Source organism: Ostrea edulis, chromosome 8 (assembly GCF_947568905.1).
Source record: "Ostrea edulis chromosome 8, xbOstEdul1.1, whole genome shotgun sequence".
Lineage (NCBI taxonomy): Eukaryota > Metazoa > Mollusca > Bivalvia > Ostreida > Ostreidae > Ostrea > Ostrea edulis.
The window spans coordinates 50,367,500-50,432,436 of NC_079171.1; the positions used below are offsets into that span (position 1 = coordinate 50,367,500).

Genomic DNA, 64,937 nt, shown 5'->3' on the forward strand with positions numbered 1-64,937 from the left:
GGTTTTGTGAGAACAAGATCTGGTCTTAATTGTCTATGTATTGCATAAGAAAATAAGCATTTACCCTCCAGCCATTAAGCTTTGGTTTTAAATCTTTAATGTTTTCGTTTCTTATTTCCAATCGCCATACTTTTAAACAATTTCAACATATATGAAATTTGAATCTATGTGAAACTTGATTACTTAAAACAATCCATGGGGTAATATTCATGCAATATATCAACTTCTTCAGCATATAAGGAAAATCATTTCTTTCAGGATCTAGTCAAGTCTCTTAAACAAATAAACAATATTGTATTGTTGTTAGCTGAGATATATCAGTCATGAAAATTGAAGCCTAAAGTCATATTTTGTACAGAAATGTTTGATAATGCAGTTAAATATATGGCATTTTAAGTGTCATAGAGCAATCTGTCCTAAAATCAGCCTACTTCTAAATGAAACACCAGGAACTACGTACTGATAATCACGTCGAATCAGTCAAGGAACACAAGCCTGTTACAAAATATGACGTATGGTTCTTTTAATGAAAGGTGAAGATAACGAGCAGTGATCAATCTCACTATTCCCACAAGCAATAATGATCAGATATATTTCGACTTCAAGCGAATTGACAATTATGAATAATATTGAATATGAATAGATAGTAAATACTTTATGATTGCAATATTTTAAAAAGAAATAAAACGTCATAGAGTTCATGAATGGTAAAGCATTTTATTGGAATTTCCACTTTGTCGATTATTTTGAACTGCTTTATCTTTTCAACAGTTCAAAACTTTATTCAAAAACAACAGAGAGGGAAGGAGCAAGGTTTTAATCCGTCAGACTTGAAATCTAGTTTCTATAATACGATTGGGTAAATTGCATCATTGTCTGACTTCTTTCATACTTTTTGTTACGTCGTTCATTTCACACTGATTTTGACTACAGTTTACCTCATCAATTTATAGGGTTAGTGGCAGATTCTACCGATCGACAGGCGATACTTAAACATGTTTTACACTTGAGCCAACGTCTAGCATATCCATTTTCAGATATGATATTGATCTTCGTTTGCTATCACCGTTCGGTCACATCCGTTGTGAGCTCAATATCTTCATCAGGTAAATGGAGTGACCCGTTGTCAAAATCAGAGCAAAAACGCCTAACAGTTGGAATGAAACACATCAGACAATCAGCCAACATTCGACCCAAGGACAGGTTGTTTTGGGAAAATCATCCTTATTATGACCTTAACAGTAATATGCAAAATGCTGATTTAAACAAAGGTTTTGTAACCCCTGTAACATCAACGTTTTTGCCAGTAGTCTGTTTCGATTTAAAAACTGGTCATAAATAGAACAGACTTTTACTTACCAAATCCTTTTAGAGACAATATATGCAGGTGATAATGGGATATTATCAACATTAAGTACTCCTTTTCGTAGACAATGAAAGGATCACTGGATCAAGAGTCTAGGTACTGTATTTCAATATGGATGCAATGATAATTTATATGGTGTTGAAATTTTACTAGTCCACAAGCAAATAACGTGAATGTGATGGGACTCGTTCCCAATACTCAAAGACGGAAACACAGTCATGAGCATCGTTCATATAAAAGACCAAGCATAAATGATGTCACGTTTGATTCATTTTTATCTTACGTCAACAGACAATTAGTAAGGTTCACATCATATTCGTACAAAACTTTACTCTGTTCCATTGGGAGTTTTACATAGGTTATTTGAGGAAGCCACATGTAGTCTATGCTTGGATTGTTCAACACCTGATTATAAACTGAACTCTATGATTATGGATGTTGCAAATCACAGGTCATTTAAACCACCACGGGTCGTAGATAATATTCCTTTTAAAGCATGCCACCAATTCCCCACGGTCAAATTTACAACAAAGGAATAGATACCGTCAACATAAGCAATAGTCCGTCATGAAAGAGTTCAGTCGCATATTCCAACTTATTTCAAGTTCAAGTCTACACCTTGTATTTCCTACAAGTAGATTTCTACCATTGCATCCAAACTTTTTAATTATCAACAAACTTTACAGTGCCTAGATATAGACCATATTACACAAAACCCACCAACGTGTTCTTGTTCTCCATATTCTTTCAACTATAGTCCAGCTGAACATGTCATTACTAGTGATGTTGATATAGTTGAAAACGAGGACCTAAAATCACTTCTTCTAAAAGTTCATAGATACAGAGATCCTCGGTCTTTCAATTGGCGACAGAACTTCATCATCTATTAAACATTCTGTCAAAGATTATGTCAGATGATGGGCTAATAATAAAGAAGAACTTGATACATTGTCAGAACAATTATATTAAAGGTATAAGAGGAAAATTAAAATCCCGCATTAGCCATATCAAAACAAAAGTACGTACCATCTATCATTCTGTGTTTAGTAAACCAGAGTGATAAAGGAATTATATAGGTTACATGAGGAATGTGTTTTGGTTCCAGCTGATGCAAGGTGAAGATAACGAACAGTGATCAATCTCATAACTCCTATAAGCAATACAAAATAGATAGTTGGGCAAACACGGACCCCTGGACACACCAGAGGTGGGATCAGGTGCGTAGGAGGAGTAAGCATCCCCTGTTGACCGGTCACACCCGCCGTGAGCCCTATATCCTGATCAGGTAAACGGAGTTATCCGTAGTCAAAATCAGTGTGCCAAGAACGGCTTAACAATCGGTATGAAATTCGTCAGACAGCATTTGACCCAATGCGAGTTTGTATTGACGAACTAGATCGTTATAACGACCATAGAATTTGCGAAATGCTGACTTCAATCGAGACTGTTGAAACCCCTGTACCATCAACTTGTTTGTCTGATAAAGCTTGTAACAACATTGTGTTTGTTTGTAATGCTCATTATTACAACGGCATTAAAAAAAAAAACTTCCATAGATTCCACATTTGGTAATGGTACTTCAACTCGAACTGCCCTTTTAAAAAATGAAATTCTTTAAATCCATGCTATAGTTTTAGAAACATTTAAGATCCAAGTCAATGGGTTGAATGAATATGAGTTACCGTACCGATACTGAATTCCTAAACTACACAAAAACCGTTAGAAACAAAGATCCAGTAAGCCCTCTACCTTTGCTCCTCCCGAAAAAATTAACAGCTGTGAAGGAAAAACTTCAAACTTACTCTGCGATTACATATGCCAGAAGTGGTGTATCTCAAATGTGGATTCTAAAGAACTTTTCGTAAACTTGAAATCGCAGAACTGTTCTCAAATCAACATCAAAACGTATGACTTATCAACATTTTACACGACCATTCCTCACGATGAATTAAAGAATAGACTTTTTGACATCATAGACAGTTGCTTTTTCAACTAAAATGGAAAACGGAAATATCCATATTTAGTGATCAGTCATACAAACATCACTTTGTTAAACACCACTTGAATTCCATGTACAAGTACTCTGAAGTCCAAATAAAAATATGCTAGCGTTCCTCATTGACAATATCTTCATGGTCTCTGGTGATCAGGTCTTCCAACAGTCTTTTAGAATTCCTATGGGCACGAATCGTGCTCCTTTGCTAGCTGACCTCTTGTTATATTCCTATGAAGCAGAATTTATTTTAAAAAACGTCCATATCAGAAGGAAGAAATTCTTAATATGGCCTTCAATTCGCCATTTCAATATATCGAAGACGTTTTATCTATTAAGAATAATTTGTAATCATATGTCGATTCGATAGATTCCAGTGAACTAGAAATAAAAGACACCACAGAGTCGTCCACTTATGCTTAATACTTAGATATTTTATTGAAAGTAGATATCAACAACAAACTAACAACTCAACTTTATGACAAACGGGATGATTTCAGCTTCTCCATCGACAACTTCCCATATTTATGTAGCAATATTCCATTATCACCTGCATATGGTGTTTATAGCTCTAAACTGATTCGATATGCCAGATCTTATTCTGTGTGTGGTCGGTTTTTAAATTGGAGCAAGCTACTGAAACACCAGTTGGTGGTACAGTGGTTTTGGTGGTTTCATTTAAAGTCAGCATTTCGCAAATTATGTGGTCGTTATAACGAATTTGTTCTCTAATACAACCTATCATTGGGTCAAATGTTGTTTGACGTGTTTCATACTAATTGTTAGGCCGTTTTTGGCACACAGATTTTGACCACGGATAATTTCGATTACCTGATTAGGATCTGGGGTCCATGGCGTGTGTAACCGGTCAACAGGGGATGCTTACTCCTCCTAGGCACCTGATCCAACATCTGGTGTGTCAAGGGATCTGTTTGTTGTCCAACTCTCTATTTCGCATTGCTTATATGCGTTATGAGATGTCGTAAGATGCGAAGAAATGGGGTAGTCCGTAGGATGAGACCGCATGACGTCTGCATATGAGTAAACTATTCTAAGGAGGGACGTTAAACAATCAATTAAAATCATGAAATACATCTTAAAACATTGAAATCTAAATATAAACATCATGTATTATTTGAAATTTGTTATTTGAAAATTTGGATATCGAGATCCTATTTTAACCCGTATCCCCACAGGGAATGTGATATATGAAATGACATGCACTTCATGCTTTATGTTTTAAAAACCAGAGAATATAAAGATGACTTTATCCAGATATATGTATATTATTTGTGTGTATAAAAAGCAATACCAATACAAGCCAATTCACGTAGTTTTAATCACTTTATTGTGAGGCGTGCTTTGATAGGTTTCAGCGTTATTGTGTCACTAATTTCAAAGCAATCGCATAGCAAACCCCAATTTTAATTTGTTTTAGCATAAAAATTATCGAGAATTATTGCACAAATAAGCTCATCAAAAAGAATATTTCATCTACTGTTACAGGGTGTACTTAATGATCCCTATTTGAATATTAGCAAACACCTATCTATTTAAACACTTAAAATAAAGGCGTAAACAAACATGTATATACAAGAAATTGATATTTTCTTATAGCAGTTACAGACAGCAAACATTTTTATACATATTTAAACAAGAAACATGTCCTTTTATGATATATGAAAACTACCGTATTCATACCATATCTTTTTTTTTTTAAAGTATCAAGATGAAGCAATCTTGCAACAGAACTTTGTTACATATTCAAAGAACGATGTGTTTTATATCATTTTTTTATTTAAAGGGAAAGCAAACACTAACCACATTGTTGCTTTTATGAATAAAGTATTACTTACTGATATCGTAAATGACAGTCTTTAACAACAAAAAATCCTTGCTTAACGATTAATCTATATATATTTCAAATTACCTGCCGCTAAAAGAGCGGTCATTGAAGTTTAATTCATGATGTCACATCGTCGGTTCTGGTTTATTTCATCAGCAGCACTGTAAACAAGACTAGTCACGAACAGTTAAGTTTAGAGCCGCATATATTTGAACCCATTCTTTCGCAAGAAGGAATTGAGAAAAGAAGACGTCCATTCGAGTCGCAGATCAAGCTGAAGGTACACGTTTTGTCGTACAAATGTCCTAAACCTCAACTTGTCATCACGCAAATGATGGATCCACAGTTTAAATAGTCTTTTTTCAGATGACTTGGTTGGGTCAGTAATTTCGAGAAAACAAATCAAAACTCCCCTTTGCATTAGTACAATTAACAGTTTTACAGGAAGGCTGATATCAACCTATTTATTCGTAAAATTACATGCACATCTTAGAATTTCATCAAAACTGGAACGGTGTGACGTCAAAATTATTGATTTTGTGGTCCTGAATACAAAAGAGTTCCACATTATGGCAACCTCTATAGATAGCAGGAGTTTCAATTTTTAAGTTGTGGCATAAATTGGTGATACAATTAATCATATCATTTATCATGTAAATTTGTTTTGGTGTTGAGATTCTATTTACTTGCTTGATGTCTGTCGAGTTTAAAATAGAGGACAATTCAAAACATCCCGATTAATCATATACCTTACCGTATACTTTTAAAGATTTAATTTTAGAGGTATTCCTCTAGCGTTATTCTGTTTTATGCACTACCGGTCAACTTGAACGATGCAATGGTGCAATGATTCATCAATAGCAGAATTTTTAGTCTGGATATCGGTCTAAAAGTTTAGAGGTTGTGGCACCAGAGTAACAATCGAATATGTCTTAGATATATTTCCGATTTAATTATAAATATTTTTCCCGTATACTTTGCTGAACCTCTTCCTACATGTATTTATAGCAAGGTCCTGGGAGGGCTGAATATGTATAACTGTTGTTGTGTTTGTTGGGAAGAGCACAGAAGAATGTTTGAACAATAACATTTGTTCCAGGTCGATTATCTGTGGAATGTAAAGTTTCCTTTTTCTTACTACAGAATGCTAGCTATTAATAAACAATTTCCAAATAAATGACATTCAATATGTTGGGTGTACGATGATTATAGTACAAAGTGTAACTGCAATAAAAATAATAATGAGATAAAACCAAAAGAACAAATTAATAAGCATTGGTTTTATTTACAAAAGCGTTGATCTACTGTGTATTGTTTTCACAATTGATCTGTTTTTGTGTTGAGTATTTAAAAAGGAAGATAAAAAGTCTTCTGATTTACAAATGGTGGTTTTAAAGTACCGTTAAAGGTATTCATACGGAAAATATGAATAATCAGCCTTGAAACACATTGTGTAATTTTGTCATATTTTATACATAGATTCTCAGCAGATGCTGCTTAAGTATATGGCGTTTTCAGACTTCGGAATACGTTATTAACCTCTCCTAAATACACATTTTAAATAGATTTAGAACAAACTAATCGATTGAGTGCGGGTTCTCACGTCGTACTTTTTTGTAAAGACGGGGGCCATTGCACACAGTTTTCACTCCTTTATTGTGCGGCGTGTGTTGATAAGTTTCAACGGCATTTTGTCACTAATTTCCAAGCAAATGACAAGCAATTCCCACTTTCAATTTGCCATAACATAAGAACTATCGAGAATTATTGATCAAGTAATCTGATCAAAAGGATAACTTCGTCTAACGTTACAGGGTGTACTTACTTTTCCCCATTTGAATATTCGCAAAAGGCCTATCTTTTCAAACACTTAGAATAAAGGTGTACTAATACTTGATTGTACAAAAAATTGATATTTTCTTATAGCAGTTCACGGCAGCAAACATTGTTTATTCTTAATGAAAACAAGGGACATACCCTTTTAGAATATATATATAATGCTGCATTCGTGCAAGAATTTTAATAAGAAAAGCATATCAAAAGGAAAGCCAACTTCCGACAAAACTTTGCGACATTTTTAAAGAAAGATGTGTTTCACATCATCTTTTTATTGAATATTTCTATTTAGTTGATGGATGTTTGCCAAGTAAAAGTAGAGGATATTTCAAACATATCCATTTAAAACATATACCTTGCCGTATACTTTGAAATATTTAATTTTAGAGGTTTTCCTTTTGTTTTTATTATCAAAAGGGAGATGAAAAGGCTATTGATTAATGAATAAAGGTTTCATAGTATGATTAAAAGTATTCATACGGAAAATATGACTACGTATGTGCTTTGAATAATCAACCATGAAACCCATTGTGCCATTTTGTGATATCTTATGTATATATTCTCAGCTGATGTTGTTTGAATATAGGGCGTTTTCAGACTTCGGAATACGTTAATAACCTCTCCTAAATACACATTTTAAATGGATATAGAACAAACAAAGCGATTGAGTGCGGGTTCCCATGTCGTAATTTTTTATTGCATCAAATGGCACATTAATTATTTAAAGAACCTGGGCCTGTTAAACCACGGGGCTTATAAATCAAAACTACTTGTCTTTAATAGGTTTCTCTGTTTTGTATTGTTGAATTATTTCATATTCTTTATCAACATACTAAAGTCTACAATTTAAACACAACAAAAATTCTAAAAGCTTTCTCCGATGCTTTTCCACATTGTACATTATATAACATAATTTTTCAACATGAAATATGGGTTTTGTTGGGGAAAAGTCTATGTCCTGATAATTGTAAAGATATAGAGGAGTGCCAAGTCGCACGAATTTTGAATAGAGTAAAATGAATGAAGGACTGAATGTAATATTTATTTTCATCATCACCGCCGCGGTGGTCTAGATGTGTATCTCACTTGTAGAGCGTCTAGAGCGTTCTCCCCGGATGTGGAAGGCCGGCCACGACAGATGTAAGTCGTTAAAACAGGTAGTGACAGTTTCATCGCCAAACGCTTGGCATCGGGTGTGAATGTAACGAGTCCTCGGAGATTACCTTAAAAATGGATGTCCCGTGTCGCAGTAGGTGTGGCACGCTAAAGAACCCTCACTGCTCATTGGCCGTAAGCACCACTGAAGCAAAGACCTAAGTTTGAAGCTCTTCACCGGTCTTGATGACATCTCCATATGAGTGAAAAATTATTGAGAGAGACGTTAAACAAGATACAATCAATTAATCATTTTCATAATTTTTTTGGAAGTTTGTAGTAAGTGGCCTCAAATAAACAGAAACCAAAAATTGTCCTTAACTACTTCAAAAATTATCCAAGTTCTGACAAATACGAAAATAATATTTATCGAAGCAATGTTATGAAGTGTCAAAGTTAAAATGTTAATAAATATGATGTAATGGTACGCTATGATAGTTTTTGCTTGATGTGGAGTTGATTCCTTCCAAATATACAGTATACTTTAGATAAATATTATAATTAAATTACACGTATTTATTTCCCAATATTTTCATTTACATGTAGGATTGAATAAATGAAATAAGTATATTGATTTTACCTTAAAGTATCGTTGTAAGTACATGTGATAATAAAGCTTGACAAAGTATTTCATAAATTACATTTCTAAACAAAATATGTCGCAGGTATATATACTAGCGGAAGAAAGAAACTGCATTATTTAATGTATGAAAAAATAATAATAATAAATAACAATGAACAAATTTTATTTTTTGTAATACTTTTAACAAATGTATTCGTTACAACATTTCATAATCCATTAATGTTAATGTCGAATAACGTCATTTCAGCACACTCGAAAGACACAGGTATTCGAACTTAAATTAACAAAGTTAATAACACGTGTGACCACCATTTGCATTCACGCATGCTTGACAACGGCGCTTCATTGATGCCACTAAAGTGTTCAGAAATGCTTGAGGGATATTGTTCCAATTGTTTGTTACAGCTTGGCCTAAATCAGACAACTTCACTGGCTGATTTGGTAAACGGCTTAGACGTCGTTCCATTTCATCCCAGACGTGTTCGATCGGCGATAAAGCGGGGGAAACAGCTGACCAAGGCAAGACAACGACATTCTGTTGAACAAAAAAGTCCCTGACTACACGTTCAACATGTGGCCTTGCGTTGTCTTGCTGCAGAGTGATGTGATTTTGCTGTCTCTGTATGAAGGGTATCACATTGCGCTAAATAAGTTCGTCTTGATAGCGTACGCCGGTGAGATTTCCATTGACAATTTATAGAGGGGTTCTTCTACATGCTGTTATTCCACCCCACACCACAATGCTACCTCCACCGAACTGTCGACGTTGCACAACACAAGCGTCCTTGTACCGTTCCCCAATGCGACGATAGACTCTACAACGGTCGTCACTGCTATCCAAAGGAAATCTGGATTCATCAGAGACCAGAATATTGGCCCAGTCCTGTATTCTGACTCGCAGATGTCGTCTGCACCACGCTAGTCTAGCGATACGATTACTTTGAAGCAGCATTGGGCGCATAGCTGGACGTTTTCGTCTGCTGTTGTGCTCGCGCAGACGATTACGCACAGTTTTTGGACTGATTGGTCGAAGTCAAGGAATGCTGCAAGCAGACAAACTTGCTGTCTGGAAATGATTTCTCAGGTGCACAAGTCTAATGTGGTTGTCCTGTCGACGCGACGTCACGCGAGGACGTCTAGAACGTGGCCGATCCCGAGTGTTACGAGATTATTGGAAACGTCTTCATAATGACTGGATGGTGTTCCGATGAAATTCAAAGTGTCTTACTACGATAGTTTGTGCCATTCCAGGTTGAAGCATCCCAACAGTACGATTACGTTGGTTTTCGCTGAGTCGTGGTATGACTTTCCTTAACGAATAGTGTCTAAACAAAACTTTTACACTTCTTACTCCAAACAGTATTGCCAAGTAAAACTCGTGCATACGAACACTCCAATAAACAACATGTGTTCACTAACTATGAAAAAGTCCGTGCATCTAAGCCGGGTACTATCCGATATTGCTCAAAAACATCCCCTTATCTATTGTTTAGATTTTATAGATATAAACAATAAATATAAAAATATATATATACTAAATTTTATAATGCAGTTTCTTTTTTGCGCTAGTATACATGACTTGAACAAGTATATACATATTTTCTATTGTCACCAAATAGAAAATAAAATGTTAGTTTAAATAAAGATGACACTGCAAATACTTCATTCAACTTGTACAGTTTTTCCCAAATGGAATTTTGTGTACAATATTTTCCCTTTTAGAATGTTTTTTTGAATTTAAGAGGATGTCTCAGAGAAAAACATGCAAAATGGTCCAGTAGTAAAATTCTCTGTATTCAAACTTTGCCAGTAGTATCTAGTATGAAAGAATTGAAATTCTGAAATTTTTCTATGCCGATCATTCTACTGATACAAGGTGGCAGACCTGTTTCTAAAAATAGACCTTTTGTAACAAGATTTTACTGGTTTTTGTCCAAATTTAGGGATAAATCAAATGAAATCTTAAATAACTGTTGATATGTTTTATTTTGCAAGTTAATAAATCAGATCAGCACTTCGTGCTATTAGAGTCAACATGGCTGATATCCATCCTGTTTAAGTGCAAAAAGGTCATGAAAATGACATATTGTCACATTTTGAAAAATATGAAAATTTTCTAAGCTTTTAAAATACCCTTACAGTCATAGTGGAGAATTAAACTTTAAAAAATATTTAGCTTTTTGTTAACCAATCTATTGTATATAAAATATAAAAATCTGCTGACGGCAAATGTATTTTATAGTATTTTTACAGTATGAATATATGATATACTTTCATTACAAAATGTCAAAGTTTATAGAGCATGTGTAGTGTTATACACGCAATGAATTCAAAAAAGTTGAAAACATCAAAATATGTCTCTATACTTGTCCATAAATACATATTATAAAATAAAAGAATACATTTATCATATCATTCAGATCATAATAAAGAGCAAATCATTCATTAGAAGGGGGTGGGGGTATCGCATCAAAATGCAATTTTTAACAGATACATGTTTATTCATGATTAGAATTCACTCCCTAGATCTATACCAGAACAGACACAGAAAAGAGGGTTTAGTGTATGTATGTACACGTGTATATACATACACAAGTGAAATATAAACATTGGTAAAAATCGTAGATACATGTAGATACACATACATATATGAAAGGTTAAGATAACGAACAGTGATCAATCTCATACCTCCTATAATGTAAAACTTATACGGTACCAATTTTGATGCACCAGATGCGCATTTCGACAAATAATGTCTCTTCAGTGATGCTCAACCGAAATGTTTGAAATCCGAAATAACTATGAAGTTTTAGAGCTATTCTAGGGGAAAAAAGTGTGCCAAAAAACTGGAGTCAAATTTGTCTAAGGATGAGAGCTATGCGTGAGGGAGATAATCCTTAATTTTGAATTGAATTTCTAAATTTTATGGCAGCAATTAAATATACATCCGCATTTTCAAGCTAGTAACGAAGTACTTAGCTACTGGGCTGTAGAGACCCTCGGGGACTAACAGTCAACCAGCAGAGGCCTCGACCCACGGGTCATAATGTAAAACTTATACGGTACCAATTTTGATGCAATTTTAAGCAATACAAAATGGATAGTAAGCAAACACGGACCCCTGGACACACCAGAGTGCCTAGGAGGAGTAACCACCCCATGTCGACCGGTCACACCCGCCGTGAGCCCCATATCCTGATCAGGTAAACGGGGTTATCCGTAGTCAAAATCAGTGTGCCAAGAACGGCATAACAATCGGTATGAAACATGTCAGACAGATTGGCGACATAACTTCATCTCTAATATGAATTTTGTCGAGCATTATGTCAGACGATGGACTAATAATAAAGAACTTGATACATGTCAGAATGGGTTAAACGCATAGGAGGAATATTAAAATGCCGCATCAGACATATAAAAACAAAAGTACGTACCATCTACCCTTCTGTGTTTAGTAAACCATAAGTGATAACAGAATTAGATAGGTTACATGAGGAATATGTTTTGATTCCAGCTGAGAACGCTTGTAACAACATTGTCTTTGTTTGTAAGGCTCATTATTACAACTGTATTTTAAACGAACTTTGCATTAATTCCACTTTTTCTAATCGTACTTATACTTCAACTGTCCTTTCAAAAGATGAAATTCTTCAAAACCATGTTTCAGTTTTAGACACATTTAATATCCCAGTCCAATGAATATGAGTTACCATATCGATACTGGATTCCTAAACTATTATAAACTGATATATTTGGAAAGATTCCTGAACTACATAAAAACCCTTACAAACAAATATACATTGCTGGATCCAGTAAGTTTTCTACCAAGCCCCTATCTTTGCTCCTCACTAAAATATTAAAAGCTGTGAAGGAGAAACTTCAAACTTACTGTGCGATTACATATGCTAGAAGTGGGTATCTCAAATGTGGATTCTAAAAAATTCTAAAGAACTTTTAGTAAACTTCAAATCGCGAAACTTTCCTCAAATCAACAACATCAAAACGTATAACTTCTCAACACGTTACACGACCATTTCTCACGATAAATTAAATACTAGACTTTTGACATCATAGACCGTTGCTTCTTTAACAAAAATGAAAACGCACATATTCCTATCTAATGATTAGTCATCCAAAAATTACTTTGTTAAACGCCACTCCGATTCCAAACAAATACACCCTTAAGTCCAAATAAAAATATTCTTTCTACACTTGCTCAAGTCTCTATGTTGTTTTTATTACTTTATCATTTCATTCAAATTTTATTGTGTTTCAGAAGTCTAAGTATCTACTCTCTACCATATCGAAATGTCACCAAACATGGAGACTTGTAAACCCTGCACAGGGCTTATCAGCCTCCTAATTAAATCCGTCATCATGTATCCCTCTATAGGATGTTTTATGACATTTCCCCAAATCAAAATGTTTTAGTTTAGCTGTTGCATTCCTAGTGTTTCCATTCTTAACTTATGGTGAATTCACATGGCAGTTTTTACACTGAGAAAGTTTTTCAGTTAGTAAACTCAGGTGACCTATTACAATTGGTCTGTGTCCATCGCGTGTTAACAATTCTTGTTAATTACCATTCCAATTCTTTTCAAATTTGGTATGAAGCATCCTTGGGACAAGGGGGCATGAATTGTAGTTTTCAGGACTCCTACACCCCTGGGGCGTTAGGGCAGGGCACAAACTGCCTAAAATTTGCCAATTTTCAAAACCTTTTTTCTCTAGAACCACACGTGTAAGAAAAACTAAATGCATTGTGATGAAGAACAGGAGGGACTCTACCAAAATCGTACGTTTCATTATCCTCAGGATAGAGGTTCTGGCCCCAGGACAGGGCCAAACTTGGTATATAGTGTTTATGTGTAAAACACTTAAATAGCATCTTCTTTGGTATTAGTTGATACTAAATTGAAACTAAATGGATATTTAGAAAGAAAAGAGAGTCCTTTACCAAAATTGTAAATTTAATAATATCAGGCGGTAGGGGTTTTGGTATTAGGGTGGGGCCAAAAGTCGACCAATTTGTTCAAAATCTTCTTTACAACTGAATATCTTTTTTTTGAAAAGAAAAACTCAATGCCTAGTGATATAGAGCAGGAAGGACTCTACCAAAATTGTAAATCATGATTCAAGGTGGTGGGGCTTTGGTTTCATGATGGAGCCAAAATTATTATAGTGATTATTATTTTCATCATTTGAAGGACTTCTTTAAGTTTACTGATGCAGTTTAAAAACTAATTGCATAATTAGGAAAAGCAGAAAAGAATGTACAAAAATGGTGAAATTGCAGATCAATTCAAGACAGAATATTGTGTGTTAATTGAATGATACTTGCACATTGACATAAATCCAGACACCCATACTGATAAAGTTTGCCGTAAGTGTGCAAGAGAAGTCAATAAGGTGAATGAAAGTGTTTTGAAACTTAAGACAAACTATAAGCGAACAATAGGAAGTATATTGGAATCATGTGGACATGAAACATCTAAGAGGTTAGTTTCTGATTAATTTTATGTCACATATAGACAACTGATTTAATCCATATGATATGGCTTTAAGAGATGGGACATTTCCGTGTTCATTTTAATTCAGAGAAGCTTTAATTGTTGAACTTTGCAATATTTTGTATATCCTCCATACCCATACATCATCTGCTGAACCACACTGCAGTGTTGTAATATAATCCCTTTACCGACCGTATTCTGGTCGGTGATTTTGTAGGGTTTACAAGTCTCTATGTTTGACATTATCAAAAAGTATTAAAGAGAGCACTGGTTATTAAACATAGAGACTTGAGCAAGTCTACATTATTTCCTGCATATGGTGTTTATATCTCTCAACTGATTCCATACGCAAGAACTTGTTCTGCTTATGGTCAGTTTTTTAATAGAAGCAGGCTACTGACAAACAAGTTGATGATGCAAGGGTTCCAACAGTGTCGTTTAAAGTTAGCATTTTGCAAAATCTATGATCGTTATAATGATCGAGTTTGCAAGTACAACCCATCATTGGGTCAAATGCTGTCTGACGTGTTTCATACCGATTGTTAAACCGTTCTTGGCACACTGATTCTGACTAAACTCCGTTTACCTAATCAAGATATAGGGCTTACGGTCAACAGGTGATGTTTACTCATCCTAGGCACCAGATCCCACCTCTGGTATATTCAGGGGTCCATGTTCGCCCAATTCTCTATTTTGTATTGCTTATAGGAGTTATGATATTGGTCACTGTTCATTATATTCACCTTTCATTAATAAATAAATACATGATAATTATTCTCCATTATGGCAACAATAATGGACATGAAATGGAAAATATATAACGTTAAAAATTACTACAATTTTATAATTGCACACACCTTATTTGATAAAAGCAAAAAGTTTGCAATCGATGTGACCTCTACGTCTGTATATTAAACTATGTTCGGATAAAGTGTCTCTAAAGCTTTTACAATGTATATCAATTATAAAAGGAAGTAAAAAATAAAACATTGCTTATTTGAATTTACGATAAATAACTTTACCCTGATCTCGAAAAAACTTTACGCTAATCGTTTATTAACATTCCAAAAACTTTACTCTAATCTGTATTAAAACTTCAAGACGGGTTTTCTTGTTAAATATGCCGAATTTAAATAAAATCTCCAAAATAGCCATTTACAAATTACATTACCTATTTAACCTATACCGAATTAATTTAGAACCCAAGACAGAAAACAGCAATATTTCAAGGAGAAAAGTGGAAGCGTATTTGCCTGTCGCCATCTTGGACTAGGGTACAACACTTTTTCCTAGACAGTAAAATGGCTTATTAATCTTTCTCGTATATCTACCATTCATTTATCACTTTTTATAACAAACATTCATAATTCAACTTTGTCATTTAAAGCTCAAATAGTAGTCTAAACCTCTCAATTTTCTGTAAAAGCCTGCATTGGGAATCACTAAAAATGACAACATATATTTTAACCTACAACTTAATTGTGATTTTGAAGGTGAAAACATTCACCTTGCTCTGTTGTGGAAATATAAAAAGATTCACTTGCTGACAAGATTCCTTCATTAAGCATATTTTAATTTAAACTCTTTTCTTAAATGTACATGTACATGATGTAGACATGGATTCCTTTGATAGAGCAGACTAGTAATTGTGAAGTAACTTCGATCTAAGATAAAGGTATTAGGTTATCCTTATGCAGTGAATACGTTGTCATGATTGAATGACTTAGAAGTAGTGATCTGCAAACCGGTAGTACCTATAATTCCATAATGATACAATGTTAATGTCTATCAAAATTTGGGTAAAATTCGTATGCTAAATGGTGTTGATACTCATTTGAATGATCATGCGAAAAGAATGCCAAAAGAAGTACTTCTGCTAAATTGCAAAGCCCTCTCAATCCTAGTTCAAAAGTATAAACAGCATCATGACAATTTTTACATGCGCCAAACAGACAAATGGATAGATATTTGATTTAATTTCAGGTGAAAACTGAAGTTCTACAGGTGCAGCATAATTCTTTTCATTCTTATATCAAAGACCTCAAATTACATTCAATGCATAACTTATGCAATAATTCTCCAATGTTTTATATTCTATGTAAAGGTGTTGTGAAGTCGCAGTTGAGCGAAACTAGTATCCTGTGGCGTGATATGATGGTTAATTCGGAATGGAAAAAGGCACAATAAGTCTGTGTCATTTCGAAATTCTACCAGAATTATCTTGTACAGAAAACATGCAATAAATCAAATAACAAAGATGACGTTATATATCTCAAATCAAAATTTATTTGAATAACAATCTCTTGATTTCATTTTAGATATCTGAAAACTTCTATTATGACAACCTGTAGATTGTGTAAGCTTTAAATTAGTCAGCGGAATCAGAGAGCGCATGCGTTTACTGTTAAACATAAGTATAAATAATCGAGCGTCGCATTTACACTTCAAAACTGGTGAAGTTGAAGTCTAAACAGGTATGCATTTACTGATTCATTTGCAGAGTTGATTCTGATTTATATAAAAGTTCTTTATATCAACATGCCTTGCAATGTAAACGAAAATATATTGACAAAAATTTGTGATCTACTCATTGTGATTGTGACTGGAATGAATCTAACTCTGGCGTGCAACCAAAAAAATATCAAATATCGTTATTCTATGCATGCACGAAAATTTACAATAAATCTCTGAAGAATATGTGCGAACATATTTTTTAAATATAAATAAATTCATGATAGCTTTGAAATTACATTTTTTTTATGCCGTAGAGGTAGTACAGTTAAGTCATATGACCTTTATCTATTAGATTAATTCCTGCAGTTTGCACAAGAAGTAGACAACAAATATAATTATACAAGGACTGCTTCTCTAACAGCTACTGTTACTTGGTACGCAAGGTTATCCTTCTAATACTTCATTCCAAAATAACAGCGTTTTTAAATCGAAAACACTGGTAAAGTTGTCAAGAAAGATATATCATATTTCATTAATCTCTTTTTTTACAGATCGAAGTCCTGTAAATTTCCTTCAAACAAATACTGAAAAATAGTGCTGAATAATACAAGACAACGATGCAAACTCCGGTAACACAATTCTTAAAAGGTAAATAATTATAGGTTGAATCCAATCATATTTTTCAATTCTTACATTCTTTCATCAAAATTGGTACCGTATAAGTTTTACAGTTGAACGTTGTTATTACAGACTGTTCATAATTATGGTCAAACGATATGATACTCAATTTTAAAAATTTGCATATGCATTGAGCAGTGTGATCTGCATCTGAATTCTGCTTTTTTGTGATTGTGACAGAAACCCCTGCTAATCCGTATCAATTTTTAAAAAACAAACGCCTTGGAGGAATATATGCCACGAAGAAGTATCATACAGCCATATAGCAGAATTATGTATGAATCACAATTCTGCCTTTTTTGCAGATGTTAACCACAGTATAGTCAGCATGTTGTTTTTTTCAATGAAGTTTATTACTATATAAGTTGTACTGTGCATTGTGTTAAATAACTGAAATACACAAAATGAAAAAGCTGTTCACAATATGTTCGATTTGTGATACAAAGACACTCCAATTTAGACAATAACATGAACGTTACATCGACAAAGATATAATTAAAATAAATAATCAAAATATTCTACATATAATCCCCGAGTTACTTTAAATATAAGGCATCTTAGGTACGATAAACTTGGGTTCGAAATTTGGTGAACAATGTATAGGAAAGTTAACTTTACCAACATGGAACAAATATTTAGCCTTGAGGATAGTAAACCACTTGCACCAATATATATATATATGCCCTACAATATCATGAAAAAATGTTTGCTGAGAAAAAATGCAACTTACACATAGTGCAGGGAGGCGTCAATCCATAATTTGTTAAATATGTGCTTGGAGCAAGCAAATTTCGTGCGCAGGATCTACGAATTATAAATTACGGAACCAATAACGTTCAAACGGAGACGGATCGCCTCGATTACTAACATGGTCTAAGAGAGATAACTCAAATTCCTATGTGAATACATAACATTCACAATATCTTAATCATCCGTATTTAGAGTTATGTTATATTCAGCGCGCCGCACGTCAATCTTGGTCAATGTTTCCAATAAAATTTCGTGGTGGTAATTATTCAAAAATGAGATTGATTTTCTAATCTGTTTAGCTTTAGCGCTTGCTGTTTTCTTTTTGTGGGAAATAGATTACGCAAATATCGAGACCAATAAAAAGTTCGAGGAATGTTTCACGCACAAAGTTTTCTCAAGTCAATAAACTAATAATATATCCTATCTTTTCACAGACATATGATAAAGATATATATTTTCCACAAGCTATGTATATTTGCATTAGAAATCACAATTTTAGGTGTTAGGTTACACACAGTGGTTTTCACTTTTATGATAAATGATTATTTGCTAAAACCAGAATCCCTTTTCAGTGTCGTCAGACTTTTGTCATTTATCATGTACATGATTCATACTCTAATTTTTGATAGATTTTCTCCCCCAAATATTTATACCTAAACTCTCGCTCGGACCCACTTGAAGCCAGAGCCGGTCCCATCAACAGAATTGTTCAAAATACTATATTAAATCGAAGACATGCATATAAGACCCCGGTATTTGATATATTTGGAAGGATGTAATAACATTTCTTATAGACTGGTCAGTATCTACACTATATGAGAAGAAATTTAAATCATATATTTAAATACTGTTCGCACAAGTTTACATCCTATCAGCATTTCAAAGTGAGAATCACGAATATTACATTAAAAACAGGGCTCCCGTGTCGCAGTCCTGAACGCTACGCATACGTCTATTCACCTATAACTGGTGCCCTTTCAAGATGAGTGTAAAATTATCTACGTGATGTAAGATAATCAATCAATATATCCATTGATTCCATGTGGGCCATCCATCGAATGTAATCATCACTGTGATTTTTCAACAACCTTTGCATGAGATCCTTTTAAAACTTATTTGCCAATCATCACAATACATTACAGTGCTTTTAAAAAAAATATTCGAAACTTGTTGAGTCCCTATATGGCCGCCTGCAATTTATTTCCGCCCAATTTTTTTCCCAAAGTGTCACTATATATCCGCCTGCACAAAATTTTCTCTTCCGTACTTCTTTTTTTCACGAACTACCACAATAATTATGTCCATCCATGTTTTTATTTATTATTTCATTGTCAGTTGGGTAATATTTCTTCATAAAACAATCGTCAAAACGAGTCTGCATTATACATTATATGCATGCGAGCATGAATTAAGTTCCATTTATAAAAAAAATCGTTGCAATGTGTCCATTCCCGTAAAACCTTTACCAATATGTATATAATGCTCTCTCTCTCTCTCTCTCTCTCTCTCTCTGTCTCTCTCTCTCTCTCTCTCTCTCTCTCTCTCTCTCTCTCTCTATATATATATATATATATATATATATATATATATATAGGCACTACTTCGAAAACATGGAAAACATGACCCGCAAAATAATCATAGAATATCTGTTTTATATATAAAACATCAAATTTATCAATTAATTGATTAGTTTAAATTATATCATTTTAAAATGAATAACGGACCATCATACAGTTGGAAAGTTACAGTGGAACATTGAAAGCGTGGGGATATCTATAGATTAAAGATCCGTCTTTGATGACTTCGTTAATAATCCAATTATCAAGCACGGAGTGGGGTGTCAAGGACAGGTGCGCGATAGGGTGTGTATACTACACAGTGCAGGAACATCGGAAACGTGACTAGAGATGGAATACTTTGAGGATGCCGCACCGTTCTCTTCTGTCCCCATTCCGAATTCCATTAATTGCATAGCGTGTGGATATTCGACACGTGCTATCATGTATTCGACAATGAAATAACACTAACTTCCATTGATAGGCTACAGGTGTGATTTTTTTTTTCTAAATCGATCATTTTGCTGATCCCCGTCGGTTCAAGATGAAGAGGTGGTGAGTAGCATAAATACGTGTTTAATAACATTCAGTTCTCTTAAATCATTGATTGATTAATATGAATTCCCCAATGACACTGTTTAAACACATAAGCTACAAATCTTACGTTCTAAAACTAAACGGTAACATTTATTCCCAAGTAAGGAAATTAAGTAAAATATACCTAGTTTGATTATGTTTTATCATTAGATTGGGCATATAGTCAATATTTGAGCTGAATATTTTACATTTTTAATGTTTGCAATGCTTAACTATAGTACATATACATATATTTCTAATTTCGAGTTACAAAGAGATTCAGAGCTCACAATTTACACTTCAAGTTTTTGTTGTTGTTTTTTTTTAGATTTATGCGAGAGAACACAAACAAAGTTGCGTTACTAGCTCATACACTCTTATAGCAAAATATCACATTCAGTCAAGTAAGCATTGCGTTATTCCATGACATCTCAACTCCTCACACTTTGTTTTTTATTAATTAAGTTAGGTAACACAACATGGGCATGTCAATATATCATACGGTTACGCAAAAAATATACATTCAATCGAGAAAACATTGCGTTATCCTATGACATAACAACCCCTCACACTTCAAGTTTTTAAAGATCTACGTAAGGAAATATAACACGGTTGCATCACACTCATTCAAGTAAACATTACGTTATTCTGTGACAAAACAACGCCTCATACTTCATGTTCCTATTATTTGCGTTAGGGAACACAACATGACATGACAAGTTTCTCATTGTTTAGGACTATGCGAGAGAATACAACATTATTGTATCCCATACTCGCGCAGTTTAAATGGACATAGTGTTATCATATGCCATATTTTCTCCTTATTTACGTTAGGAAACACAAATTATAACCAAACGAACCCAATTTAAAACTACTATTAACATAACATGTCGTTAGTCTAATAATAACATTGGATTCTAACCAACACACAATCAGATCTACGCAGCAGAATGCATCCAACCCGTCATCGTACTAACAATAACGTAATTTAACAACACTCCATGGTTCCTCTTAACTGTAAACAACACGTAGTCACGCTAACGCAACTACACACAGCATGCAGTCGTTTAACAACACACAGGTAAGCGCACTGAAATTGTCACGCATAGTCACGCTAACGCAGCTACACACAAAACACATTCCGTTAAACGTAATTAAAATCCTTAAAACAGTCCCGTCAAAGATATTATGTCGTTGATCTAACAGTAGCATAAAATCAAACCGCTGTTACTCTATCGGAATTACGCACAACACGCGTACGATATGTGATTATTAAAACAAAGTACGTCGCACACAACAGAGCATGTGGTAGCTTATGTAATCAAACGAAGTCATTAACCTGACACAACATGTTTTAGACTAGAGACATAGTGATGTAAAACTTATACGGTACCAATTTTGATGCACCAGATGCGCATTTCGACAAATAATGTCTCTTCAGTGATGCTCAACCGAAATGTTTGAAATCCGAAATAACTATGAAGTTTTAGATCTAAATATAGCCAAAAACAGCGTGCCAAACGATATAACAAACCGACACAGTCATGATTTATCAACAGATTGTTCCGCTGACACAAAATACAAAGAATACATGTCATATTCGTGAATTCACAAATCACGTTGTTGGATCAGCCCGCTATGAGACACTGCTATGGAGAGCTAGGTACCGCCCGTCAAAGCGTCATTGTTAAATAAAGCTCAATGGGAATGACACAGAACGTTTAATCAATGATATCGTTTATGCAATGCATAACTTGTAACTACGTACAACTATTTACACGCCACACCGTTGCGCAAATCAACAAAATACATTGATGCGCTAGTACAACTAAGCACAACTCGTCGTTGTGCTACAACACAAAACATATCGATGCGCGGATAAATATCCGTTATGCGCAGGTGCCGCCACACCTGCACAACTTACACCCGGCGTTTCCCGGCGAACACAACTATTAATAACGCTATAAAATAATTTTTGCTTCTGAAAATCCGTTTTGGGAATAAACTGAGAGGCTTTATGCCTGCATACATTGTAATTTGCAGTGATGTATACCGACGAGAAGGGTTGCTGTTCATAATCTCAATTATTTTTGAAAATGAAATTTATTTCTTATAATTCCTTGCTCTTTTCAATTCTGTCAGGAATTCCCAGCCGTTAAAATAAACGTACAATATTTATCAAGATTAATACGCGCATTTTTCACAACTATAAATTATTGAGGTGATTCCTACAACAGTACGTAAAGATATCAAAGGCAAAACCATCGGAAATGTAAATATACGTACACACTAACACGGAACCCAAACATGCTACATCGAAAAATCTTTGTTTCTACTTCCCAAAATTATCCATATGGGACATTTTAAATCTAGCTAGCATATCTATATGCGACAGTAAACATTTTTCTTCGAATGTGGTATGACTTTTTGATATCGATATAAAAAAATAACGGAAATACCTCATCACAAAACTAAATTCTCGGTAGCCATGAAATGCACAAACACTACTGCGCAAACACAAGCTAAATGATTAAAAGGGATTTTTGCAGATACATGTTACTATATTACGGACGACTGTTGAGGCCAGTATATAGAGAGAACTTTCTTTTATTGCATTTAAACGCAATAATCATTGCGTTTAATTGCAAGAGATTTTGTTTAAAAGCAAACAACTTTGCGTTTAAACGCAAACTTTTGCGTTAAATCACAATAAGGTTTGCGTTTAAACGCAATCTTTTGCAATCAAACACAATGATTTTTGTGTTTAAACGCAATGAAGTAATGTTCCTCTATATAATGGCCACAGCAGGCTTCCGTAGTATATAAATGTGGAATTATGTCTTTTGTACGTAGATGAAAGAAGTCAGACAGTATTTAAAGGGATTCGAACCCACTGCACCAGGAATATATTTATATATATATATATATATATATATATATATATATATATATATATATATATATATATTCACCTCTGGTTGATAACACATGCATACTGTCGATCTCTTTTGTTTCGCAAAATCTTTTGTTCGTTGGAATATAATGGAGTATTTACTAGCGAATCAAGATTTAGTACTTAAATCCTTTCTATGTAAGAGTTTATTCCTGAGAAATACTTTTTCACGAATTGCTGCTCTTTCGACATTACGCGAAAATAATGTCGACGCAAATAAAATGCGATTTACAGTATAACCAATGGACATTTATCATAAAAGCCGCATATTACTACATTTTCTGATGAATGAAAACTTATTTTGGGTAGGCCTAAACAATGCAAATTCTCGTATTTTCTCAATCTGTCAGAGTATGAACGACTTTCAAGTCGATCTTTAAGGGCAGTGAAATACGCATTGCATGCATAGCCTACACATATTTTCTGTCATGACGAACTTCACCGTTTCACCTTCAATAACTACTTTTACAATATTTTAATAAATAGGCTTCTTAGAACTAAGATGGCTGCCTTCCAAGCTAGACGCCTCGTCGTGGTTGCTAATTGAATCATTGTGCAGTTCACTTGATTTGCATTTTCAGAATTTATGTACATTTTCATAAACGAAAGTTAGTACCTTTGTATTTTGCATTAGATTATAAGGAATGACTTTAATTCGCGGATTATAAAGCGTTAACTGACCGAAATCAGGTTATACTCGTATAATATGCCCCAGAATTAAAGTCATTCCTTAATTACTTGGAAATGGTGCCTAGAGTTTTGATTAGATATAATAAGAACAAAGATCAGAGAAGCATTGCTCAATAATGAATTTTAGGTGTTAGCAAATAAAATCCCTTATATTCCCATGGAATATATACAAAATGTTTATGCTCTCATAGTATATGGTCGTGGATATCTTATCGCGCCGTATTGAATTTCATAACAAGTATAATAAGGATTTTATTTTGTATACCTCTCACTTTTTCTAAGTATATATCCGTCCTGCTCTCTAAAATATCACGTGCAAAGAGTATCCGTTACCTTCATTTTAATGACTTTGAAAGTTATTAATCATTAAACCTCTTCTACTCAAGTATTCATACAACGTTTCCTGGAAACGTAATGCAGTGTATGTTCTTTATTGCCAATTAATGAAATGAACATGATTAAATCTTTTATTCCAGGTGCGTAATGTCAGTATTCATACAAAAACCATGCTTAATCATTTTAAAATTTGTTCTCATTGAAAAGTGAAGATTACAAACAGTGATCAATCTAATAATTCATTTAAAAATACAAAATTAAGAGTAGGTCAAACACCAGGCGGCCTTTTCACTAACCAATCGTAGATGGTAAACGTAGACATAAATGTGAACGTAGCATTTTCGACCGTTTCCCTAGACGTTATGACTTGCGATTTACTACCAATATTGATCGTAACTGTACGAGTGTGTTAGGGCTATCGGAAGTGCTCATACATGCATGTAAATGAACAACATTGCCGTCGTAGTGGCCCTGCCTGAGATCATTTTGGGGTAGTATTTACCTGACTGAGTTTGTTGATACAGTGGAGAAAGAAAACAATTACAATGAGTTGCAGTCTGCTTTTGCATGAGAATATTGTGCAGCCCGAGCCCGAATTTGAAATTAATTAGAGTTATCATTCTTTGCTACGCACAACTACAGAAATATAAATGTAAATGCAATGAATTCATCGCTTCACTTTTATTTTCACTATCATTGATTTTTTACTTTTTAAAAAGTGATGGGGCAACAGTCAATATATCAAATCTTGCATGTAATAATAACGAAAACAGTTCTGAAACAAAAAGGAGGAAGTGTTGCCATATGTGCCTATGTAACCATTAGTGGACATGAAAGATGAATATAACGAACACATCAGACAGCATTCAACTAAATGACAAGTTATATTTGTAAATCATGATCATTATAAGAACTACGTGTATTTCGTGTCTACCGGCAGGTATACAATAAACAAACCCCTCAATTCCATGGTCTGTGTGACTAATATACAGAGCATTTTATTTAACACTGATGACTTCAAAAATGGAACATAAACCAAACTATACACAAAAGATAAAAATGTGGGAAAACATCTGATGGCCAATTTTAGCAAAGTGTGAGTGTGAATCTAAGTGTTTTCAACATTTTATTTGTTTTACTTAATTCTTAGGAATGAAATAATAAGGGTAATATGTACGTAGTTGTAAGATGACTATATTCTTTATATTTTTCTTCCTTTCTAGGATTGGGCTGAAATGAAATTCTCACTACTCAGCAGGTATGATGATTTTGCCTATTAAAACGCTAGTCTGATAAACATTTAAGGAATATGTGTTTTGTTTTGATTGATAATTAAGGAAACCTGTTTTCGAAATTGTTTGAACAAGATTCACCACATGCTTCAATCACTTAGTCATCTTGATATCTCCCTGAAACGTAAGACATATTGCATGTATGAAAGGCGAAGACAATGGAACAGTGATCAATCTCATAACTACTACAAGCAATACAAAATAGAGAGTTGGGCAAACACGGACCCCTGGATATACCAGAGGTGGGATCATGTGCCCAGGAGGAGTAAACATCCTCTGTCGACCGCTCACACCCACCATGAGCCCTAAATCTTGATCAGATAAATCGGCCTAGCAATCGGCATGAAACACATCAGGCAGCATTTGACCCACTGATAGGCTGTATTGGCAAACTAGATCGTTATAACGATCATAGAATTTACGTAATGCTGATTGCAAACGAGACTGAAGGAACCCTTGCAACATCAACTTCTTTGTCAGTAGCCTGCTTCGTTTTAAAAACTGACCAAACGCAGAACAAGCTTTTGCATATCGAATCAGTTGAGACATGTAAAAACCATATGCAGGTGCTAATGAATATTGCTACATAAATATAGAAAGTTGATGATGGAGAAGTTGAAATCATCCAGTTTGTCATAAAGTTGAGTTGTTAGTTTCCCGTTATTATATACTTTCAATAAAATATCTAAGTATGAAGCAGAAGTGGCCGACTCTGTGGTGTCTTTTAATTCGAGTTCACTGAGATACATTGAATCGACATATGAACAGGGGATGCTTACTCCTCCTAGGCACCTGATCCCACCTCTGGTGTGTCCAGGGGTCCGTGTTTGCCCAACCATCTATTTTGTATTGCTTGTAGGAGTTATGAGATTGATCACTGTTCGTTATCTTCACCTTGCATGAATGAAAATTATTATTGTTAATTGATAATACATCGTCGATATATCTAAATGTCAAATTAAAGGCCATAGCAAGAATTTTGTTCTTCTCACGTAGCAGTTTTTGGATACATTCTGCTTCATGTGAATATAAAAGCAGGTCAGATGACAAAGGAGCACAATTCTTGCCCTTTGTGTTTCCAACAGACTGTTGTAAGACCTGATTACGTATCTTATTTCACTACTTATTTCTAAGAAAATATATCAATATACAAATCAATTGCTAGCTTATTAATAACTATTACATATATACAGACACTTAATAGCTTAATATAAATTCTTTGTATTACATCATAATAATACGTTCAAAATAACTCCCTCTGGATTATGACATCATTATATTGTTATAGTCATAACAACATAATTTGTTTTCATAATGTAAAACGTTTGCAGATTTCTTAAAAATGAAAACGCTTACTTTTAACAACGTGTTGATATATTCTATTGGGTTTTTTTTAATTATTGATTATTATATATATATATATATATATATATATATATATATATATTATACTCCTTAACTGTCATAAGGCTACTAAATTGGGTGATCCTTCGGTTGAATCGGTAAAAACTGAAACCTTGTGTCAAAGCAGGTTTGGCAAGATAAAGATCTCTCTTTCACTGTTCAAAGGTCATAAGCGCCGAGCAAAGGCCTAAATTGTGCAGCCCTTTACAGAGAATTGTGATATGTCTATATAGGGGAAATATTCTTGAGAAGGACGTTCAATAATTTCCAACCAAAAACCGATGACAGGTATGTACCGCGTCTTTCTATCAATTTATAGGCAACGTGCGCGTGATTTATTTTCAGGACCTGTTCACGAAAGACGTGTCATATAACTAAAAAAAAAAAATAAGTAGCCATCAAAATTATCAAAATCTTAACATCTACTATCCATCTTCAAAGTTTAAAAGAATCAGTTTTCACTATGGTTAAAAACAATGTCAGAGTTTACACTATTGGTAGCAACAATTTCACCTTTATCTGTTTAACGCCATATTACAATCGGTCTCTGTCCGTCGTCCGTAGTGCGTTCTTCATTGAAAAATGTCATCCTTGTCTTGATAACTACCATTTCATTTCTTTTAAAATTTGGTATGAAACATCATTGAACCAAGGGAGATGTACTATTTACATTCCTTGACTTCTGCCCCCCGGGAGTCTTAGGGGTGAGACAGAAACCGCCACATGTGTAAGTAAAACTAAATGCATTGTGAGCTAGAGCAGAAAACCCTCTAACGAAATTGTAAATTTCACATTTCACGGGGTAATCGCTTGGATTTCACAGACCCCGGGCAACACCAATCACGGTCCCCGCATGTAACATTGTACACGGTGAGGGTGGAGCCAAAATATCATAGTGATTTTGTCTTTATCATATAACACCTTTCATTGAAATACGTCTTATGAGTTTGCTGATACAGTGAAAAAACTAAATGCATATTTAGAAAAAAAAACAGAAAGAGATGTAACAAAATTATGAATTTCGCATCTTCAGTGTTAGACTCTAGGACTGGTCCAAATTCACCATACCGTGTTGATATTACATATATTAGTATCATATTATGTAAAGCCGTTTATCAGTATGCATGTGTGCACTTTCAAGGTCATTTGAATTTGAAGACTATATCTTGTTTTATATTGCAGTTGAAGATTACAATTTAGCTTAGATATTCAGAAAATTGATTTTTCTAGATTCCATTGTTCTTGGGACTAGTAATACTTTTGATTAATATTCAGGTGGACCTTTTGTTAACTTCCTCTTGATAACTTTTAATTCCTTTCAGATATTGAACTGAGCATCTTTGGGGAGGAAAGGGCATACATTGTTAATGTTAGGACTTCCGCATACCTTGGGCCTACGGGGCAGGGTACACTTTGTCAAAAGGTGACAACTTTTCAAAACATCCTCTCTACAACTTCACATCTGTGAGAAAAATTAAATGCAAAATTATATAGAGCAGGAATGCTTCTACCAATATTGTAAATTTCATGATTCCTGGGGTTCAGAGTACTGACTTCATAATGGGGCTAAAATTTGCATATTCATAGTGGTTATGCATAAATAATTTACATAATATATTCTTTAATGCTATTAATACTAACTTGAATCTGCATAGCTTTTTTAGAAGGAGCAGGTAGCCATTTACAAAAATCGTAAATTGCATTATCCAAGGAGTAGGGCATATGGTACCAGATTTGGGTCGCAATGATTATATGACTATCATTTGATGATTTCTATAATTTTGATGATATCTTCTTTAAATATCATCTTACAAAAACCCGCGACTTTCACTTATCGTTTCGCGCTGGACTAAACAGCGTTCACTACCTCTGTTTAAACGTGTTTTTTTCTCACGCGGTGTTCAATTGAGAGTTGAACTTTTAATTACTGCATATGACAGAAAAATTCTTAAGAGGGACGTTAAGCAATCTACAACCAATCAAACTACTGCACAGCCATGATGTATAAAAGAAAGCTATATTAATATGTTGGTGTCATGAGCAAAGTATACATGGCAGGTATAGTTTTGTACTAAAGGTTGACTTTAAAATATCAAAAAAAATATAACTGTTTGTTATTTTCGCCTTTTATAACGAAAAGAAAATCAAAACAATTTTAAATGATTAACATCAAGATAAATTTTGAACAATGATGAACATAAAATAGATTGTGGATTATTGTTATTGCTTATCGTCCCTCTCGAGAATTTTTCACTCATATGGAGACGTCATTACTGGTGAATGGCTGTAAAATTTAGGCCTATGCTCGGCGCTTACAACATTTGAGCAGGGAAAGATCTTTATTGTGCCACACCTGCTGTGACACGAGGCCCGCCCCATTAAGTCGCCTTCTACGACAAGCAAGGGGAACTGAAGACCTATTCTAACCTGGGTATCCACGGTTGTAACATAAAACAGGTCAAATTCACATAACGGGTAAAGGATTACAAGCCAATCTTTGTATTATTTAGATGCTTTGGAAGATGTATTAAACATTTTTAAAAAAAATATTTTTGAATATCTATAGCAAATGATTCATTTTATTTAAAATTTTACAAAGAGTACATTTTTGTAACTTTTTGCAAGGAGCTTTATATGAATATACCATTACAGATATCTTGATAAAACATCCTTTTCCTATAAGCAATGTACTTAAGGTGACATTTGAGACATTCTAACATGTAGCCAACAAAGTCATGTTGCATATCAATATCTTCAGTATGAATTTATCCAAAGCAACTTTTAAAAATAGATTACCTGTGTCGTTTTTAACTAGATGTGGTTAACTTTAGAATGTTTTACATTCTCTAGATCTTTGTACAAAAGAGAATACTAGTGGTATAAAAACTACACAAGTCAAACGTATGAGTACATTTTAAAAATCTAATAGAATTTTGAAAAAGTGGATTGTCTTATGGCAACAAAAATGCATATTGAGCAGCTTTACAAGATCTACGTCAGACAAATTCCACTTTTCACATAACATTTGGATAAAAAACATTAATAAAAGCAAATAGAGTGATAGACTACCGGGTGACAGGTTACGAATTATATCATTGGATCCGATTTGTCACTTGGTTTAATAAATGTACAAGTTTTGAAGGGTACATTAAACATATTCATTAAGAAACTATCATCCCAACCCAAAAATGATATACTAGTTATATTTATTTGTCAGCTGTTTCAGTATCACATTTTCTCCATTGTGATCCCACCTCTGGTGTATTCAGGGGTTCGTGTTTGCCCAATTTTCTATTTTGTGTTGCATATAGGAGTTGTAAGATTAATCACTGTCCCTTATCTTCACCTTCCATTTAAACAATATTTTACTATCAAGGGATACGGATCAAGCTGACGATCGATGAAGGTGAAATTATTTCTTTTTCAAATGATATTAAATAATATAATCTTAGACGCAAAACTAATATAACGAATTAAATATATTGAAATCAATCACGATAGGTTTTTTTTTTCTTCTGTGTGATTTTACATATTTGTTTTTCAATTCAATATCAAGTGGACCACAAAGGAAAATCATCTGTACCCCATTATCTTCAGTTTCCCGGTGGGTTTTCCACGGTCCCGTTTCGTCACAAATATTATGTTTCACTACTCGAAACTGTCTTAAATACCACTTTCGAAATAGATTAATCTGCATATCGACATCGATTTTGTCGACATAAAAACAGATAACATTTGTTAAGTGTCATTTTTCCTAACTTTGCGTTATTCGGTCGCCTCTAGATCGTCAATGACCTGTGTTAATTAACATTGATGTCAACGCGACAGTTCTCTGTCTAAGAATGTAAGCAAATTAGCAATCTATGGAATAAGAAGAATTTATTTCAAAGTTGATTTATTTATACCTGACTGTTGAAAACTCTGTAATATGAATTTGTTGTTTGCCTTGATTTGAAAAATGATCATACGCAGAACAAGCTCTTGCGTATCGAACCAGTTGAGAGAAATAAACACGATATGCAGTGGTAGTGGAATATTTCTACAATGAAACAATCGCTAAATGTTCCAGTTTAAATGATGACTTCCATGGTGTAATCATGATATTTAAGTTTTCATTAGAGATTGGGAGTATGTACGCTTACATTATGTGTATCGCTGAAACCCTTGTAACATCAACATATCACACGAAGAATATATCAGATTGACAAATGAATGCAAATGAGTATTGGTAATAGATAAAACGCCGTTTAAATATAATTCTTCTGATACAGATTTTGATTTACTTTGGATTACTCCGTTTAGGTGCTTAAAACAGATGGTTCACGACGAGAATTACTGATCAACAGGGGATGTTAACTCTTCCTGGGACTCTGTATAGTGTTTTGGTAGTCCGTATTCACTCTGATCTCTAATATGTTTTCTTTGTTAGTTTTGCGACCCTTTTTATCCTATGGCATAGCAATACTGAGAGCTTATCATTCGTCAGGATTTGTGAAACACTTTTTGTATAAGTCAATTGGTAATAATAAGCACACAGTGCAACTTATCATGTAATTCATAACACACGCGCGCGCGCATCCGCGCACTTAAATTTGCATGCGTAATACCGCAGTTTCATCGTAGTAGTAAAATATCCAAAATTGTGATGAAGTTTGTGGTCGTCAAATGGCATAAGAAATAGTTACATAACATTTTGATCAGTGCGAATAAAGCGTTTCACCAAATGCCGAAGGTTGGGGTTCTAATCCCGACAGACCTACAATATACATTGAAGTCGTTAAGACAGTTAATGACAGTTCCATTGCAAAACATTCGGCATCAGGTGTGAATGTCACGAGTCCTCGGAGGTGACCTTAAAAATCATGTCCCGTATCACAGTAGGTGTGGCACTCTAAAGAACTCTCATTGTTCAATGGCCGTAAGCGCCTTTGATGCCCTTCATCGATATTAATGGCGTCTCCATATGAGTTAAACATTCTCGAGAGGGAGGTTAAACAAGATACAATTAATCAGTTTGCAAACACATGTCAGTACGCTACTCAGGTAACTCTAACCGAAAAAAAATACCACTCCTGTTAGAACCTCTGTTTTTCGCACAATGACGCCAAAATGAAAAAAATACGTCAGATCGTACATTTGTTTGTCTGTTGATGTACGTTCCATGGAATTTTGCGCTAACGAAAAAGTGAAGATACAAAATTGAGAATAGGGCAAACAAAGACCCAAGAAATTAGGTGTCTAAGAGTAATACATATCCCCTGTTGACTGGTGACACCCTCCAAAGACCCTTTAATTCTATCAGTCAGAACTTCATTTCTTTTATGATTTATGTGGAAGACTATGCCAGACGATGGGCTAAATATTTAAAAGAAGAACTTGATACATTGTCAGAATGGATTAAATGTATAAGAGAAATATTGAAAGCCCGCATTAGACATATTAAAACAAAAGTACGTAACCTTCTGTGTTTGGTAACCATAAGTGATAAAAGAATTAGATAGGTTACATCAGGGATATGTTTTGGTTCCAGCTGACAAATCTTGTAACAACAATTACTTTTAAGGCTCATTATTACAACTGTATTTTAAACGAACTTGGCATAAACTGCACTTTTGGTAATCGTACTTATACTCCAACTGTCCTTTCAAACGATGAACTTCTTCTAAACCATGCTTCAATTTTAGGCAGATTTGGTATCCCAGTGGATGGGTGGAGGGCATGGGTTACCGTACCTATACTAGATTCCTAAACTACATAAAACCTTTAAAAAGATACATTGCTGGATCCAGTAAGTGCTCTAACAAGCCCCTCTCTTTCCTCCTCACGGAAATATTAACAGATGTGAAGGAGAAACCTCAAACTTACTGTGCTTGATATGCCAGAAGTGGTGTAAATCAAATGTGAATTCTAAAAAAAATCTAAAGAAACTTTAATAAACTTGAATTCGCAAAACTTTTCTCAGATCAACAACATCAAAACCCATGACTTTTTAACACTTAACACGACCATTCCTCATGATGAATTAAAGACTAGACGTTTTGACATCACAGACAGTTGCATATTCATATCTAGTGATGAGATATCCAACAAATTACCTTGTTAAACACCACTCTGGTTCCATGCACACGTATTCTGAAGTTGAAATAGAAAATATACTGCAGTTCCTCATTTACCATATCTTTGTGGCATTTGGTGAGCAGGTCTTCCAAGAGCCTGTTGATATTCCCATGGGCACGAATTGTGGTCCTATGTTAACTGACCTGTTTTCTTCATATGAAGCAGAATTTATTCAGAAACCTCTACATGAGAAGAAAAAATCTCTTCCTATGGTCTTCAATTAGACATTTAGATATACCGACGACATTTTATCTATTAACAATAATAACTTTCATTCATATATCGATTCGATATATCCCTGAAAGCTCAAAATGAAAGACACCACAGAGTCGTCCATTTCCGCTTCATACGAAGATATTTTGATGATAGTAGATATTAACGGCAAACTAACAACTCATCTCTATGACAAACGGGATGATTTCAGATTCTTCATCGTCAACTTCCCATATTTATGTAGCAATACTCCAGTATCACCTGCATGTGGTGTTTATACATATATCTCAGCTGATTCGATACGCAAGAGCTTGTTCTGCGTATGGTCAGTTTTTAAATCGCAGCAAGATACTGACAAACAAGTTGATGGTACAAGGGTTTGAACAGTCTCGTTTAAGATCAGCATTTCGCAAATTCTACGGTCTAGTTTCCCAATACAACCTATCATTGGGTCAAATGCTGTCTGACGTGTTACGGATGTATATTTAAATGCTGTTATAAAATTTAGAAATTCATTTCAAAATTAAGGATTATCTCCCTCATGCATAGCTCTTATCCTTAGACGAATTTGGCTCCACTTTTTTGGCACGCTGTTTTTGGCTATATTTAGCTCTAAAACTTCATTGTTATTTCGGATTTCAAACATTTCGGTTGAGCATCACTGAAGAAACATTTTTTGTCGAAATGAGCATCTGGTGCATCAAACTTGGTACCGTATAAGTTTTACATACCGATTGTTAGACCGTTCGTGACACACAACTTTTGACTACGAATAACTCCGTTTACCTGATCAAAATATAGAGCTCAAGGCGGGTGTGACCTGTCGACAGGGAATGTTTACTCCTCCTATGCACCTGATCCCACCTCTGGTGTGTGCAGGGATCCGTATTTACCCAATTATCTATTTTGTATTGCTGATGGGATTTATGAGATGGATCACTGTTCCTTATCTTTATCTTTCGTGATAAAAATGTGTCATACTATTTTAATGATCTACTACCCAGATAAGCTTCAGTACTAATCTGAAAACAATAAAAATTAAAATTCTCGCTATCTATTTAAAGGCTGCCATGATAAGGAACTCTTTTGTATTCAACACCACAAAAATCAATAATTTTTACGTCACATCGTCTGTTCCGGTGATGATGAGATTCTAAGATCACGAGGGATGTGCATGTGGTAGATTTTACGAATTGGTAGGTGTCTTCCTGTCAAGCAGTTAACTACATCAATGTAAAGGGGAGATGTGAAAGGTTTTTTTTCTGATCCAACCAAGTGATCTGGAAAACAAAGACTATGTAAACTATGGATCCACCATTTGGAAGCGTAATGACAAGTTCAGGTTCGATATGTTTGTATGAAGAAACATGTACGGTTTGCCTGGTATGCGACGTCTTTCCCTAATTTCTTCTTTCGAAAGGATGGGCTCAAATATATACGGCTCCAAATTTAACTGTTCGTGACTTGTCATGTTTACCGTGCTGCTGATGAAATAAACTGGAACCGACGGTGTGACGTCATAAATTAAACTTCAATGGTTGATCTCTTAGCGCCGGGTAATTTAAAATATATGATAGATTAATATTGATTTCATCGTCAAACAAGGGCTTTTTTGTCAATTACGATATCAATCTGTGATTTATTCATAAAAGCAACAATGTGGTTAGGGGTGTCTTTACCTTTAAGTATTTTGCTATGTTCCAAACCACCCAGCTGTGCAATGTGACAAAATGAATATATCGCATATTTAAAGATCAAGTACCACACTAGGACATCTATTTATATATTTTATATAGATTTACATGTGGCTGATATAAAAGACCAAAAGCGAAACAACAGGAACAAATGGCAGCAAAACCAACACATGGTGACCACAAATGCATCCAAAGTAGTTCCGAATCTGTTGAAATGAATATTGCTTCACAAAATGTTTGCCTCAGAGGAGTTTATGTAAGCAATGATGTTATGGATATTGAAAGATGCAGGGGTAGAGTTTTAGAAAGCAAAACTGCTGTACTGTTTCCTTTAAAGAATATTATAGAACGCAATGAAATTATAGATTTTGGAAATGAAGAACGTGCAAATAAATTTTTGCATGTTTTAATCAACTTTGGATACAGTGCAGCTTTGCAAAATCATAAAAGTGACTTAGAAAAAAATCCGCTTGGTAATCTGCCTACGTTTTATCGTAGAACCTCATTTTGTGTTGTCAATGTTAGAGAATGGACACCTCGTGTATGTGATTTATCTCTATCAAGACTGGCTATTCAATTTTTGAAGGATATTGAAATTAAACTTTCAAGTGAAAATAATGGAGATCACATAGTAGCTCAAGAAGATTGCATATCATTCTTTAAAATGTTTGGGACTCATGTGTACATGACAAGCATTAATTTCGGTGGGATATTTACAGTAAGCTCTAGTACCGCATTACTAGAAAATGACAATGTATTGTCAACAAAACAACAAATCAAACAGGTTCATAACAACGCTATCATAAATCATTTGTTCAGCGATAGTAAGTCAGAAAGCACGGAAATTAAAGAGAATGGAAGAGATGAGTACGTTTTGAAAAAAAACAAAATTGAAACTAAACAAAGACATTTTGGAGGACCTAAAGAAACATACGACTTTACGGTGTGGAAAGCAGAGTTACTGAAGAATCCAGAGACATGGACTGTAAGTGACATGGGGGAAATTTCATTCGATAATTGCGTCGGAATTTGGTCCTTTGTGAAAAAGCATCAAAGTTGTTTTACTAACGCAGAACAACTGTCAAGTTTTTTAGCAAAAGCGTGGCAGGATCATGTTGCACAGCGAAATATATCTAATCTTGTGTCAGATTCCTTTTGGAAAACGTTTGTAAAGGATTTAGATTCGATATTATCAGTACCCTGTTCAGCCAGCTGTCATTTGGGATCCCTGAAAGAAATACTTCAGCTTTTAGAAAAGCATGTGATCTTAGTTGGAAAAGGTGTTACCAAAGTACTAGACATATTTTCAGCAACATCTGTTCAGAGACTATTTAAGGACAGTGCAAAACACAAAACCCCTATCAATATTTGTTTTCAAATTCTCACTACAAAATTAAAAATTTTGCAAATAGACAACGGGAAATCCTCAGCATTTGGTTCTTCATGGATTGCATCAGACTACTTCATTCCAGGTCTCTTGTCACGAAGAGAATTAAACAATGTTGAAGAGTTGTTAGATTTACTAGAATCAGAGTTATTACCGGGAATCGATGCTCTCGAATCATACAATGATATCAATTTGGGGAAAGTGCAATCCTTAGCAAAATCAGAACTCTTGAACACAGTACAGAATTTTCTTCAAATACTTCTGGGCAGACAGGAGTATCAAGAGGCCCTCCTTCTTCTCGTCCTTTTCTTATCCATCGGATATCACTTCAAGAGAGAAAATGTTCAGGCAAATATCACGTCTGAGATTTTAGTAACTTTCACAGCATCGGCAAAGAGAGAACTTGCTCTAGCTAGGAAATACAAGGAAGATGAAACTCGAGAAGCGTGGTTGTTGTTGGAGATTATTTTCAAACTTGACACAAACTATAGAATATTTGATGCGCCCACTGTGCTTGTAAACGAGGTTAATGATTTTGTTGGTTTTTTGAAGGAAAAGGGATTTGTATTCCATTCAAACATCGAAAAGGTTATCTATTCAGAGCAAGGTGAACCTCATGGAATTATTCACTCCTTAGCAGAAATATGCAAATTATCATGTGACCTTTTTGGCGAGGAAACAATGAGAACATTGCATTCTACGAACACCGAATATTGTCCTAGTAGTACAAATTTTGATGCGTTATATCGCATAATAAACACATTCGGGATGGAACACTTTTTCCCACAGAAACTTTCGACAGGAGATGTTTTGAAGTTAAGTGATGCCTTGTTCGCTTGTCCAAGGACAATGAAAGATATACCATGGGCTATATTTCGCCAAGCAATAGCCATTGACTACAATTTCAGAGAAAACGTTTTATCTGATTTTTCGAAAAAGCTACGAACTCGAAATCAAGCCATAAGCAAGAAAGAAAACAAGCAGTCTGCAAAAAAAGTCTCAATGAAGCACAACCCAATGGATGTTTTTCTTGCACTTTGGCATTGTTGCGATCCCTTTCTGAAAAAGATCCTCGCTGCAAAAATCGCCACCTGTCAACTTGCACTCCCCCTAATATACGAGGATATTACCACCAGACAGCAACTCACCATATCACTTTGGCCAATTCGTGATGTTTTCATTGACGACAGCCCGGATTCTGTTTTGACCAAACCTCTAAAATCAGTTAGTTTTGTAAGAGTTGGAGATTTGAAGTCAATATCAAAATCAAAAATAATAAATAAGTTTTTAAGGGGGCAAAATAATGAACACAGTACTTTTTACCATAGAGATTGTACCCTGGCATCAAACAAACGATTGGTTTCCAATGGAATCGTCGAAATTACTTGGTATGTACCCAGAAAAGACAATGATGATGTTAATTCTGACATTGAGGATGTTAATTCTACCGAAACAGAGGAACTGTTGGAAGAAATAATGGAACCAGTATGCATTTTGAATATGCGAGGAGATGCTAAAGATTTTGAGTCCCAGCTTTTGGCGTTACTTGCACTTTCAGATGTGGTAGTTGTCATGTCTGAATTTGAGTATCTCAATGATGATCGATCTCTTCAAGTGCTGAAACAAATACACAACAGTTCAGCATTTGCAATAATCATGACGGATTTTCCGGAGAGTGTGGAACAGCAGGAGATGGACAACAGTGATGAGGACGAAGACAACGAAATCACGGATAGACAGGACCAAGAAGAGAAGACGGAGGAGAGTGATGTGGACAGGGATAATAGCAATAAAGTTGAGAAAGAACAGGAGCAAGAGGAGAGTAATAGAATGGGAGAGGAGGAGAGAATTAGCATGTCTTTGGAGGAATTGTGTGGAGAAAATTTGCCATGTGTTTATGAAACAAAAACAGGCTTAAACCCTATGAACACATCATTTCTTTCCACTTTGGACAGGGGAAAGACTTTAAATGAAAGTGACCTCAAAGATTGCCTTACCACACAAATTATGTCAGCATTAAAGAATATAGAATTTGCACAAAGCTTGGAGAGGAAGAAAATGTTATTACCAGCATTTGTTGCAATAGATGAAGATAACACATATTCTAAATATGGCTCGGATTTAAGTGAAACTGTGTTTGGAGATGTTGAATACTCGGCGAATACGATGCATCGAAAACAAATAAAAGACAAAATACTTCCATTGCAGGGAGAGAATTTGTGGCACACATGGTGTTTGGAACAAAAACAATGTTTTCGCTCGGGAAAGAAAAGTGTTTCAGATAACGTCCATCATAAAAAAAAGATGAAGACTCTTAGATTATGGCAAGTGATGAGTTGCCTTGAAAACGGAAGTACAATTGTAAAATTTGTAGATGTTTTGGAAAGACATATTGATGACAGACTAACCATCACATATTTTTTACAATGGATGAAATTTCACATGGACTGTCAATCACGACAAATCATTCCTAAACTTTCAAACGATCTCTTTGAAGCGTTCAGACAGTACGAAACGTTGAGATCGCAAAGTGACACTGAAAGAGAAAAAGTAGAAAATTTGAAGTCGCAAATTAAGAGTGCAGAGGAAAACTTGGCAAACGCCTCGTTTGGTTTGGAACATTTTTTTAGAGAAATGGGTCAATTATATGAGTCATTCTTCCATTGCGATACAGCATTGCAAATTCGTGTGTCTACAAATACAAAACGTATCATTGACAAAATACCACATATTGCTGCCAAGCTTCTTTATTGGGGTCATTCATTAGAGATCATGGACGGGGATGCAGCGTCGGTTCCCGAATCTTGGATCAAAGCTGTATTCAAAGAGATAAGATCGATCATTGGAGAGAAAAAAACATTGTATGTTATATCAGTTTTAGGAATTCAAAGTTCTGGTAAATCAACTCTGCTAAACACAATGTTTGGTCTACAGTTTTCTGTTAGTGCTGGAAGATGCACACGTGGGATTTACGCGCAACTTATTCCTGTTGACAAGTCACAGTCGAGTCTCAAGTTTGATTATGCTTTGGTTATAGACACAGAAGGATTGAGAGCTCCAGAGTTAGCAGGCGAGAAGTATAATCATGATAACGAACTTGCAACGCTCGTCATAGGCCTAGCAGATGTTGCGCTGATCAATATAAAGGGTGAGACTATAGCTGACATGCAAGATGTACTTCAGATTGTAGTCCATGCCTTGATAAGGTTAAAGAATGCGAATGAGGAGTTGAATATTAAACAATCATGCGTCTTTGTTCACCAGAATGTATCAGCATCCAATGCAGGAAAGAGCACTTTTCAAGGTAGTCAGAAGGTTACTTCAGTCTTAGATGAAATGACAAAACACATCGCTGAGCAGGAGAAAATGGCAAACATTACGCGATTCACTGATGTCATAGCATTTAATCCCGTTACAAATGTCATCCATGTACCTGATTTATGGCAAGGTGTTCCTCCAATGGCTCCTGCAAGTCCTGAATATAGTAAGAAAGTATTTCAGGTCGCCAAATGCATATTAGGTGATATTTGTAAAAATAAAAAGAGTTTTCTGAATAGTGAAGACACAAGTATCCACTTAGGAAATCTGTGGAAAGGCATTATCTCAGAAGATTTTGTGTTCAGTTTTAGAAACGCTCTAGAGGTAAAGGCTTTCACTATGTTGGAGATAAAATTCCAAAGCTTTGTTTGGACTTTGCAGGAATTAAAATTACAGTATCTTCAAAATACATTAATTCAGATCTGTTGCAGCAAAACACACGAAATTCTTCAGAATACCATCACAAATATCAAAGAGCGGTTTCACAAGAACCTTCAGGAGAAAACAGCTTTATGTGACAAAGAACTTCAATCTTTTTTTGATAAGTCTGATTTAAGTGATTACATGATACATTGGAGGGCGCGCAAAACAGAAGAACTCCAAGCGATTTCGCGTAACATAAGAATTGAAATACATACAAAGATTGAAAGCGAAAAGGGAAAATGCGAAGCACTTTTTAACAGCAATAAGAAATTGGCATCTGTTAAAGAAAATGTGACTAGTAAGGCTGTCGAGTTTGCAAAGTCAGAAAATAATAAGGAACACACATGGAACGAGGAAGACGTGAAAAAACAATTTGAGCGACTGTGGGAAGAATGGTTAGGTGAACTAGCCCCAGAAGTATCTGAGGACGCTATCCAGAGAAAAATTGCAGAGATGAAATTACAAGTCATAAATGAAGTCCAAAATAAATTCTCAAGTCATCAGCCTGTGTATACAAAAGTATCTAATTCAACGAGACTTCCACTCCAGAAACGTATGACTAAGCTTATTGGCTGCATTAGGGAAGAAGATATTGATGAGAAGGACATCGAAGTGATTGGAATTAAAGAGAAAGTTAAGCGTCTCTTTGGCAAGTTCCTCCCAGAATCGATAAAGGACTATCTTCAAATCCATAAGCATTATTTCGAGAAAACAAAGAATATGATTGATACAATTTTTTCGGACATAGAAAAATATATGCAAACACAAAATGAAAATGTTGAATACAATTCTGCGCAATTCATTCAAGTTTTGAACTATATAACAGATGGCTTTCGTAATCATAACGATAAGAGTAATGTTCATACATTCATGGTGACAGTAAGACTGGAGGCAAAGACAGCGATAATGGTAGAGAGGTATGCAGTCAATGAATTTACGCAACACATCAGACGTTATGAAATTCAAAATAGTTTGAGATCGAAAATGACAAAGTATAAAAAAGAAGTAGAATCTTTATTTCTGGGCATGTATTTCGAAACAGCGAATGAAGAATTGGCGACATCTATCATATGCGATCACATAGAAAATGCTCTCCGACAAAGACTATCTCAAGAATTACACAAGCAAATGTGGAGCCAAGTAACACACAGTGAATTTGGCAATAGAAAGGAACCTCTCATAAAAGCAGTTCTTACAGATCTAGCGCAAAGGCATCAGTTTCGTGATTACGTTGTTTACATTAACAATTCAAAGTCCTACGTTAGTTCATGGATAGAAAAGTACACTAAAACGCTTTTCGAGAAAAAAAACAATAATGGCGTTTCAGAGTTCCAACAGTGCATTGCGAGGTCTTTGGAAACAGCATGTGTTACTATACAAAAGTGTGCTGTTGGTGCAGAAGCTGAAGGCAAAAAACAATCATGCAACTCTGAAAGCGAAGAAGAGACCGATGTTTCCCCATCATTACAACAATTAGCATGTTGGGGTCGTTGGATTAATGCTTTTAGAGATAGACTGGTAAGGGAAAACTTTCAGATGCCTCCTGATTGCTTCCAAACGCTTTTTCATTTAAAAGTGGAAAAAATTGATAATCTGATCAAAAACATTGAAAGAAATTTAGACGTACGTAGAAATTCCCTTTACGATACTTTTAAGAATATGCCTCTTTCCAACATGAGTTGGGGGGACAATGATCCATTTAAAGAAATAATGGAAACTCTGTGGGGTTGTGATAAAAATTGTCCATGGTGTTTAGAGCCGTGTGTCGTGTCATCAACCAATGATAGGCATGCTTGCAAACAACATAGGCCTGAAGGTATAGCAGGAGTACGCTGGGAACATACTACAAAATTAGTATGTGAATCTTGTGACTTTAGTGTACAGAGTGATTCACGGAGACGCTGTGGCAGCTGGTGTAAATGTGATCCAAAAACGGATGGACATCATCCATGTAAAGAATACAAAACACATATGAAGGAAGCATGGGATATATCTGGTTCTTCGGACATGTCATCTTCAAAATATTGGATTTGGGTTTTCAAAGAATTTGAAAAGGATTTTGTGAAATATCACAATGCCAAATCGCCTGATTTCCCAAACTCAGATGCTTTCAAAATTACGAAAGATGAGGCTATAAACAGTCTTAGTGTGTACGAATAAGATATAATGAGTTCCGAAAAAGAAATATTGAAAGAAACTGCTTTATCTCATATCGTATCAAAAAATTCGATTAAATGTTCGAGTAATGTTTCTTTGAAGAAACTGAGATAAATCGCTATAAGGTTTGTTACTGTGTTGTGTTGATATTTAAAATAAATTCATTCGAAGATATATTTGCTTTCAGTACGTATTCGATGTTTCTTTTATTGTCATGATGTTTAGTCCATATTCAGTATTATTCACTCTTCTATTGTGATTTTGTTACAGCATACAAAAATGAATGCTAATTAGATATTGTATATGCTTTTGCATTAATGACTTGCATCTATTCTGATCAATGAATCATTCATCGATTATCATACTTCGTCCATGTATTGTAGAAACAAAATTCATTTGAACTTAGAATGTCTTGAATATGTAGACATTGTTTATAACTCATTATTATCTACTAAGAATAGGGTTTTCTCTGCTTTTCTTTGCATCAAACATATTTATTTTTCAATTATGACAATAAAGTACTATGTGGTGTATTTGACGTATAATTTTACGATTTGTTGCACTGCTCATTGCAATCTATTTATTAACAAGACTTAGCTGGAGTTTTTTTTTTTTGCATTACCCGTTGTCTGTTTCATAAAGTTTAAAACCAAACACAGTTCTAGCATTTTAGAAAATAATGCTGATGATAAACATTTCCTGTTTAAAATGTCAATTGAAAGTGACGATAATTACGATCATTAAAGAATTATAAGCACACCAACAATACCCCTTCCCTTTGCAAAACCATTTGTCCACTAAAATGTGGTTTATGCAAATGAATTAACTCTCTGTAAGTATGGCCCCACGCAGACCCCTGTGATCACTGTTTAAGATAGCTGAATATACAATAAATAAAGATATTTGTACATTGTTGGTGTAGTTTGTCGTTTTGTCATTTTTCTAATAATTTATCTGAACGCAATGATATGAAACAAAAGCTGCATTTATTTTTAAAAAAAATATCAGTTCAGAAAAAAGCTTTTTAAGAACTAAATCAAATGTGGCCTGAAAACTCAGTCGACAATTTAATAAAATTTACTTCATCGGCAGTTTTATGTGTCAATATTATAAGACATATGTAAACCAATGGGCGAGTTATTGCAATCGATTGAATGGTACGGTTATAGTTAAAAAACTTCCTGAACAAAAATCAAATTTGATTCTTCAAGCAAGTACCCTGGATAACATTATATATCAAAATGATTTATTTCCAAGACTGGGTCAATTTGGTGGTTTGCGGGTCAAATCCTTTTAGACAGTTTTGGAAGGCTTCGGTCGAATAAACCATTCGTTTTTCATTTTGTATTGGACTACATCTTCAGCAATCTAATTGAAATTAGATGTTAGATCCGCTTGCATACTCGCTACACAAACATCTAACAACATCCCGTAGAGGGTCACGTCAGAGGTTAAATTCGATTGACCAATGAAATCACCGCTGGCAAAATCATTGAATGTTTGTTGAAGCCGATAAGTCTAGAGTGATACCGAGTTTAACCTCTGACGTGACCCTCTATGGGATGTTTTTAGATGTTTGTGTAGCGAGTAAGCGAGCGGATCCAACATCTAATTTTAATTAGATTGCATCTTCAGTGTCTCATAACAGATTTTTTGGAGAATGAGCAAATACACGAAAATCCATTGTACTACTTTTGCAATGATTAGGATTTGCATTAGTCCACGTTATCGTTCGTTACAGGAGTCATCCTACGAGATGGTATAACATACTGTTTTAGTTTACCATATGATGTAAACGTTAGTATTTGACTGCAAGGTAAATGCGATATAAGCAATGAGCGTGCATCCCCCAGAGCTAATTAAGACAAATCACATATTGAGGAATTTTCGTAAGGCCGCAAGCATAAACACACGAATACAAATCAAAACTATGATAACAATCCAATTTGATTGCAACCACTTTTATTTAGAGTCAGGAGATGAGGGGGCGATTTTGATAAGTCCAATTAAAATAAATATTTTAAACATGTTACTCAAACTTGAAAAAGGAGTTCATGTCGAACTTGTCTTTACTTGTGTTCTCTTTCATTTCTTTTAAATCGTTACGACTTGTTAGTAAATGAACTAAAAGGATTTTAGATTGCGTATTGGTAGTTGTGTATGTACGGTTCAGATAAGTACAGCTCAGTAGCTGACCCACGTATCATGTTTAAATTCCACGGAAGTGGAGTTTACTTGTCTACCTATATACCGACATAATCCTCTGCCGACGTCTTAAAATTAGTGTAAATTCACTTTTCACTGTTAATAGATTAAAACAAGTTCTCTTAATGTCAGGAAAATATAGGGTAAGCAACGTGCATGTATTACAGTTCTTATTTCCCATTACAATGCACATCTACCTATATCGTATTTACGAACAATGTCCTCGGTAGTAGCAACCAGATAATCTAATAAGGTTAAGAAAATGTAACACGATGTACGCAGTTATAAATGAAGTGGGGAGGCCAGATTCTCGAGTAGTCAGTTGGAAATAAGTTTTCCGTCTCTCCTCTGTACAGGTTGGGGTAAACGCTACTCCCCAGCTGAAGGGGGTGGATATATCCAGGATCCAGAATTGTTAGAAAAGAAAAGAAACTTTCACAGAAAATAGGCATTTTACGTCGTCTGCAAATTTTATGTCAAATGCAGCATTATTGAAAATTTATAACACTGTTATATTTCCTCATTTTAATTATTGTTGCACAGTTTGGTGCTCAGCCAAAAACAGGGATTTTATTGACAGACTTTTTAAATTACAGAAAAGGGCAGCCAGAATTATTTTAAAGGTGAAAGTAACTCTTCTGTTAACTGCAGCTGATATTTTTAGTGTTATTAAATGAATGCCTGTTCATGATTATTTTGTATATAGAAAACTAGTGCTTGCTTTTAAGGTTCTTAATAACATGACATCGGAATATATGAACGTTTTTAGTTTTGTCAGCCAAGTTAGTTCCAGAACAACAATAAGTAGCGATAGTGGCATTTTATATTTACCAAAAGTTCGAACTGAATATTATAAACGGTCTTTTAAGGTATCCTCCACCATTTTGTGGAATCAGTTGCCCGAGTCTGTCAGATGCTGTGGTTCTATTACATCTTTTAAATCGGCATATTTGCAGCATTATTACTCAAATAAGTTATATATAGATATGATGTATATGTTTATTTTCCCCCCAGTGATATCGTGTGTATATTTCATGTATATATTTTATATTATGTTATCTATTTTTCTATTCTCATTTATCTGTCTGTGAATGTTTTATACAGGACCACAATGTAAACTAGTCATTTGTACTAATTGTGCTATCCTGTCTAAATAAAAGAATTTATTATTATTATTATTATTAGTCTGTCATACCTAGACATATATTGTGTCAGAACTTTTATCGCTGGGTGGTTCGTGTTTTGACGTTGAAAAAGCGACCTCTGACATTGTATAAGTCTGGCTGTGCTAGAACACGGAGTCAAAGAAGTTCAGGGACAAGATTCTGAGGTTGAGACATAGACGTTTATCAAAATATATTGATGGAGAAATATTGCGCATATTTCGTTAATATTGATTGAATTACGTATGCGTTTGCAACTGAAGTCGAAACCAATTTCATTTGAGCATTTTTACCTCGTTACATTGGCAGAGATGAGTGTAAGGAATTATAACTCCTGATAGAGATTGTATAAGTAGTACTGTTACAGCCCTCCATGCTCATAGGCCGAACATAGGCCTAAATTTTGCAACCTTTCAATGGCAATGGAGGCGTCTACATATGAGGGTTCTTCAACGGCGTTTCTACTGTGGGGTTACGACAGAGTTAAATTTTCGTCCAACACAGTAACAATGTGTGTGACACAGTACATACGTGACACAGTAGAAATAAACAAATAGCAACACAGTAAGATCCGCGCCGATCGTGAACGAAACTAGGGTAACGGGAAAAAACTCTTGCTTTGTGTTTTAACAGCGAGGACAGTAATTGGTGATATTATGTAATTAATTACACCCCCCTTGATAACATACCGGTAAGTAGGTGCAAGGTGAAGATAACGAACAGTGATCAATCTCATAACTCCTACAAGCAATAGGTGTGAACTGTACGGTACAAACCATCCAGTTTAGAATTTTTGAAATCAATAGTCAATATTCACCCGGTAATATAAAACATGTAACAGTGTTAGGGCTACGATCAAGTCAGTACCAGTGTTGACACAATCAAAAACTGTATCTTTTAGTTTCAAAGATGAGAATGAAAATGATGATCTTAGGGAAGGGAAAAACAGAATGTAAATGATAGGTTTGCGTTGATGGAAGACAATCACTCCGTTTCAAACCATTCAAAACATCGTCTGGGATTTGTACGAGGGCTGTTTACTGAAATATACATGGCTAGAATATGTGTAAGATAAACGTACTTAATACTTTTTTTAGACAAAAAGAATAACTTTAATGTAATGAGTGTTCGATATAATTAATTCGTCGTACGTTAATGACACAATCTAAACTAATTATATTTAGATATAAAAAAAAAAAATAAACTAGATATAATGAGCTAGAACAGTATTGAAAAATATCTTTTGTTCATGGATGTTTTGTAAACTCCGCTGATAGTTCAAGTGAAATACTAAGAACAGTCAGACCTCTGTTTGTTCAACAGGAAAACATCAGAAGAACCATATTTTCATTGGAATGCTGTCATTATGTTTTGCTGTCATTTGTAAAGTTACATTAAAATCAGTGCAAGTATTACAAATTAAATTATGTACATTGTGAAAGAGGACTTGGTGCTCTCAAGACAATAAACAGCCAGTTGGGAAACAGATCGTCCCTAGCAAAAGAATTTTGAAATGCTTGATGCTGGTTTTTATCCAAGGACCAGATCCCAATACGAGTTCCCTTTTGATGAAACAGTAACTTTGTAAAAGAAACGGAAGACCAAGATTGATTAACGTTCAATATGTTGACCATGTACAGCTGTATGTATAAACTATTGAAATGTTTTATCCTTACTCTTTGGTTTTTTATCATTATTTATTATTATTGATTTTGCTTTTGTTGTTTTAATATAAAACATGATGCATTATCAAAAAAATGTCATGAATCCTTCGCGCAGTCTGCAGTACAGTAACATTGGGAATGAAGGGGAATCATGACTGTTGCACGCTTTAAAACCGAGTATGACTTATCTATAATCTTGAATCATAAACAGTAAAATCCAAGAGAGGTCCCCAAATTTTACAGTTTTTCAACAGTTGCTATATTAGAACTCATGGACACTCGAAAGCATGTAATTGGAAAAATAGTCGTGGTCGACCCACAGCGTAAAGCAATGTACATGTATAAACTCAGATCACTGTGGAGGAACATCAAGTCAAGAAAATAAATCGGCGGTGGTAGAAGAAAAATAGAGGGTAAAATATAGGGGTCCACAAGCCGATACTGCTCTGGATGGAATTTCAACAGCAATATAATATATGTTTCGAGTTATTACTAAATACTGAGTAATATCTTCTTTCATAAACAAACAACCTTTGCTACTAGAGTACAAATTGGTGGGTTGTTGTTTTTTTTTGAAAGTATGTAAATCTATTTATTTTCATAGAATAAATACGCAGGAGCTTAAGCAAAATATCAGTGATACAGGTTATTTGCAAATCAAGTGAAACATCGTAGAGATCCGCATCATCTATGGGGAATCACCAGTAAACAAGTACACGTGTAAAAGAGTAAAGGTTAAGATGTGGGTTAATGTATTGAACGAATATACTAGTATCTGAAGACTTAAAAAAAATAATTTTCTTTCTCGTTTTCTCTATAATACCGTGTAAATAAATCCTTTTACAAGTCATTCACAATTTTATTTTCTAGAAAATATTTTGGGCCCATGGTATCTCTCTGGTGTACAAACTGTCAACCCGATGTTATTCTGTCAGTACTTTTGCAAATAGTATACCGCAAGTAACAAGAAGGTGATGCGTTATATTTATTATGCACTTTATAAGATAAAAGGCTGAAACAAACAAGACAAATGATATATAGACTAAATATATTCGAGATACATATTGATTAACGGTATTACGTGAGTATTAAGTAATAAGCATAGTTATTCTGACAATTCTAAATTACAAGTACATTAATAAACTGTATGAAAATAACTTCAGAAATGTTATATAATGAAAATACTTAGAAATTAGATTTAATTTTTTCACAAACTTCCTTCCATAGATTGATTGATTGATTGTATCTTGCTTAACGTCTCGCTCGAGAATTGTTCACTCATATGGAGACGTCACCAAGATCGGTGAAGGGCTTCAAATTTAGACCTTTACTCGGCGCTTACGGCCATTGAGCAATGAGGATTCTTTAGCGTGTCACATCTACTGTGACACAGGACATCTGTTTTTAAGGTCATCTCCGAGGACCCGTGACATCCACACCAGATGCCGAGCGTTTGGCGATGAAACTATGCAATTGTTAAGTGCGTACATATTGTAAATTAAACATATAACACCGACGGTATTCCATAGAAAATCATTCAAAAATAGGTTACTTCTGTAAATAATATACAAAAATGGCAAACCAAAAATAGACTACATACGCATTCAAAGGACTAAGAATCATTATACTGAAATGCAAAAGTCTACTAAGTACTTACACCGTGTGCTATCTCTATTGGAACAATCGACAATGCATTGCGTGAAACGCACTCACAGGTAAACAGGAAATACGTGTTCGAATTAAGGAGGGTAACTTTAAACAGTTTAAAGATAGTACAATATTATAAGGAAAGATAATTCTATATCAAAAATATATATTAAGAAATAACGATAACTCTCCACACTCCCCGTCTGATATCGGGAGATATCACTAAATATGTCTCCTTGCAAATAAATTTCCATAATTCAAAGAAATTACACATTGTGCTGTCATGCTACACGGGTAACAAAAAACCCGGTTCTGTAACCGAACGAGTATAATATACATCTTGCCCGTCTCCTACACACGTAAACCACGATGAATACTTTCTTGTCTGAATCGCTGGGAAAGGTACGTTCAACTACTGTCATTTTCCAGTCACAACGATGAGCACTACCGCCCCTTATAACAACAGCATCACCGACTTCGATCTTTGAGAATTATTGATGAATGGTTCACGTTTTAAATAACCAGCATCCTTAACTTGTTGGCACATTGCTAAGTTATTCTTTAGGCTCTATTCCAATATGTGCACCCTTTTCACAGCTTGTTGCCTATTGTCTGGGAGTTTTGTTTTTTGGTTCTTTCAATGTTAATGGTGCAACCCATTGGTCACTGGGATGCGAAGCATCTTCACTATTGAAATCTCCAACCTCAACAGGTTTACCTGCTGATAAAGCTAATTCAATATAAGTCTGTTTTACAAATGCGTAGTTTAAGACTATGAAACACTTCTCTCCACGAACAGAGTGTAATTATACCCGCACTTTCTAAAGAAAGTTCGGGTATATTCTTTTTATCCCGGTCCGTCCGTCCGTCCGTCCCGGTTGTTGTCACTAAAACTATGTCCACATTTACAGTGCAATCCAAATGATATTCAAGGAGCTGAATAGCAAAGTCCTGTAGATGTGCAATAAGGTTTCAGAATTTTCATATTGGCCCCAGGGGGCAAATAGGGCCTGAAAAATTACGTTTTCTAACATAAAGCTTGTCACTTAAACTCCATCTACATCTGTAGGAGCAGTCACATGATATTCTAGAAGCTGAATAAAATGTCCTGTAGATGTGCAATAAGGTTTTGGAATTTTCATATTGGCCCCAGGGGGCAAATAGGGCCTAAAAAATTACGTTTTCTAACATAAAGCTTGTCACTTAAACTCCATCTACATCTGTAGGAGCAGTCACATGATATTCTAGGATTGTTGACCTTGAATGGCCTTGAAAGTGGGTCAAAGTCAAAGGTCAAGATCACTTTCTCCTCCACAAGGTCTTAGGTGGTTGACCTTAAAAAATGGGGTCAATGTCAAAAGTCAAGGCCACTCTTCAAGATGTGGGTCTCCACAAGCGACACAACATTGAGTATGTACGTCATTCCAAAGGAAGTCTATATCCCCTTCCTTCACGGGATTCAGCATGATAGCTGTCTACACCAAGTACTTGCGAGACACAGATAGATGACCGATACTCTACGCATAACTTGGAGAAACAGTCTCCATGGGAAACCTCTAGTCAATGTCAAGGAGGACTGCATGAACCAACCAAGTGCAAATTTACATATCTGCCCAATGTTCAACATTAGGACACTGGTACTGATCTTTAAGCAATACACAAAATTGACACTCTACACAAACTGAACCCCCCCCCCCCAAATAAAAATTAAAACAAATACACATACACAGAAAGAGTTCAACATGTACATTTCACCTTCTGTAATACTGTAAAGCAATAAATGAAAAAAAAAATAATTCCAAAAAAAAATGATAAATAAAATAAATGAACAAGCTAGACTTGCCTGATCAGGAATGATGCAATATCCTCTGTACTCAGGAAACATTTTCTTTGTGCTTTTGCTCAGCCTCTTAAATCCAAGTGAACTCGCTGAAATGACATCCACGTCCACACATGTACACAAATCATCCAACGAGGAAATGCGCAGCTTCACCTCCTGTCGTCCGTTTACTGCATCCTCAAAAGTGAAAGTAGAAATCCCCGCCAACCAACTCTCTCACATGTTACTGTTTCGGATCCTATAAAATGCCACTTTATCAATGTACAATGATCACCATCATGCATTCAAACACAAATAAACAACATTGATATCATTTAAACTCCATTATTTCTTCTCTTTGAATCATCTAGTATTTTAACCCTGGTCACATTACCTTTTCGTAAATATTTTTCTATTAATTTTGCCTATATGTTCTTACCAAAATTACTCACCTTTGACCTGACCCTGCTTCCTTAAAGTAAACTTTTCAGAAGTTTTACTGTCAAATCATGTAGTACAGTTCTTAATGAGCATTTTCATACCAAAAAATACATACCCATCCAGCAAGGCGTGAGAGTTTGTTTACATCGAAGTCAAGCACGTGCAAAATCAGCTGGTCAAAAGCCAAATCACCCATCTCTACAACAAAAAGTCAAAAAAATATTTAAATCCTTCTTTCATGGTTTTTACTCACAAAATTTCAAACACAATACTTGAATTTACATCTCACAAAGAATTGGAGAGCCTACCTCATAAGGAAAGTCCCATAAAACATGCAAAGTTCCAGGAATATTTTCTTTCGGCAATAGAGTGATGCAACCTGCAACGGCATATAACGATGGCTGATCATCAACTTTTATCACATTTGTTTGAGCATGTAATTCACTAAAAATTAAACTTGTAAAAAAAGAAACCACTGAAGTAACTACGACGAATTGTAGAAAACCTGGATACCAATAGCTACATTTTCGAGTTATTGCAGGATTCTATCTCTGTAATTTGAGCTTGTGAAGTAGATCTTGTACAGAAGCGGATGCAGGAATTTTTGAAGGGGGGGGGGGGTTAAGCACTTGATCTTTTAGATACTTTTCACAACGTCTATCCGCTATCTATTTCTGATATCGCAAAGGAGAGAGAGAGAGAGAGAGAGAGAGAGAGAGAGAGAGAGAGGTTACTCCCGGTAGGCTGGGGGTGGCCTAGGCCCCCAAAAGCTGTAGGGTAAATGGTGCAACTCCTGCATTCTGAACATTTCCTGGCATGCACTTCATTTCCACTTTCAAATTGTCTACTTCTTAAACAAATTTTTTATGTTACATATACAAATGTACTTTTTAAGAATTCTTTTTAAAAGCGATACTTGCACCTGACGAAAATATCGTAAATATATTATCAGTGTGTCGTCTTATTTATCCTAGAATTAAATGATAATTATACTAGTGTTGATAAATTTGAATGAAGCAATTAGTAGTACATATACATATAAGTATCTACCGTTCATATCATTTGGACTCAAAGTCTCGTTAAAATTGAATAATTCTTACGCCCTGGACCGCCCTCCCCCCCCCCCCCCCCCCCCTTCTGGATCCGCCCATGTCTTATGTGTTGTTTCTGCTAGGAACTTTCATTTGCGATTACAGTCACTTGCTCTTTAAAACCATTTCAATGCGAAGTAATATGAGCCCCGTCGGTTTTATTGACAATGCAATTTTTTTCTTTTGAAATGGTAAAGAAGTTCGATTTATTGACTGACCTCTCTCTCGACCTCTCTCTTTCTCTCTCTCTCTCTCTCTCTCTCTCTCTCTCTTTCTCTCTCTCTCTCTCTCTCTCTCTCTCTCTCTCTCGTCTATGGTAGGCAGTCGAAACGATGAATTCTTCAGTCATGTTTTGAAGATTTGGTATATCGAGGTTTGGCTTTAAGTACGTACTTTGTTTTGATAGCGTTAGGCCTAGTTGTCAAATTACTGAGTCAACTTCTTCATCACCTCTTGGAACTGAGGATGCAATAACGTAGCCAAATCACACTGTGGCTTCTTTGCTAGTTAAACATTATAGGATTCAGCAATATAAAAAGGGGGGGTGTTCCAGAAATAATAAAAAAATGAATCGATAAAAATGAATATACGTGTATCATCCAGTGCTAGTTAATCTTTTATTTAACTTGTACATTAAAAATGATTGCCTACATATTTTAAAAGAAACAACTACAAAGATGTCCCACAGAAAGGGGGAGGGTGCCTATTCCCGGATTCCCCTCTGGATCCGCCATTTGGACGGAGAGTATATTTAAAGGCAAACACTTACGTGCGGGTATTACTGTCTCATGACAGCATCTAATTGAGTATAGTGTGTCAGAGAAACCGAACTGCCATTTTAACACAGGAAACCACTTAGATATGAGCTTAATGATGAGTACAAACGCAACTATATGTAAATAATAAATTAGTATGCACGTTTACAGAAATTTACTTCTAGTATAAATTGGCTTTAGTCGTCATGCAGGAACACAAAATGAATACAGGAAAGATCGCTGAAACATTTCCAGTGCACCTAATGTTGATAGATCTATACGATTATGAATTTACTACATGGCTTTGAGTTTGCCCTATCTTGTTGTATAGGGGGTGAGAAAGGTAGCAAACATTCCAGAAGAATTCATAAACCGCGTTAGCAGGCAATGCATTTTTTCTGCAATGAATGCTACACTGTACCTTCATCATACGATAAAGAGAGATATTTTATTATTTATAATTTATTTTAACATGTTGATATATTTTTTGAAAATCTTAACTGGATCCAAGTACTAGAATATCATTGTTGACTCATTCGTTACTTTCACCTTGACGACGCTCCGTATTTGGTGATGAGGTACCAAAAACCGGATCGAACCAGTTTGCAACAAACATACATTCATTGTCGAGGATGAAAAGAATGACAATTTAGAAAGAAATATAATACTAAAGATTCAGTGAATTTAGATATAAAACAATAGATTACCAGTTCGGAAATAATACCACCACCCGCCTTTTGCGACGGTCACATGACCTACGAATACAATGCTGCTTTAGTTGAAGATTAAAGCCAATACATGTACATAGTTCAACACTCCAATGAGCGATTCCGAATGATGTTTTGTCATCAGGCTTTACTCGACACTGTTGTAATCCCGTGAGGACTCTCAACAGTACCTCTTGCTTGTCGATTGTCGTGAGACTAAATGGGGCGGTTCCTCGGATGAGACCACAAAAACCGAGGCCCCGTCTCACAATAAAGAAGCCTTCCTGCTCAAAGGCGTTAGCGCAGAGTATAGGCCTAAATTTTGCAACCCTTCATCGGCAATGGTGACGTCTCCATATGAGTAAAAGTTCTCGAGTGGGACGCTACACAATATTCAATCAATCGTTAGCAATCCCGTGGGGATCTTGGCTAGAATAGGTCCTCAGTACCTCTTGCTTACAAGTAAGAGGCGACTAAATGGGGCGGTCCTTTGGAAGAAACCGCAAAAACCGAGGTCCCGTGTCACAGCCGGTGCGGCACAATGAAGATGCCTTCCTGGTCAAAGGCCGTAAGCGCCGAGTATAGGCCTAAATTTTGCAGCTCTTCACTGGCAAAGGTGACGTCTCTATATCAGGAAGATATTCCCGAGAGGGACGTTAAACGTTAAACAATATACAATCAATCAATCTATAGACAGCGTATATCAATGTACATGTACCATAGTATAGTGAATGGGTCTTAACAGTTCCTGAATAATACAGCTCTCATGACAAATAGATGAAATACGATAGAAAGGATTGCCTGTTTTATGTACATCTTTTACACATTTAGTTTTCCAACAGCAGATTTGATATCTCAACACTTTTGGTGGTCACATCTTAGTGCCAACTAATTCAAACTGGCATCCGCCACTTCATTTATCTGACGACTGACGTCTCTCTCTCTCTCTCTCTCTCTCTCTCTCTCTCTCTCTCTCATACAATTAAAGGAGATGTAACTCCTGTAACCCCCCTCTCCAATGATTAACAATTATGGATGTGTTTTACAATTAAGAGCACTATCCTTTGTTGTACCAGCTGTTAATTTACAAAATTAGATGGATTTTCATGATATCAAATGTCGACAGATTGATGTGTGCGCAAGAGAACATATTTTATTTGTGCTGTATATACCACTGACATTCATATATTATAATAACTCGGCATTAAAGAGTAATTAACTTTTGAATTCGAAACCGCCATGGGAATGAATTGGTGGTCGCCATATAATGGCGTCCACAAGATAAATTGAGTGTTGGCCACCATGTATCTGGTAACCACCATATGATAAGTAGAGATTGTCGGTTAAATTGAGTGATGGCCGCTAGATAATAAGTGGCAGCCGTTAGATGAATTAAGTGGTGGTCGCCTTAATGAAAGGTGAAGATAACGAACAGTATTGGCGGTCGCCAGATAAATTATAATTTTTTACCCTGACATTTACCCCCTGACATAGAATTGCAATGTCTAAAATAAAATAAGTTCTATTATTATTTTTGTTAAGATCTCCAAGCCCCACCCTAACCCCAATTAGGCATAATAAAATAAGATTTTGATCCAAATCATCGTATCAAGAACTATGAATAGAACATTTCAAATATCAATGAAGTCAAACATAATGTACATCAGATTTGATTTGATTTGATGTTTTCCGCCACTCAACAATTTTGTAGTTATATGGTGGTGCCCAGTTTTTGTTGGTGGATGAGAGAACCCAGATACAATGTACCTGGGACCACCGACCTTCCGAATGTAAACTGGGAAACTTTCTCACTTACTGGCGCGAGCGGGATTCAAACCCGTGCCGACAGAGGTGAGAGGCAGGGTGATTTTGAGCGCGATGCTCTAACCACTCGACCACGGAGGCCCCTTGTACATCAGGCTATGAGGTTATAAAAGTTGGTTCGGGCTCCAGCTCCAACTCTAGCTCGAATTCAAAATCGTACTCCTAGGAGTACGTGGTCAGATTCTAAGGTTATAAAACATTTCGAGTATGTACTCCTAGGAGTACTTACTCCAGTTTTCGAGTTCGTACTCAAAACTTTTTTTTAATTGCACAAGCGGCCTTTTTAAGACTTCTTCCGTAATGGCGGCGCCCATGTGTTTATGTTGACGGCAGTTCACAGCAATATTCCAATCCTTATAAGAGTTATTTAGTGCCAGTACTTTGCTAAAACGTTCTAAAAAGAAATATTCGTTGAATTAGATGTAATTTCTGTAAATATAAAGGGCTATATATATATATATATATATATATATATATATATATATGCATGTATATTACCATTTTTACTGTGTATCATGTATATATCATAGAAATCTACAACATAAAATTTCGCTATCGTCTGCAGAGCTGTAGCCAGTGGCGGATTTACAATCCCTGAAACATTAGATACTTTACCATTTTCCCGTTTGCTCTCCGTTTACAGTTTTCCGTTCACCGTTCACAAATTGCTCACCGTGCGTTCGTCGTTACACCAAAGTGAAAGGATCGATCTTCATAGCAAGGCAAAAATGAAAAAGGAACGTGTGCGTAAGAGTGAAAGTAAACTTTGATTTTCTTAAAATGAAAAAGGAACGTGTGCGTAAGAGTGAAAGTAAACTTTAATTTTCTTATTATATCAGAAATTTAATTTATAAAGTACAAATGTCAGGATTATCAACTGTGAATAATTCAAGGAAAATTACAGATAGCTCACCAAAATAGAATAAATCATTTTTATTATATTACAAAACGTAATTATTGTTTGGTTTAAAAGTGGGGGGGGGGGGGTAATTCTGAATGAGAAAAGAATGTAAGAGCCTGCAGTTATGAATTCAACCCTTATACATGCACACGTTGCACAGGACGAGTGTTGGTACATGTACAAAAATTTGGCAGTTTCGGACAGTCAATAAATACCTCACATCCCCTAACAACAACAACAACACCCCCCCCCCCCCCCCCCCCCCCCCAATTATTATTTTTGGACTGCAAGTTTGAGTAAGAACACAATTCATTATTATTATTTTGTCTCACTTCATAAGAATATTACACAAGTCATCTTTTTCCTTAAGCCCCCCAAGCCCCCCCCCCCCCCCCCCCCTCGTTATCTCAAAAAAGTAACTTGATGCTACATTTCAATGAATGCACGATCGTGCCAAAATGTCAAACTGATTTGACAAGTATTTCTGATTATTTTACGCCTATGTATTTACTCCTATTCCCAACTTTTGTATCATTTGGCCGAGAGGTTAGAGCTTCGCCCCGCATGCGGTAGGTCGGGGTTCGAATCCCGGCCGCGACAGACCTAAGTCGTTAAAACAGGTAGTGACAGTTCCATCACCAAACGCTCGTCATAGATGTGAATGTCACGGGTCCTCGGAGATGACCTTAAAAACAGATGACCCGTGTCACAGTAGGTGTGCACGCTAAAGAACCCTCACTGCTCAATGGCCGTAAGCGCCGAGCATAGGCCTAAATTTGAAGCCCTTCACCGGTCTTGGTGACGTCTCCATATGAGTGAAATATTCTCGAGCGAGACGTTAAGCAAGATACAATCAATCAATCAATCTCTAATATAAAGATGTATTTTTCTCGTACATTTCTTCCCCACATATAATATACGTGTAGTTCAGTATACAATAAACAATTTTATCCGCATCAAATATATACAACCTTGTTATAAAATAAGTAAAATCAAGGGTAAAATCCGAAATATTCCGCTTTGCGTTCACCGTTCAAGTGGGGAAGTAGAACGTTTCAGGGACCGTAAGCCCCCCAAGCCCCCCCCCCCCCCCCTAAACTTATAGAATTTAAGGTAAATCATGGTATCTTGTTTAGAAAAATGTAAACGATAAAAGAAAGCAATAATTTCTTCTACTCTCAGAGAATTAATGACAAAATTTTGATTTATTTAATAGCTTTTGGGGGGGGGGGGGACTTTTTTTTTTCTTTCTAAAAACCCTTAAACTTTGCATTATTTCATCAATTTCACATTAAAAATGACAGAAAATAGTAAAAATGACTACATAGGACATATTTCAAGCCCTATGAAATCTGTAAAATCCAACTTAGAAATCTCAGCGTTACTAGTAATTGAAGGAGGGGTAGAATTGGAAGGTTCCGCTGAGCTGGAGGGTGACCAACCAGTATTCCGACGGTCCGGTAGTCCGACGGTCCTATAGTCCGACACTCCGATAGTCTGACGATACGGTAGTCCGACGGTCCAATAGTCCGAAACGCAGATAATTTGTGGCCACATATAAGAGGTTGCTATGTAATAGGCAGCAGAAAAACAGGATTAAGTGCCGTGTGCCAGAGCGATATTTTACGTCACAAGAGCACATCACATAGTGGGAAAACTTTGAACGGGTTCGACCTACATCGGGTACCTGTAAAGTGCGAAACGAAACGAAATATACCGAAACGAGACGAAACCCACCGAAAGAAACGAAACAGATTGTATAACCGAACTCTATTAATTATAATAATTAAAAATGGTATCTTAAGCCCCTGTTAAAGTTACCACATATAAATAAAATTCGCCTCCCCCATTGCGGTAAGCTTTTGGATTGACAGATACAAAGTTTTAAAAGTTGGAAGAGGGTGAGTAAGCACAAAGTTCAGATCCGAAGTTGATTGAATACCCTGTGTAATTAGTTTCGGATCTATAAATTTCAGAACAGAGGGTTACAGTTCGGCATAAATACACGTTTCAGTATTTTTTGCTCTAAAGACATATATATAAAGTATATCAAACGGTGGATTCTGAGTATGTCTTCCCGTTCTCTTTGTAATTTCTGCTTCCCTTGTCATAAGCCTTTTAAGTTTACAAAATGCTGACCTCCTCCTGATATTATTGCATAAAAAATTCTGTTTTCCGTTCCGTTTTCAATTCCCCGTCCTAGCAACAAAACAAATGTATAGAGTTGTATTTAGACTCACTACATATCAATTATAATTTTTATAACACATGTATATATATTTTACCGAATTGCATTCATATAGTATGGTATACTATCTAACTTTTTCCATTATTGAAAGTACTCGCACCTCAGCAGTTAGAGATAAAATAAAAGGTTAAGAGCTCTTCCTGCTTTCAAATTTCTCAGACACCAGTTTCTTAAAACAATGTATATATACCAAGGCGGATCCAACGCCAGCGACCCCACCCTTGTTTAGTGTGTTTCGCCAAACCTCTGAGACTGTAACTCTCCGTTCTGAAATTTATGGATCTGAAACTAATTGCACATGTTATTTAATCAACTTCGGATATCTACATTTTGCTTACTCACCACCTTCCCCCTTTCCAGCTTTTAAAACTGTGTATCAGTCAAGCTGAAAGCCTACATCAAAGGGGAGGCGAATTTTATTATATGTGGTAATTTTCACAGGGGCCTAAGATTCCATTTCTAATAAAAGAGTTCGGTTATACAATCTGTTTCGGTTCATTTCGGTGGGTTTTCGTTTCGTTTCGCACTTTACAGGTACCCACCTACGTCTGTCTGTATGTATGCTGAATTTAAGAACATTTTCATCGTGTCGTGTCTAGAGAGCTATGTAGATACATGTAGGTATACACATATATATATACCTATAGACTTGTAGGGAGGGCTGACAGATGATACTCGTCAGGGACGTAGCAACAGAGGGGGGAGGGGGCTGATCCCTTCCCCACTTTTTAAAAAATTTCCCTTTCTTCTTTTTTACAAGTTAAAACTCCTTTTGGTTCGGCTGCCCCCCCCCCCCCAATCCTTTTTTGGCTGGCCCCCAGCTTCCCCCTTTCAAAAACGATGCCACACGCCTGCTCGTGTCCCCTTTACACTTTCAAAAGTAGGGAGTGGGGACAAGAGTATGTATGTACCCCCTCCTTACACTTCTGGGACCCCAAACTATATCCTCATCTTTATATCAAATGTTGTTTGATAACATCCTCTCCTTAATTCTAGTGCAAGAAATTTCTGTTCAAAAATTGTTATTTGCTATAAAGAAAGGTATACCATAAAATTGGTATAAAATTCGGATATACAGATTTGCGTGAAAAACTTAGATAGGCTTTGATTGGCGCATAATTGCATTATTGTCGTCCCATACAAAAATTGATTTCCTTATTGATTGTGTTATGCCCCGTTATACAGAAAATTTTCATTTAATAAACTTTTGCCCGTGGATTGGGGGGGGGGGGGGGGGGGGGGGGGGGGGGGGACTTGAGGCCTACTTCAAACTTTTAAGACTGAGCAGGGTGTAGGGATTCCTACCATTTTTAGCTTGTTATTTCAGGGGTGGCGGTGATTATGTAGGTTACCGTCGCCATCTTCATGACCTTTATATGAAATTTTGGAATTGAATCCCATTTAGCATGTGCCCCAATCTAAGATTTGTGCTCTTCTACCAACACTTTACGATGTTTGACTACGGCATTGGCGTTGCCTTATAGCTAATGACAAATTCGTCCGAACAAATTGCTAATTCGTCCGAACAAACTACTAATTTGTCCAAACAAATAGCTAATTCGTCCGAACAAATTACTAATTTGTCTAAACAAATAGCTAATTCGTCCGAACGAATTGCTAATTTGTCCGAACGAATGTCTATTTCGTCCGAACAAATCCATAATTCGTCCGAACGAATGACTAATTTGTCCGAACGAATTACTAATATGTCCGAACAAATAGCTAATTCGTCCGAACAAATTGCTAATTTGTCCGAACAAATAGCTAATTCGTCCGAACAAATTGCCAATTTGTCCGAACGATTTTCTATTTCGTCCGAACAAATAGCTAATTCGTCTGAACGAATAATATATTGATATATGGCCTTTCTACGCCGCTGTAAGTTCACACTTGAATGATTTTGGTCAGAAATTGATTGTCTGATTTATATTCAGGCCGTGTCGATTTTAGCGGTTTCTGGTAATTTCCATAAAATAATGCCTGACATGAACAAATTTTAACTCTATTAATTAAACGTTTTGGTGATGGTCAACATGTCGGACTATCGGACCGTCGGACTATTGAACCGTCGGACTATCGGACCGTCGGACTACCGGCCCGTCGGACTATCGGACCGTCGGAATACTGGGCTTGAACCGAGTTGGAGATGATATGTCTGGCAGCTGACACAAGAGATCCAAAATGGTGCAGCCATTTTTATAAAAGCAAACGACACTTTGAGTACATACTTTAAATCTCAAGTAAGCTATTGAGCTTACTCGAGATTTAAGTATGGCATACTCCATTTGGAGTATGATTTCCTTACTCAAAAGTTTTATAACCCACATTTCGAGTATGTGCTCCGGCTCAAAATTTCAAGACAACTCTCGAGCCTGATTTGGAGCCAGAGCTTGAGCCAGTTTTTATAACCTAAAATTATTTGGAGCCATACTCCAGATCTTTTTTTCGAGCTAGAGTTGGAGCTGGATGCCGAGCCAACTTTTATAACCTCCTAGCCAGATGTCAAATACCTTTATGTGTATACTGATCGATGCCGTGTAACTTTAGGGAGCCTTGACACCACTTCCTTCTTTTGCCAAAACTTTTCGAATCTAGAGAATTTATTAGACATTCATCTGCCTGGCTAGAAGGTTATAAAAGTTGGCTCGGGCTCCAGCTCCAACTCTAGCTCGAATTCAAAATCATACTCCTAGGAGTACGTGGTCAGATTCTAAGGTTATAAAACATTTCGAGTATGTACTCCTAGGAGTACTTACTCCAGTTTTCGAGCTCGTACTCAAAACTTTTTTTAATTACACAAGCGGCCTTTTTTAGACTTCTTCAGTAATGGCGGCGCCCATGTGTTTATGTTGACGGCAGTTCACAGCAATATTCCAATCCTTATAAGAGTTATTTAGTACCAGTACTTTGCTAAAACGTTCTAAATGTTTTTTAAAAAGAGATATTCGTTGAATAAGATTAATTTCTGTAAAATATATATGCTTGTATATTACCATTTTTACTGTGTTTCATGTATATATCATAGACATTTACAACATAAAATTTCGCTATCGTCTGCAGAGCTGTATAGCCAGTGGCGGATTTACAATCCCTGAAACATTAGGTTACAGACTACTAATTTTACCCCTATTTCATTGTAGTGCCCGTTTATAAATAGAGTTTTTTTCTTAAAAATTCTTGGGGATGTATGTGGGGTGGATTTGTGTTTATTATAGGGCATAGATGGAAAGAAGAGGGTCTGAAAAAAAAATAAAAAATATAATAATGGGAAATTCTGCTCTTAAGTGTGTAGTAGGAAAGGAAGGGTGTAAATAGGCCATTGTTTATCTGCTTCTCAAAGGGAAAGGGAAATATGCAGGGTAGGGGTTACTTGCGGTGTCATAACAGGACTTGTGTGCGGTGGATTTTCCTGAAATTCAAGGCAAAAATGAAAAAGGAACGTGTGCGTAAGAATGAAAGTAAACTTTAATTTTCTTATATCAAAAATTTAATTTATAAAGTTCAAATGTCAGGATTATCAACTGTGAAAATTCAAGGAAAATTGCAGATCACTCACCAAAATAGAATAAATCATTTTCATTATATTACAAAACATAATTATTGTTTGGTTTAAAAGTGTGGGGGGGGGGTTAGTTCTGAATGAGAGAAGAATGTAAGAACCTGCAGTTATGAATTCAACCCTTATACATGCACACGTTGCACAGGACGAGTGCTGGTACATGTACAAAAATTAGGCAGTTTATGACAATCAATAAATACCTCACACCCCCACACCCCCCCCCCCCCCCCCCCCCCCCCAATTATCATTTTTGCATTTACAAGGTTGGGTAAAAGCACAATTTATTATTATTATTATTTTGTCTCATTTCACAAGAATTTTACACAAGTCATCTTTTTCCTTAAGCCCCCCCCCCCCCCCCCCCCCTGCTATCTTAAAAAAGTAACTTGATGCTACATTTCAATGCACAATCGTGCCAAAGTGTCAAACTGATTTGACAAGTATTTCTGATTATTGCTACATTTCAACTTGATGCTACATTTCAATGCACAATCGTGCCAAAATGTCAAACTGATTTGACAAGTATTTCTGATTATTTTACGCCTATGTTTATGAAAGACATTGTCAATAAATGTATTTACTCCTTTCCCCAACTTTTGAAACTTTTGTATCGTTTGGTAGAGAGGTTAGAGCGTTCGCCCCGCATGCGGAAGGCCGGGGTTCGAATCCCGACCGCGACAGACCTAAGTCGTTAAAACAGGTAGTGACAGTTCCATCGCCAAACGCTCGCCATAAGATGTGAATGTCACGGGTCATCGGAGATGCCTTAAAAACGGATGTCCCGTGTCACAGTACGTGTGGCACGCTAAAGAACCCTCGCTGCTCAATGGCCGTAATCGCCGAGCATAGGCTTAAATTTGAAGCCCTTCACCGGTCTTGGTGACGTTTCCATATGAGTGAAATATTCTCGAGCGAGACGTTAAGCAAGATACAATCAATCAATCAATCTCTAATATAAAGATGTAATTTTTCTCGTACATTTCTGTCCTACATATAATGTACGTGTAGTTCAGTATACAATAAACAGTTTTATCCGCATCAAATATATACAAATCTATATTGCACAATCTAAATGTAATTCATGGTGACACGATTTTGTACATACATTAATTCTGAGATTATTTCCTCAGGTCGATATACTGTACATGTAGTTGCAATATAGTGAATTACACAAACTGTACGTGGGAATGAACCTTTTATACTATTTAGAAGCGTTCAGGCATCAACACGAGGTACCTATACCACCCTTTTTACGATCATTTCATGAGAAATAGACATACAGATGTATTATATATATATATATATATATATATATATATATATATATATATATATATAGTCGTGTTTCAACAGAGTGTTTTTTCTGTATTTTACTTCCAAAAAAGAGACTTTAAATATATATATATATATATATGAAATATTTCGATGCAATGTGTATCATGCAGGGCCGTAAATTACATGGAGGCGGAGGAGGCAGCTGCCTCCTCCAACTTTTGAGCCAAAAAAAATAAAATTTAAAGTTCATTAGAATTTATGTTGTTTCCAATAACTAAGAACATGATACCTCCCTTAAAAAGCATTCCAAATCTTTCTTTTAGAATGAGTTAGTCAAGTAACATCTTAGAAGGCCCTAGAATCAAGGATTTTGCACGAAACGTGTTCAGTGTGCACAAAATGTGCTCAGCGTCTGGGGGCCTGGGCGGCCCACAGACCCCCGCCTAATTTCCTGCCTCCTCCAAATTGAAGGTTAATTTACGGCCCTGATCATGTATGATCCTCTTAAATGTACATTAAATAACTGTATCCCATTTCCATTCTCAATGACCGTGTAGTGTGTGACAGCGTGACGAGAATTCCATCGTCATCGAAAGCATGTTTTTAGACTTGCATAGATGGTCGAGCGGTCTAGCGCGCTGGTTACATGCTGCTTGGAGATTTGGTTCCGCAGGTCGTGAGTTCAACCCCGGGTAGGGGCGGAAGTGGGTATCCAAATAAAGTGAAATTTCTGTGCTTTATATATATATATATATATAAAAGCACTGAAAAGGCCACGACACTGTTGGTTATTTAAAACTCAAATTTTCGACGCAACCCGCGTCTTTATCAAGAGACGTATATTACATGTACATAAACAAATAACACACAACACGAAAAACGACAAGTATCAATAAACTACATTGGTAACAAGAATGATACACTGTTGATAAACTGCCTTTTCGGTGCTTTTATAAATTTCTTTACTGGCCTTGTATCTTCTCAGATCCGACACTTTAAGAAAGTAGGGTGTTGTTGGGTTTTCGTGCTTTTACACACACACACACACACACACACACACACAATATATATATATATATATATATATATATATATATATATATATTCCCTACATTTGTTATAAAATAAGTACAATCAAGGGTAAAATCCGAAATATCCCGCTTTGCGTTCACCGTTTAAGTGGGGGAAGTAGAACGTTTCAGGGACAGTAACCCCCCCCCCCCCCCCCCCCGGCTAAACTTATAGAATTTAAGGTAAATCATGGTATCTTGTTTAGAAAAATGTAAACGATAAAGAAAGCAATAATTTCTTTTACTCTCAGAGAATTAATGACAAAATTTTGATTTATCTA

At 35.6% G+C, this 64,937-nt stretch overlaps 1 protein-coding gene across 2 annotated transcripts; it reads left to right on the forward strand.

Annotated features, from left to right (window-relative positions):
- Positions 1–16,665: 16,665 nt before the first annotated feature.
- Positions 16,666–45,664, forward strand: LOC125661138 (interferon-induced very large GTPase 1-like). 2 transcript variants are annotated; one of them, XM_048893017.2, is made up of 4 exons: positions 16,666–16,763; positions 17,295–17,391; positions 25,506–25,540; positions 35,105–45,664. In XM_048893017.2, exon 4 carries the CDS (start codon positions 35,154–35,156, stop codon positions 42,288–42,290), a length of 7,137 nt encoding a protein of 2,378 aa, XP_048748974.2. In that variant the 5' UTR covers positions 16,666–16,763; positions 17,295–17,391; positions 25,506–25,540; positions 35,105–35,153; the 3' UTR covers positions 42,291–45,664. The 2 variants fall into 2 exon arrangements, with proteins under 2 accessions (XP_048748974.2, XP_048748973.2); XM_048893016.2 differs by lacking the exon at positions 16,666–16,763 and adding an exon at positions 17,153–17,177.
- Positions 45,665–64,937: the final 19,273 nt, after the last annotated feature.

Excerpts from the sequence above, each read along its gene's own strand:
- LOC125661138 (XM_048893017.2), top strand. The coding sequence starts at position 35,154 with ATGGCAGCAAAACCAACACATGGTGACCACAAATGCATCCAAAGTAGT.